The 67,410-nt window shown below is 41.1% G+C and overlaps 1 protein-coding gene and 1 pseudogene across 1 annotated transcript; one reads left to right on the forward strand and one right to left on the reverse strand.

The window, feature by feature from the left end:
- Positions 1–242: 242 nt before the first annotated feature.
- On the reverse strand, positions 243–2,237 carry LOC139915445 (E3 SUMO-protein ligase ZBED1-like; annotated as a pseudogene).
- Positions 2,238–4,636: 2,399 nt separating this feature from the next.
- Positions 4,637–53,672, forward strand: LOC139915453 (alpha-2-macroglobulin-like). Its single transcript, XM_078284236.1, has 36 exons — positions 4,637–4,722; positions 4,925–5,105; positions 5,247–5,403; positions 5,864–5,916; positions 7,350–7,370; positions 7,548–7,713; positions 7,791–7,875; positions 8,004–8,154; positions 10,752–10,869; positions 10,970–11,079; positions 11,190–11,357; positions 15,587–15,814; positions 23,623–23,686; positions 24,147–24,292; positions 24,921–25,070; positions 26,665–26,811; positions 26,958–27,048; positions 27,166–27,304; positions 28,985–29,210; positions 29,785–29,911; positions 45,438–45,553; positions 45,683–45,734; positions 46,175–46,258; positions 46,688–46,864; positions 48,183–48,258; positions 48,935–49,091; positions 49,940–50,014; positions 50,497–50,659; positions 50,755–50,942; positions 51,248–51,460; positions 51,984–52,108; positions 52,306–52,396; positions 52,510–52,578; positions 52,661–52,766; positions 53,320–53,361; positions 53,665–53,672. Exons 1-36 carry the CDS (start codon positions 4,637–4,639, stop codon positions 53,670–53,672), a joined length of 4,356 nt encoding a protein of 1,451 aa, XP_078140362.1.
- Positions 53,673–67,410: the final 13,738 nt, after the last annotated feature.

A 67,410-nucleotide genomic window follows, 5' to 3' on the forward strand; every position in this document is an offset into this window, starting at 1 on the left:
TAGTAGGCATAATAGCCGGAGATAATAGCCTAGATCTCCCGTGTAGGAAAATATTTTATAGCCTAACTTATTAAAATAAATAGCAAATAGTAGACTTTGTAATAGGCTAATTAATGATCAAAAACAGCCCAACAGGTTAACAAAACGGAAACTTGTAGTTGCATTTTTCAGACCTCAAATAAGCCTAAAATAAAATAAACAGGCCAGGCCTACCTCAGTCCTCAGCATAGCGGACAGCTTGTCTACTGGTTTTTATTCAGAAATAGCAACATTTCGACATGCTGTGGGGTTAGTCTGGTGCGCAGTCTGTTGACTGTGAGACCCGCGGCAGAGAATACCCGCTCAGATGGTACCAATGTCCCAGGAACGCAGAGATAGCGCCTCGCTAGAGTGGCCAGCCTCGGGAAGTGCGTCTGATTACCTTTCCACCAGTCAAGAGGATTAGTATCCAATGAGGGGGATTGTCTCTCATATAGGTGTCCACCTCTGCCTCTGGGTCATTAGCTTGTTGAGGGGTGCTGTAGTCGTCTCCCAGGAGCAACATCATGGCATTGCCCTGGCGGCGTCGTACGACTCCAGCCTGGGCAGCAGACACCGCTGTCTCATCATCTCCCCCAGTAGCGCCAGAGCCAGGCTCATCTTCATCATCATCAGTGGCCACTTCCACAGTAGTACAGATTTCCTTAAGTTTTTCTTTTGCGGCTTCTCTCTCCCTTGGTGCAAAAAAACGGAGATGTTTATGGCAAGGGTCCAGGACAGAGGCAATCAGCGCTGGTTTGGCCACCAACTCATCTGTGTCAACCTGTGGTGAACAATATTGCCTAATTAATGTCCCTCTTAATTCATAACAGAACAGGCTATTATGTCAATGATAATGATAGTAATAGGCTAATAGTAACAATACACGCTAGGGCTAATATGCTAGGGCTAATAATAATAATAATAATATTTGAATAGTTCCTATAGTAGGCTATTTTAAAAATACACTTAGGCCTATATTAACCCTATAAATGAAATAGCCTACCCCCATGCGGTCACTCAAGGACTGCCGAACCTTCGCCTTGAACTCTATCACTCTTCGGCCGTCATCCTCAGCTCTCATCAGGTGTGTGTTTAGGAGGCTGAAGGTGATGGGGTAAATGTTGGAAATTGACACCTCCTTTTCTGTGGACATGACGATGGTTGCACATTTTAAAGTCTCCAACACAGGCGCAATCTCCTCCATTATCTGCCAGTATTCGTCTAGGATCTCGAGGGTTCTGGCTTCTTGCAGCTTTGTTACTGTTCGGTCGGACAGAACAGCTGTAACTCAAGAAGTCTTCCGAACATGTCGCACACCGAGTTCCATCTAGTTTTGCACGACTGGATGAGCTGGTGTTTCGGAAGTTTCATTTGTTCTTGTTTGGCCTCCAGTGCCTTGCATGCAGGGGTGCTGTGGTTGAAGTGCCTGACAAGCCGCCCAGCTGCAACGATAACCCGATGCACAAACAGGTTAAATCCATCATTTACCGCCAGCTGCAGTGTATGCACAAAACAGGCAACTGAGTCCCAGTTCACCCGTCCGGGAGAGTTAGCAGCCACTATGTTGCGTGCATTGTCGTGGACACATGCAGCCACTTTCTCAGTAAGTCCCCAAGTCTCCACCGCATCAATCAGTGTAGCTGTGAGGTTGTCAGCTGTGTGTCTGCCTGGCATACTCTGTGTTAGTAGGACGGCCGATTTAACCCGCCAGTCCTCATCGATATAGTGGCGTGTAATTGTCACGTAGCTCTCCGTTGTGAGCGCCGTCCAGCAGTCGGTCGTGAGAGCCACGAACTTAGCACTAGCAAGTTGCGTTTTAAGCTCTTTTTTCTTCTCTGCAAAACGGGCTTCAATTCGACTGGTAACAGTCTGTCTTGATGGGATTTTGTAATTAGGCTCGATATAGCCCAGTAGCTCCTGAAAACCCTCGCCACAGACCACGCTGATGGGCATAATATCTTTCTCCACCATTAAACAGATTCTCTGAGTTATCTCCTCAGATCGCCGCGCATCGCATCTTCTCCCTGCTAACATGGAGGGCAAAGTTGGTTGTCCTCCATCACCCGATGCTTGTGGATGTTTGCTTCGCAGGTGGTATTGCATCGTGCTTGTACTACTGCTATATTTCAATACTGCATTGCACATCTTACAAATAACCTCGTCGTTGTCCTTTGGGCGAAATGGTCCCACACAGTACTTCTTTTTGCTCGCTTCATTTTGCTCAGGCTCAGCGAAACGTGTATTTCCAATAAAAGGCACGTGTGGTTGTACGTGTCGCCCCCATGAGTTCCTATTTAAGAAATAGATTGTATAGCCTATTTTTCTTTTACCATGCAACAAACTTTTTTTTTTTTATTACTTTTTAAAAAAAAATGTTATAATATTTTTTTTAACTGTTTAACTGATAGTATTAATCGGTCAAAATTCTTATTGTTGGTTAACGGTTAAACGGTTAATTATTAACATCCCTACTACCATGCTGTCCTAACATTTGGTTACTACTGGGTCGTGCATTCCAGCTGGATAGGTGGTGTCTAGTTTGGCCAAGCATATATATATATAGGCTACATATGATGCATTTGGTCGCAAAATATATAATTTCCTTTTGTATTTCAATAAATTGTTTTTTTTTTTAGGTAATATCAATCAAACAAACTAGTAGCCTAATACATTGTCAATAGGCCATATTAATATTAAATTAACACACAGCCATTACGCACCGCTATACTGTATATAGTGACCCATATAGCTTGACCATTTTAATACCAATATTTTGGTGTATTGTTTCTATTAGGTACAAATCAGTAGACTCCCGCACATTGTCTTCACTTACAAGAATTTAATAAATGACACAACGTCATTGCTGTACAATTTGGTGACATTATGCGAAGCTGTTTACTCCGTGCTAGAATAAAAATCCTGCTTGGAGAAAAAAGGAAGAAGATGGACTTGGAGCTTTTGCAGCAGGAATAAGAAGGTGAAGTTATTCCAGACAGGACATTTGATTAGTAAAATGGTCTTTGAACATATTTTCTACCAGAAATAAAGTTTATTAGTATTATTATTGAATTTAAAGCGCCTCCATCTTGGTCCCCTGTTTCTGTGTCTCGCTCTCTAGGCCTCCATGGTGCTGAAAGGGCGCACAGTGCAACATGCGGACTTGTAGCGCAGTGGATACTCCTCAGTACCAAACATAAGGATTTTGTTCCCACGCGTTAGCTACTAAGTTGTGGCCACGCATTATTTTATTAACATGAGATGTCACTAGCACATGAAATAGTCTGTCTACATGTGAGAGCCTGTCTGTGGATATACTGAAAGATTCATTGCGCAATATTGCACTTGTATTTCTATGGAATATCCAAACATGAATATCGACAGCCAGAAACACTTTTTTCAGACAAAGCATGCCAAGGAGCCGCTTCAGAGAAATGCAAGAAGACAGAAGAAAGGCAAGTGTGTGCGTCAGAGCACGTTCCCAAACTGGACAGAGCTCATTAAAAATGTATAAATATTTAGCAAACATTGAGCAAATGTTATTCAAACTGTTTATTTTATATCATTTTATGCTATAGAACACTGTAAGGTAGGCTACAGCAAATGTGAGGTAAGTCGGAAGTCGGAAGTCGGAAGTCGTACAGTGTGGCGCCCCTCAAGGGCAAGGTGTAAAAAAAAAATGTATGAGGTCAGTGTCGGCCAAAACCTAAGTTTATCTCATACGTGATAAACTTAGGTTTTGGCCGACATTGACTGCGAACATTTGTTTTTTAAACGTTGCCCTTCACGGCTTCCGTACTAAGCTATACTTGGCCAGCAGCTAAGAATTCTGGCTTCCAGAACTCCCCACCCATAGGAGACACTCTCAATCCCCCACTCCACCACTGGAGTTTTAAAGACACTTGAAACCCCAATGGATGGGGACTTTTTGTTCCAAGAAGTATGGGCCGGTAAGTGAGTTTTGCAAGCCAGAAATCTCAGCAGCTGCCCAAGTAAACATTGAGTCATTGGTATTGATCAACAACCCTATCAACCCCCACAGAAATATTATGGTCATTTTGTGCTGCGGTACAGCAAAAATCAAATTTATTCTTAGTATTCCCGTGATGTCACATGCATTTCCTATGGTGCTTTACCATAGGTAAAGCACCATATTCATTGCTCATTGGCTGTGGCTGCAATTTGCTTATAATCACCTGTTAATTTATTACGATTTTCCTACCATGGTGGCTGTGTGGTGATCTAACAGAACACTATGAATCGCCCCTTCAACAAGACTGATGTTGTACTTGGCAGCTTGAAAGTGTGAATGTGTGAAAGTGTATAAATGTGAAGCAGAGTGTTAAAAAAGAGAATACATGTTCAGTCAACTTTCCCTGGATGAAATTGAACTTGGAACTTTGAATACTCAAATGAAACCTCAGATGGCATTCATTATAGTCAACCATATTAATTGGATGACATACATGAAATCTATGAATGATTGACTTATTTGCCATCTGCCATTGGGTTACATGATGAGTGGGTGTGGATGGGGCTGGGGTTTCGGTGGGTCCAGGGCTTACTGTAGCAGAGCCTATTTAACAGAGACCAACCCAGAGGTACACCCCAGTCAGCCATGGCTCTTCCTGGGATTCAGATGTGGACATGGAGGCTTTTTGCCTGCCTGAGCTGGATGTGTGTGGGTCAAGCGGTGCCAGGACCGTAAGTCTATTCTCCAATAACCCAGGAATACCATGCAGTGTATTGTGAAATTTAGTTGTGACCTTTACACAGGATAGGTGTACAGTGGCAACAAATTTCACATGAAGTTTGGATGATGTTGTTTTGCTGTTTTGCCTACTGGGATGGATTCTCGTCCATGTCAGATCCAGTACAGTATGTATGTATGTTTCTGTGGTTGTAGGCAATACATGGTAGCCATTCCTGCAGTTCTCGAAGCTGGAGCTGAGACCCAATTCTGCGTGAATCTCCTGCAGCCCAATGAGACTCTGGTTTTGACCATGACTCTGATCTCCCAAGAGAAAAACACAACCCTCATCCAGGAGACGTCCAACACAGAGTTGCACAGCTGCATTAAATTCAAGGTCACCTCTCCAGATAGGCTTTGTTTTGTTTGAGATGCATCATGCATATCACAGATTGAGTGGCAATCAATACTGTATCTGTGTTTTTTGCAGTAATAGGGAATGGTTACCTTGATTGTTATCTATCTATTTCCTTCACAGGCTCCTATAGTGCAGGATCAAGAGGTGCTGAATTTCGAGGTGGAGGTTAAAGGCGACACATTTTATTCAAAAGAAGTCAGGAAAGTCATGATCAAAGCCTATCGTCCAATGACATTCGTCCAGACAGATAAACCAATCTACCTCCCAGGACAAACAGGTAACTTTGAGTGGATGATTTCAGTCTCTGCTAGTATATAGTATACAGTATGTAGAATAGCATAGTATACATGGTATATAGTCTCCCTGCCTTCTGCCAGTGCATGCTGGGATAGGCTCCAGCCCCCCTGTGACTCTGATCTGGAGTAAGCAAGTAAAGAAAATTAATAAATAAAATGAATGGTATAGTATTGCTCTAGAACAGATAAGATGGTCACAATATTTTACTTAACAGCAATGTTGACATCATTGTATCTTGGCATCATTTAAGTTGATCACATTATCTTTGATTGACTATGTATTCATCTAAAATTGATGGAATTCAAGACAGAGATCGCCAGAGAGTAGATATTAATTATGTCTTATATCTGAGTAGACATAAGCTAGTTTCATTAGCCTATGATTTTCTTTTAAACATTATTGTGGAGTAGTTGTAAAAGCCTTATGTGATGTCTTTTCAGTGCATTTCAGAGTAGTTGCACTGGACACCAAGTTCAGACTTGCCAATGAGCTGGTGAGTGTTGGAGCAGTCTTCCCTCTCTTTCAGACCTTATTTAGAGACTATGTTAGAGACCTTATTTAGAGACCACCAAGCAATACTACATGATAATGGTGCAAATTTAAAATTGTGCCTTGCTGAACTACAATATACACACTGGCCAGTACTCAGGCTAAATCTACAGTGTGTGCTCTTTAACCAGGGTTATGTGTTTAATCAGTGTGGACAAACAGCTCAATGCTGAGGCTACTGTTGAAGCTCTGGGTCAATAGTACAACTAGGGCTACTCTAAGTAAACCTGCTTGTGCTGAGTTGAAGGTCCTCAAACATTTATTGCTGATGCTGTGATAAATCTAGTGACACCTAACACTAGCTTCTCATTCTAACAGTTTCCCAACCAGTATTTTAGCTGAGAATCCAATTTGAAGTTAATTCCTGCAACTATAATATTTAAAACTAAAGGAAATTTTGCATCCTTTTACAAAAGCTGTTTCATTCTCTAATTGGCTGGTAGCTAGCTGATAGCTAGATGCAGACTGTATGGCTTCTGTACAGCTCAAAACCTGTTGATGGAGGTTTGTCAAAAACAAAACAATAAAAATGTATCTGTTCAAAATAAGATATCTATCATTCAGAAAAGAGTGAAACATGCAGTACCCTTACAAAATGATTGGTACAAAATTTTAAATAAATTATTGGTCCTTTTGAAGGATATTAGGTAGGTTAAGTGCTTGGTTGACAAAATGAAAACACTTTTAAAAACTTGATTCACTATAGGTAAGCATTATTTTCATTCAGCATGGATATATATTGTTTTGGAAATGGACTCTTCAATTTACCTTTAAAAGTAATAATTCTTGCAACTTTTTGATATGTCAATTTTGCTACTGTCTATCACCGTTTGATACTGTACAATAGTGATTGATCTTATAGTCAGTTCATAAGAAAACATTATGAGGGGTTCTGTATGGTTAGTTATGAGTCCCCCTCTTCTAGTAAAAATCCTCTGCTGCACAGGAAGTGATGCGTTTTATCGTTTTAATGATAAATAAAAGAAGGTAGAAGAAATATAAGAAGTTGGAGTCTACAGTGAGTGTCTTTATTGTTACAGTATGGTAGGACATATGCCTACATTGAGTGCAAAACACCAAAGCAATAACAGCTTATCACCAAAGGTGTCGCCAAAATCAAGAAAAACAAGGATCTTGTGGATTATCACTTAAACTGGATTGTGCTGCATCCTTGTCACAGATTATTTAGTGACTGAAAAACCAAAGGAACTCATCTAATCCTTCATGTTGCATAGAAACATTTTACTTGCTGTTAGGTTTGTATGCACAGAACCATACTAATATTATTTAAGACCATGTAGAGGATGGACTGATGAGAAGGATATAAATAAACAACTTCTCTTTTAAAAAATGTCATTTTTGTTTTTGTTCTTGCAGTACAACATCATCGAAATTGAGGTATGAGTCCCTGTGGTAAATATGAAAATACACACAAGATATACTGAACATTAGATGAATGATCGCTGGGCTCTGTGACGTTGCTGGTTGTTATAGACATTAATTTTGTTTAACAGGAGGTTTACCAAAGACCCCCCTCCAATATCAATGCATGTTCTGCCCATATATTTTTAACAGGATACTAACAGAAACCGGATTGGACAGTGGCTGAACACCACATCCAATGGTAAAATATTGCAGCTTTCTTACTCTTTGAACGCCGAGGCCCCCGAGGGAACCTACCAAGTAGTTGTGGAGATTGGGGAAAATAAAATATATCACAGCTTCAAGGTTGAGAAATATGGTAAGTTATGTTCCTTTTGTTTACTTTACATGGCATGTAATGAATGAGGAATGCTAACAACTATGTTTTGTCCCCAGTTTTGCCAAAATTTGATGTAAAGGTAAATGCACATGATGAAATAAGCATTGAGCAGGAAGAAATCGAAGCTGAAGTATGTGCAAAGTAAGTAATGGGACTTTTTCTCATATTTTGACATTTTTGTAAAGAGTCTGAAAACAAATGAATTTGGAGAGTGGACAAGCCCTTTACAAAAATATATTGAGAGTTTTTTTTACTTTTCATTTAATCAGGTATACATTTGGACAGCCTGTGCCAGCCAATGTTCATATTGAGGTGTGCCGACCTCTTATGCGCTATTATGTGATTCCCATAATAGTCACCCCTGAACATCCAGAGGGAGTCCCTGACATAACTGCCCCTTGCTACAAAGAGACAAAACAGGTACAGTTACTGTAGCCCACAGTGTCTTCTCTCTGTTGAAAATGCATCCAGGCGTGATATGTAAATACATATCTCATATGTATATATACAGATATTCATACTGTACATTTTTAAAGCTGCACTAGCTAAGATTTTTATGTAAAAATCCACCCGTCTTAATCACAAAGTGGGGATGCAAGAGAGAAGAGCGTCTCATTCCCACTAATTGAGACGCTGTAGATTCGCCCTTTTTTGACCAAATTAAATTCTGGTATCGGATATGGACACTGATGGGAAATCTTCTTTGGCCACAGAAGTGACAAACTGAAACTTAAAGGGTAACTTAGGTATTTTTCAACCTGGACCCTATTTTCCCAACTTTTTGTGTCTAAGTGACTAAAGGGGACAACAATTTTTGAAATTGGTCCTGTATTGAGCGAGATCGCGTCAGCCGGCAGCCGCGAAACGGGCCGCAATGTAATCCGACGGGGCAAATGTGAACCATCAATGTACGTCCACTAAAAGTGCTTGTTTTTGCCACTGACAGGCTCAGATTGTTATTATAAGTGTCTGACAACATTATGGAAAGGACCCTACAGAGAAATGAAACGTTTTTCTTTACCTTTCGCTTGATCCGGTCTGTTTGTTATTGTGTGTAACCAAGTCAATCTCCTATTATAATCTATATATAATGATATATTTATTTAGCCTATTATACTTATTTATTTAGACAATCTGTATGACTTCCACCTACTCGGCCCATTACTGTCCTCTCCGGTGCTGCTGGATAAAGCCGCGTCCTCCTCATCCTCCTTCCCCGCCTTGAGAGGCTCTGACCCCGGCCTCTGTTCGCTCCTCTCCCCGCTGTGACAGTCTCTCCACCGGGACCGGTTCGCCTCGTGTGCCCGGCGGCTCCCCGGTGTGCTCTCCGTTTCGGGACCCCCTCCCTCAGTCGCCTCTAAGAACGGGTCGAAACCCGGCAGTAAGATCCCGTTCCGCCCCACCGGGGAGAGGAGTGGGGAGGGCGGCTTGGGCAAGGAGGGGCTGCCGTGGAAAGTCCGAAGGGCTCCGGCAAACACTTGGGCATGATAACGTGGACCGGGAGCGCCATAAACCGCGCCGCCGTACAGAAAACAATCGTTATTGGGGTTGAAGATCCGCTCCGATGAGGGTGGGAGAGTCAGGTCCCCGTGAAAAACAACTTCCTCCGTGGTGTAGAAGCAGGACGGCGGCGGGGAGGCGACGGGACGGCTCGCCTGGTAAAGGGACCATTTCCCCGGTGGAGGACATGCTGCCGGGGCTCGGGGTAAGTAACAGTAGCCTCGGTAGTCTGGTAATCTCCCCGCTGGATGGCCATTATGGTCCCTGAAAGTTGTGTCGTGGTTTTGTCTAGAGAGTTGGACCGACTTGTTGGCCCCGGTCTCGGTTAAAAACGGTGAATTAACGGAGCCAAATTCAGACTTGGACACATAGGTGCAGCTTGGTAAATACATGGTGCATTGTACTCTTTCTATAGGCTGGTGTTGTGTTTTTTAAGCGTAGGCTTTATTGTGAAATAGACTATAAGCCTATATAAGGTTTGGTTACACACAATAACAGACTGGATCAAGCGAAAGGTAAAGAAAAACGTTTCATTTCTCTGTAGGGTCCTTTCCATAATGTTATCAGACACTTATAATAACAATCTGAGCCTGTCAGTGGCAAAAACAAGCACTTTTAGTGGACGTACATTGATGGTTCACATTTGCCCCATCGGATTACATTGCAGCCCGTTTCGCGGCTGCCGGCTGACGTGATCTCGCTCAATACTTGGCCAATTTCAAAAATTGTTGTCCCCATTAGTTACTTAGACACAAAAAGTTGGGAAAATAGGGTCCAGGTTGAAAAATACCTAAGTTACCCTTTAAGTGCAAAATACAAAACTGTCTCTTAAACCCATCTCCTGTTCTTTGGTCTCTTTATGATATTGGCCATCTTTTTTCTGTTATTGGCTGCCTTTTTCATCACCCAAAAATGTTTTTAACCAGGTTTGTGAAGCACTTTGGGTTACACTATTGTATGAAATGTGCTATATAAATAGAATTTGATTTGATTTCAACAGCAGCAAGCAGCGCTCCCTCCAGAGAAAGCTGGACTCACCAACGTTAGATCTTTTTTCTCTCTCGTCCCTTTGGTATCCTTAGGTATAAAGCATCACAGACTGGCCGGGTTGGTAAACATGAACTAGCAGAATGTACTTTACAGCTTGATTTCACACATTTATTACATTAGATGCTTTTTTCAGCCCATACTGGAGTGGAAACCAGACTGAAAAATAACATTAACAAACTAGGAAGTAAGAACAGTTTTAGGTCATGGAAGTGCTCAGAGTTAGTTATGGAAATCGATAAAAAAGTCATGGACTTTTGCACCAGAGCCACAGTGAGAATCCTGAATAATAATTAGTAGGCTAATTATTATTCTAATCAATTGGTATAGTAATACTATTTCATAATAAAATGAATGGACTTGCGATTAGGAGCATTAGGGGTTGTACAGGGGTGCAGTCAGTACCATGTGCAAACAGGGTTAAGATGATTCTGTTTCATTCATTTATTTATTTATTTTGTACTTTCTAGACGGACAAGACTGGCTGTGCCACTTTTACCTTCAACATGTCAACTTTCACGAAACTCAACCAAAAGGTGCTGACAGATAAACTGTATCTCAATGCCAAAGTGGAAGAGGAGGGGACGGGCAAGTCTTCACATTGTTATTATATTTTCAAAAAGACAATAACTTATTTATTTTAACAATATGACATACTCACTGTTGTATGTGATGGCTTTTCTCACAGGTATTATGCATCCACAAGGGAAAACCATATCACTTTCTTATGTTGTCGGAAAACTATCCTTTATTGACACCCCCAAGGTGTATGAACATGGATCAATTGTGGAAGGAAAAGTAAGTGTAAAATATCGTCTTCACTTTGTCAGTGCAATTCTATACACTACATCCAAATGTCACTGATAGTCATCTTCATTCTCTGTGATACAACTTTGTGTTTCCATCAGGTTAAAGCAGTTTACTTCAATAACACACCAATTCCCAACAAGTTGGTCCACCTGTTTGAGGGTGAAAGGTGGTCAGCACGTCTCATACAGAACCTCACAACTGACAGTGATGGTATCGCCACTTTCTCATTAAACACAGCTGACCTCAGAGGGGACATCAATCTCAGAGTAAGTAGACATACTGTAGTATCGAAACCATGCTGTGAACTGACCTATAGTCACATCATTACTCTCTCAGGAAGGTGATGGCATGAACATACTGACCACGGAAGGGCGGCCATATTGAGGTCCTCAGCTCTGGGCAATAATGGCTGAGAATGCAGAACAGTGTTTTGGAGTAGAGACCAGGGCAAAGACAGTTTACTGTCTTATAGAAATGTATAATAATAATTTAGCCATTATATGTGCACAGCCAATTCTCCAATGGATCTCCATGATGACATTTAAAGCCATAAATGGCTTGGCCCCAGCTTATATTACAGAGCTTTAAAACTCCCTATGTAGAGACATGCAGTATTAAATACAGCTGAAGCTCTAGTGACTGTTCCAACTCTAGATTAAAGACAAGGATTTACAACAAGCATTTGCAACCAGGGTCCCTAAACTCTGGAACAACCTGCCTGAGGAAATTTGATTGGCAAATCTGTATTATTTTTAAGACACATCTGAAAACTCTGACCTTCTCTAAATTTGCATTGAACTGATTTACATTTATAGCCGATTGTTCATGTTTAGTGTTTTGTTCCTTTATTTACACCACTTTGTAGGTATTTATTAAAAAAATTATTTGCATTCCTATTCTTATTACTACTACTACTACTACTAATAATAATAATAACAATAATAAATATAGCCGCAAACGGCGATTGAGGGGTCCAAGCACAATTTGATAAGACAGACAGATAGACAAAACATTACAGAAGGTAGAAAGACAGAATTGACATGTTGTGAAGACAATTCTGTCACACTCTGAGACACTCTGTGATTTACTGTTGATTTACTTTTCATGAAACTTCAAAAAGGTCACAGTTCATCATGGACTTCAACTCACAACCTTGTGGTCTAAAGACCTGAGCTTTACCACTCTGCCAGTAGTGTGTGGAATTTGCAACCCACCTGCCAATTTTTGGTGTTTCTAGGTCTTACGGTTTTTGCTGCACAAACACTTTTAGCAGAGAAAAATAATAATAAAAATAAATTTTCACAGGGTCACAATAGGCAACCTTGGACTTAATATGACCTCAATAAGCACTTGAAAAAATACCACATGCATGAATTGCTACATTTTTGGCAAATAGGACTTGGCCACCTGGGGATTCAAACCCTGGACCTTTGTATCCCCAGAGAAGGTGACTTACTGACTGCATCACTGGGAAGACATGGTTTCCACACACCTTCCCACAAGTTCAGGCAATGATATCACATGTGCAAAACTGGGGTATTTTTGTCTATTTAAACTTAAAACGCTTACAACAGTCAAAATGTTAGTGATCAAATTCTGAAAAAAATCACACATCATTCTGCTGGTTTCGGGTGTATTGTCAAATATTTTGGTGAAGTTTAATCAAACATTTGGCGAAATAGAAAATGATGTGCATACAGTACTAATTACAGTAAGATATTGAATATCACTGCGGACTCACCGTTTGACCGATCTGAACACCATTTGACACACTTGATATCTACCATCTAGAGAATGTCTGTGTCAATTTTGGTAGCATATGAATGAAGATTTGTGGAGATATAGATGTTAATTGATTTTGCATATTTTGAAAAATATAGAGTGACAGACTTCTGAATTGACCATAGGTTGCAGTGAGGCAAACTTTTGTCACAATTCAGTGGATGTGCTGAAAACATTTCAGCTCTGTAGGACGTACGGGGGATTTATTTCGATTTTTTAAATTTTGGAATGTGAAATGTCTAGAAATTTAGATTTGTTGTAATAAGCCATGCCCACTTTAATCAATCATTACCAAATTTTATGCATCGACTGAATCATGACCCTAGATCGTGCGAACTGAATTTCGTAAGAATCCATGAAGCCGATTACAAGATATAAACTTTTTGTATTTATAGCGCCCACTAGTGATAGAACTCCAAATGCTTTTGGGGGCATGCTCAAGCAACACTTCTCAACATGTGTTACAAATTTTGGCTTAATTAGACGAATGGTTAATGAGTTATGGGCAATTTAGTGTTATGGCGTGTTTCGTTAAAAGTTTACTGGTTGATAAAAGCCAGACCATTTGACCTATCTATAACCTTTATACAACTTTGAAAGAGGACGGTCCCAAGATTCTGCACACACAAGTTTCGTGTGAATCGGATGAACGGCCTAGGAGGAGTAGTGAAAAAAGAGTTTCGGACAAAATTCAAAATGGCGGAAAATATAGTCTGACGGAAATGGGCGTGGCCTATGGAGATAGATGCGGAATGACACAAGGAATCCATTGGGAAAGGAATTTTGATTCTACGACCTACGGTTCAGAAGTTATAGGCCAAAACATAAAGTTGCTTGTTATCGCGCCACCATCTGGTCGACATGGGTGAATGGCCTTGCCTGAGTAGTGGGGGGACATAGGAACCCACCTGCCAAATGTGCTTGCTCTGGGACTTACGGTTTCTGAGCTGCACATACTTTTAGCGGAGAAAAATAATAATAATGATAAGAAGAATCCTTACAAATACAATAGGGTTCCAGCACCTTCGGTGCTTGGACAAAGCTGAGACTCAGCTACAAAGCTGAGACTCTTGTGAATTCAAAGAGCCCAATTGCATTCATGTGTGATGAAATATGGCCTCATAGTAACCATTTAAATGTGATGACAGCATTTTTTAAAACTTGACCTTACTGTATAAAATGACCTATTGTGAGCTCTAGGATAGTCACAGCCTTATGAAACTCTAGACCCAGAATCTAGACACCTAGACCATTCAGAAAATGTATGGGATGTCCAGGTACATTGAAAATAAGTGGGTTTTTCTGAGCCATTTTCAGAAAATAGTGCTTGTCATCCAATCGTCAAAATTGTCAAAATCGCACAAATCTCCAATTTTCAAAAGTTATTCATACTGCATCACAGCATTAAATTTTCTAAAGTGTTTTTCAAGGTCATGAGGTCTTCAGGTGGTCTTTTGGGGAGATTTTAACTGATGCACTTTATTATTTTAGTTAAAGTAGTCACAATGTTTTTTATTCTGATAGAATTGGGCTTTATGGTATATTTACAGTACATTTATGGACAGTGAATTGAAGCATTAGAACAAACCCTCACTCATTGGAAATGTCTGTTTTTCCATAGATGGATATACGAGAAAACAGCCAGGTTCAGGTGAGAGAGTAAGGTCAAAATGATGTTACCTGACTGCATTGCACCACAGCAACCCAATATTCAATTAGAATAATGTTATAAATTGATATGGATCAATTTATACCTCTTATTAGATTATAAATACCCTGTTTGGTTGTTATATTTGCCTTTTGGTTGACAGCACAAAGAGGGAGAGAGGAGGATAGAGAGGGAGAGAAGGAGAGAGAGCAGGATGGAGTCGGCACAGAGAGAGAGAGAGAGAGAGAGAGAGAGAGAGAGAGCAAGAACCAGGTGAGAAAGTGGACAGGTAGTCAAGACCACATAGTTATAATGCCAAGGCAGCTTCTGTTTTGCCCACATTCATTCATTGCTTGATGATATGGTGGACTGTCCCCATGTGGTTCAGAGACTGAAACAATGTTTTGTACATTTCTCCTCATATCTGCTTTGCTATAACTTGATCTTTTACTTACTTTGGAAAGTTCTGGTCATTATGATTGAGTCTTTGCCTCAGCTTTTATTAACTAACTGAGGGTCCTCTCTAAAACAGGTGTATTATATTGAAATCTGTGATTGTTCATTCTGAACCGTTATTATTATGCACTACAATAGACCACCCAACTAATTAGGTTGCTTCTGAAGGTAACATTGTGTACCTAATTGAATTGAGGTTTGCAAAAGTGAAAGGGGTTGAATACTTTTGCAAACAGCATATTCAATTTTTCATTTTCTTAAAAAATATTTTGTGGTGTAAACCTCATGTTACTTACTAGTAATTCATTAAAAGTATTATTGTTGTAAATTAAAATATCATATATAGAAAAATATTAATGTATTAATTGTTATCCAGTGAAATGAGTGATTTAGCAGGGGGGTTGAACACTTTTGCAAGGCACTGTATGCATGTCACATTCTCATTAGGGGCTGAGCCCCCCTAAAGGTCTGATCCTAGAATCGCCCCTGGGTTCCAGCACCTTCGGTGCTTGGACCCCTAATAATAATGATAATCATACTAATAATAGAACCACATCAAGGCTGATCAGACCTTTTTCCTATTCCTGTCCTGTTTTTTCTGCGATCCAGACTAGCACCACACCAGAGCAGGAGTACCATGATTCCAGGAATCCACACTATGAGAATGGGGAACACACTCTGTCTTTGGTCCAACCCTCTACACCTGATACTAAATCAGTCAGCTCCCTGGAGGTGAAGACGCAGGAGAAACCACTTCCCTGCAGTGGAGAACAGAACATCTCCATCCAGTACACTATAGCTGGAGAGACCCAGGGCTCTGTGAATGTGATGTATCTGGTGAGTGGTGTATGATGTATTTCTCAACTTGTCATCAGTTCTCTCCAGTGGCGGCTGGTGACTGAAAAAATTGGGGAGGACACGAGGAAAACCAACCCACCACGTCATTTTATTTCACACCAGTTGGCTACTTACCTCTACTTTCTTATGTTTAACGAAAAATTAAGCAGTAAAACAATGGCTTACCAGATTTCTTAAAAGCAATTTAACAAATTTCTTCTATCCTGTAGTTTCCAGGTTAAACCTGCTATAAGCGATTTCAGACCCTGTAACCAATCCTGAAACTAATGTGTGCTACGTGGAGATTTCCGTGAGACGTAATGATATAAACAAATAGCCACACACGCGGGCCAGCTGTGTTGTGAAAGGCGGCCCGAGTAATGGTGAATCGATAAAGCGAGTGAGTAAATGTTTTCAACTAGTAAACTTGCTACCTACCTCTTCACTTGTCATTGTGGGACATGTAACCTTCAGCGGGAGAAAAATCTGGCAAAGCAAGACTGGTAACCGGCGATATTACTCCGTAGGTATATTTATTTTAGTCATTAGCCTTTATGCACGGTTTGTTCTTAAGAGCTTCCATCGCTGTGTGTGTTTACAAAATGTGTTGCGGTTTCTGTCACCCTCTAGTGGTCAGAAAAAATCACTTAGTGTAGCTTTAACCATACAGGCCTAATGCAGAAGAGAGTATTTATCAAGTATTTAGAGTATTTATCAAGGATGTGAAATGTAAGAAGAAGCAGGCCAGCTCTAGAAGACTGTTCAACACAACAACTGATCACACCTTAGCTTGTAAGCCGTTAAGATCTGATGCCATAACGGAGGTGCTGTCATAAATTTGTGCAATGCATGGGATTAACACATCTCTGTTTAGTCTCATTTTTAAAATTGTAATTTGCTCTCTGCAAACAAGCTCCCTCGTCAGTCAACTCGTTGATGGGTGCCCGACCAAATAGCTTCTGCCTACTATTAGCGCCGATATGATCAACACACTTGACATGCCTTTTCGTGGCCCTATCTAACTTCTTAAATTCACAAAATCCTTAAGCAACCAAGTGTTGAATTTAGCTTTAGGGTTCCCCATCAGAAGGCATGGCCAACAATACAATCTGTTAGTCGTGGGATTGCCCATTAGCCAAGGATATCTCTCATACCAGACCAAATTCAGCTTGGAATCCTTCTGGTGACCTGATTTAGCATTTTTCATCATGGTTACCTGTGGAGTTGGTCTTCCAGCAGTCTTGATCCTCATCTTTGCTGCGTAATCCAAACCATGGAATGGTTGTGACAATAAATAATCCACAAGATTCTCTTCTCCATCCCACTCTCAGTGACCCCTCACTCACGTTGCCGTTAATTGCCTCGTTAGCAGCACTACTCACCTGCAAATCCATTTTTGCTGTTAGCTGAGTAGTGCTTCCAAACAAAAGTTTGTTGTAGCACTTGCTACTTGGGCTGCTACAACTAGCTAGCAAGCTAACTGTTAGCTTGCATTAGTAGTTGGCTAACACAAGTAGCTAGCTACTACTCATATAAAAAGGATGAAAGTAATTAAGAAAAAAACGGAAATTTGGACTCCACTGGAAATGCCTAAATAGAATTTAAAAAAGAAAAAGGTATTTAAAAGTATTTAGCAATTTCCATGTTATAATTTATTTTGTAATCTGCTATCAACTGCTTTACAGTTCGCCACACTACAATACAGTGGTAGAGAATTGAAGATGAAACTTGGAAATCATTCACTGGAGCAACGCGATGTCAATATTGCATTCTGGTTGTTTGGTAAGGGAGGACGTCCTCCCTTGAAGCACCATTTTATGTGTTTTGGCCAATAAGAGATTAGCAGGGAAAAAATGTAGTACATTGAATTGATATAAGAAAACCCGCCCTAACGGAGGACAGCAAGAGTCCGTCCTCCTCTGTCACCCACACCACCACTTCAGACTGCCCTTTCCCCTCTTGTCTGCGGGTGTCGCTGTTGAACCATTTTAATCAGAATTTCAATAGTTGAGATTTTCCAAAGAGATAGATAAATATTTCATAGATTTTGTAATGGTTTATTTCAACCAATTACTTTTTTCATATTTTGATCTCCCTCTCGCCTCTCAAAAACTAGAGGAGGAGCATCCTCCTCTGCCTCTATGGACCAGCCTCCTCTGGCACTGTCCTACACAGATAAGGGCAAGGCTGGGAAGGTTACTTACTACTCAAAATAGGCTTAATAACACATTACTGGTTTCTGACTTAAAGGAATACATCAGGTTTTTGGTACATTGACCCGTTGGTCAATTATACCTGTTAAGTGATGAGAGCATAGACACCAAAATCATTGTGTCCCTGGTAATCGTTGGCTCCAGTGCTCCATGCTAACACTTTAGCATGAACTATGTTGAGTGATGGCATGATAGACAGAATAATAACATTGAGCTTTTAGTAATAATAATAATAATAAATATAGCCGCAAGCGGCGATTGAGGGGTCCAAGCACAATTTGATAAGACAGACAGATGGACAAAACATTACAGAAGGTAGAAAGACACACACAAAAACACTGACATGTTGTGAAGTTCAGACATGCAGTCTAACACCGGCTTTTGTGTTGGCCCGTGACTTCTGTCAAGTTAATCTTTTCATTGCAATCACATTACTGGAGTTGTTCACAACTGCCAAACTTTCTATTATTTGTCCTTGATGACTAATGACTTTGGAAAGGACAAATATGGATTTGATTCTGCAACCTTCCACATGAAAGGCCGATGCTTTACCTACTGAGCCAAACACCTGTTAAAGGTTTAGTGAGGAGAAACTAACTAAAGGGAGAAGTAGTGTGATACAGCAACCTATGATTGACAGACTGACAGTGCTAATCACTTTATAGAACATTGTAGTGCTCTCCATTAACAAATAAAACAATAGTAAGTCACATGGGCCAGAAAACTGCTGCTGCACTGATCTCCGTGGGTTGAAAGGTCTGGCCACACCCCAATCAGTGATGACATTCAGGTATTTTGCCATTGACAGATGATGTCAAACACCTGCTTTGAGTTTTCTGCACTGTGTGATTCAGTGTTGATGTACTTTTTATGAAACTTCAAAATCGTCACAGTTCATCAGGGGCTTGGACTCACAACCTTGTGGTCCAAAGACCTGAGCTTTACCACTCTGCCAACTTCCACTTTGGTGTGTGTCACATTGTCAATTTATCAAACTATTTGCAGCTACACATTTCCATCTACTGTGCGCTCAGTTTTCAAGATATCATTATAATTTTTGGGCTGTTTACTAATTAAGGTATGGCGATTTCAAAAATCATGTTGTTTTCCTGTAACGTACGGTTTAGGAGGACAACACTGTGGGATCACAGTCAGTTTTTGCTATAAACAGAGGAGGGCGACGTCAGAATCGGGGGTAGGTACCAGTGTACGAAAGATTTATCTCACTTCAGCCGACATGTTCTGATAATTTCAGGTCTCTAGGACATACGGCTGATTTTTAATGAATTTTTGAAGTTGTGACTTTAAGACCAATGAAGTTTTGGTTATTATGCAATAAGCCACGCCCACTTTCATCAATAGGGCAGAGCGGGGTGAGTTGAGCCAGTTTTTACTTGAGGCGTCTTTAAAGTGATGGCATGACAGTAATGTCTCCAACTAAAATATGTACATATATTTCAGGATGTGGTGCATCCCTGGGAATAATCACTTTGGATCTAAAATAAACAGTTTTCAAAATATGACTTTCCAAAAAAAAGTGGTCTCTTGGTTCAACTTGCCCCTGATGAGGGGTAAGTTGAGCCTAGGGAGAGGATAAGTTGAGCCACATGGGGGTAAATTGTGCCATTGATTATGTTGAAGTAAAACTGAACATTTTCACCTCATATAATGCTATATCAAAGCAAGACAAATTAAATACCAAATTACTTCTTAAAGGTTTTATTTAAAGATAAAGTTTACAACTTCAAAGGCCAATTTTCTTCAACAAGGCCTATTTAAAATTTTCAACAAAATCGACTGCAATTCTCCTCACAGAACCGGGCTACTACTCAACATCCCACTTGTCAATGCTGCAGGGGAATATGAACTTCTGCTCCCTTCTGGCTGTTCCACCGAGTTTTTGCAGTTTGGGTAGTTTCTTGAGCACATCACCTCTAGGGATGAGTCCTTCATCATTCTCTTTGAATGTGAAGGTGGGCTTTCCATCCACAGAACTCCCACGACTTCGCCTCAGAAACTTTGCACTGATGTCAGCGCCCTCAACCATCTCCACCAATCCAATGTAATTATAGGATTTGTTTTTACCTGCAAAGTTCACAATGATGAAGTCACCAGCAGACAGATTCTTGTCACCATCATCATCATTCAGGTCATCTTCTGAACTATCATAGTCAGTGGTGTCATTAAGCGAAATGTTTATGTCACTTTCTTCTGAGCTACTGTAGACAACAGTTTTCTTCTTGGTTTTGATTTGTTTTGACCCTTTCAGAGCCTTTTTCTTCTCTTTTTCAGTCTTTTTCTTCTCTTTTTCAGTCTTTTTATTTTCTCTGTCATTGTGTGCCTTCTCCAGCTCCAGCTTTTCTGGTGTGTCGGTCAATATTTTTGTTTTTACTTTCTTCCTTTTCATTCTAGGTTGCTGTGGATTTAGGGAAGGGAAGTATGTCTCCTGGGGACACATACCCCAAATGGGCAGGAGAACCAGTATCATCACTTACGGACGAGTGTTCAGGCTTCATGATTCTGTTTAATGGTTCAGGCAGAGTAGCAGGTGGCTCCTCTGGGTCTGGAACTGCTGATGAGCAATCAGGACTCATGGCATAGGTTGATGGTACAGGCAGGTCAGCACTGTTGGATGGCTCCTCGGGGTTTGGCCTGTCTGTGACCATGAATGGGGCATAATCTTCATCTGGAAAAATATCCCTGTTGAACGGGAATATGCCTGTCACTTTGAATCCTGAGATGATGTTCCTTGGTGTCATTGCTGACATGAATGCTTCCTTCACAAGTCCTGGAATGTCATATATTGTTGCGGTTTTACCAGGGTTTGTACGCATCCAACCATCCATGGCTCTATTGTAGTAGGTCTTCAGTGGTCCATAGACTGTTTTGTCTAAGCGTTGTAAGCGATGGGAGGTGTGAGGTGGCAGAGTGAGCATGACAACACCATTTTCCTTTGCAGTTTTCACAGCCTTCAGTGAAATCTCTGTTACAATCTGCTTGGGTGTCTGCACCGTCGTAACACCAGTTTCATCCATGTTATAGATCATGTGTGGAGGGAAGTTATACCTGAAATGAGATTCAAAATGAGTGCTGTTAATCAGAGAAGCTTAAAGCAGTTTGAGGTTGCAGATTTAGTCAGTTAATGTCAGTCATAATGTTACCTGTCCATCACTGAAGTGAGGTTATCAAAGAACTCCCCCACATTGTGCCTATTAAAGGCAGTGGCTCTTCCGAGAGTGGTTGCTTCAGGAGTGCGGCATGACAGATGGTGGCGCACCCTAAAACTCATGAACCAATCACGTCCTAGAAAAGGTTAAAAGTTGATTAGCCTATATGGTCATCTTTTTATTTATCCTTTATTGAACCATTGCAGTTTACATTGAGATTTACATAACAAGTTAAAGCTATAATCTCTAAATAAATGCCCAATTTGGTACTTTTTTTTTACTGGCGTAGCTATTTTTAACAATAGTCATTAAACATAGTCTTTTTGTGTGCGCTTCTCTATATGCTAGCCACAAGGTGATGGTGGGCATTTCCTGGGAAAATAATTATTAATATTCCCTATTTTTATAAATGCACACTTAGACTAACCTGCTTTTTCCTCTCTGATCCAGCTTGCAGGGACATCAATGCCATTTCGTCGTGCCAACTCAAATGCCAGTTCACGACATTTCATGGCACTTAGACCGTGAAACATTGCAGCTAGATTTTTTATATGGTCTGCCAGCTCTGTCTCAATTTCTTCATCGAAGACTTGATTGGCATGTCCTGTTCTCTTATACCCTGTTCTTTTTACTTCTCCTAGTTGTTTCATATCCATGTATCGCTTTAAAGTCATCCTGTCGATCTTCATGTCCCTTGCCACCTGACGTATGGACTTCCCATTCTGTACCTCTCCCACTGCTCTGTCCAAATCCACAAGAGGAGTTGAAGCCCTGTCTGTCTTGCGTTTATAGAAGCGTGGCATGATGGTTTTTGGTCTAAAATTCAAAATGTCACATCATTTCGGTGATAAAATGTAAGAATGCAATGTAGAATTACAGTAAAATAATACTTAAATAATAATCATAAGTGGGGGCGAGTTGAGCCACTGGCTCAGCTTCCCCCAGGCGTTTTGGCTCAAATTACCCCACCCCCGCCATTTTAACAAACTTGTATCATCCAGCAGTTTAGAGCTAACATCATGCTAACAGTATAGCCTCATATTGTAACTTCCTAAAGCACCAACACATGTGTGAGATTTTTTCAAACTTGTCTGTAATTGTTCAGACACAAGAATCATGACTCCTTGAACGTAAAAAAAACACTTTGAACGGCAAAAAACAGTTTTTTGAACTTAAATGTGCTTACCACTTATTCCATGGGCCTCTTTCCATCACAGGGTGAGTAAAATGGATGACTCTTCAAAAATGTGTGGTCACATGACCAATTTTGTCTATGGTTGCCTAGAAACAAGGGGTGGCTCAACTTCCCCACAGGCTCAAATCACCCCGCTCTCCCCTAATGACCAAATTTCATGGATCGACTTGGACATCATCCTAGAACATGTGTAAAAATTTTCATAAAAATCTATGCAGTCAATTATAAGATATGAACTTTTTGCATTTGTAGCGCCCACTAGTGGTAGAGCTGAAAATACTTTTGTGGGTGTGTTCACGCAACACTTCTCAACATGTGTTTCAAATTTTGACTTAATTAGATGAATGGTTAATGAGTTATGGGCAATTTAGTGTTATGGCGTGTTTCGTTAAACGTTTATTGGTCGATAAAAGCCAGACCATTTGACCTATCAATTTATACAACTTTGAAAGAGGACGGTCCCAAGATTCTGCACACACAAGTTTCGTGTGAATCGGATGAACGGCCTAGGAGGAGTAGCGAAAAAAGAGTTTTGGACAAAATTCTTAATGGCGGAAAATATAGTCAGACGCTAATGGGTGCGGTATGCAGATGCGGAATGACCCAAGGAATCCAGTGGAAAAGGAAATTTGATTCTACGACCTACGGTTCAGAAGTTATAGGCCAAAACGTAAAGTTGCTTGTTATAGCGCCACCATCTGGTCGACATGGGTGAATGGCCTTGCCTGAGTAGTGGGGGGCCATAGGAACCCACCTGCCAAATGTGGTTGCTCTGGGACTTACGGTTTCTGAGCTGCACATACTTTTAGCGGAGAAAAATAATAATAATAAGAAGAATCCTTACAACTACAATAGGGTTCCAGCACCTTCGGTGCTTGGACCCCTAATAATAATAATAATAATGATAATGATAATAATAAAGTTGTCTTAAAATGGCTTGTAGGTTCATATATTTTTAAAATGAAATATCATTAATGCAATACAGTTGATGCCAGGTTTATTTTTGGAACTACTTCAGGTGAACAACCATGTATTCATCCACCGACAGTGATTTTTAGCTGTACAGTCTCCCATTGCTCGCTGTAGCTGTTGCCAACTTCCTAACTTTGTCCCTAGATTTAACATATTTTCAGACCCCATGGTGACTTTATTTCTCAAAAGTGACTAGACACCATGAGGAACAATGGTAACGTTTTGACTCTCTTTGATTCTCTCACCAATTTGTCTCTCCAGATCTTATCCAGAGGAGCCATTGTCAAGCAAGGACTCTTAATGGCTGAAGTGCATGATGATCCAGGTAACTAAAGACGGTGGTTTGATGATGAGGTCAGGGATGAACTTTCCATAAAGGACCAATCTGCTCTGTAGAAACACTTTCGCCCCACTGTTAGTTTTGATTGTGTTTTGACTAATTACATTAATTCTTTTTAAGAGTATTCTTCGGCATTTTGCTTTATTTGATAGTCACAGAAGAGAGAGACAGGAAAGATGGGACAGAGGCCCCAGAAATTTTTCACTTTAAAATGGTGGCCTGAGCTTTTGATTCAGTGACTGACAGTTTGTGACAGCTAGATATGGATTTTACATGTACTTGGAGTCTGTAAAAGGTTTGTGTATGACAGGTCAAACTCCTCAAAAAATACAGCTTACCAAATGAATTTTGGATTGGAGCGTAAAAGTTACTGATCTACAGATGTATGTGAATAATGATTAGTATCAGATCAGGTTTGATGACACAGGTTGGTTTGCTGTTTCAGTGACTGAGGGCGAGGTGTCCTTCATGTTGGAAGTGTCTCCAGAGATGGCACCACTGGTCCAGGTTCTGGCATACACAATCCTCCCCAGTGAGACTGTGATCGCCCACAGCGCTGACTTCTCCACCGAGAAATGCTTCAGTCACAAGGTCAGTGTGAGAAGAGAAAAGTCTGGATTGTCAAATTTGGTATTAGACTGATAAATCGGTTCCCTAATCAGGCCGATATTTGGCCTTTTATAAAAATTAATTAGACACTGGCCAGTCAGTGTTGTCCACCTCTGATCTGATAGATATGATGCAGTTTGATTTTATATTCTTGTAGAATTGATCAATACTACACTGGTTGTTTATGGGAACCTGAATTGACTGTAAGAATGCATTAAAGTAGTTTGATTCCTGAAATCAGTGAGATGAATAATCATGATTAATAACTGTGATCCCAATATTTAGTAAAAATAGTCAGGATTATCCTTTTTGTTCATAATTGTGAAGCCCTGTATACATATGACTATATATACAAATATATAATACATGTAATATATCAGCTATCGCTCCAATCCAAAAATATTAGTATAATCCTTCAAAATCCATATCTAGTCAGATTATCAAATATTGTAATTTGTATTTGTCAGGTTATTATGGTGAAATGGTTTGTAGCTGAGGTGAGGTGACTAAACAGAGTATCAATGGTTTACAGGTCATAGCTCTAAGGTGAAGGTGGTGTGTCTCTGTGTGTGTGTGTGTGTGTGTGTGTGTGTGTGTGTGTGTGTGTCAGGTGTCGCTGGAGTTTTCTCCGACCTCAGCCGTCCCAGGAGAGGAAAACACCCTGCAGCTGTCGGCCCAGGCAGGCTCCCTGTGCGGCCTCAGCGCTGTTGACCAGAGCGTCCTCATCAAGGAGCCAGAGAGGAAGCTGGATGCAGACAAGGTAACAGCTGGAATCAAAAACAAGAGTTTGTATAGATCATTTACTTTGTTTTAGTCTCATCGTCATGATTCTCTGCATCCTCATCATCATCATCAATCGTCTAGAGGTTATAGAAACGGGTTTGTAGCCTGAAGGTTGCTGGTTCAAGTCCCTTGAATGTGTTTATGGTGAGTGAATGAGTGAGTTAAGTAAATGAGTTAAGCCCAATGTCCACCAGATGCAGCACGGAAGCAGAACGGCCAGGGCACGGGATCGGAACGGCTCTGGAACGGAAGGCAATGTACACCACACGCGTTTGATTGGGTCGTATGCATCATCCGCAAGTCAATAAAGTGCATTTCCATGCTTGTTAGACGCAAGCGGATCCGGGAAAAATAGACCAGACGCGGAAAAAGAATGGAGTGGCCCAAACTGCCGTGCGGGTTCCGGACGGCTTCCGTGCCGCTACCGCAACGCATCTGCACCCGGTGGACATTGCAGCACTGATTCTCACGGGCGCGAGTCTGTTCCGGCACACGCACAGCTTCCGTGCCAGAGCCGTACCACATCTGGTGGACATTGGACTTAACGCTCTCCCCTCCCTCAATGATTACTGCTGATATGCCCTTGAGCAAGGCACTGAACCCCCAACTGCTCCAGTGGAGCTGCCCAGTATCAGAATCAGTTGTATTGGCCAAGTATCTACAGTACAGTGTAGTATGTACATTCAACTTGATCGGTTGCTCAGGTAGATCACATTAAGCATAACACATTATAAAACAACATATTATAAAAGGATATCAAAAAATTTAAATAGAACATTTTCTATAGAGTATGCACATAGTCTCTGTTACAGACTGACTGATTGCACTGATAGGAATCTAGGAAGTCAGTAATAGAAACAAGACTAAGAGTCTATCAGCTCCATTACATTTTGTGGAAGTGTCCCTTTCCAAATGGGAAATTGTAATTGTAATTGTCCCTGCCGGGAATCAAACTCCGTTCTCCTGATTGAGAGTCTGCGATGTAACTCCCTGCTGCACACTTTCACCCACGTGACCAAAAGTAGTGAACAGAGCGACCGACCGATATTGCGATCCTTAGAGCACCTGCTCTGTACAGATCTAGAGAATATTGCAAGAAGACCGAAGGCTGTGGTTGTACTGGGCAGCTCCCATTGTGAATGTGTGGAACTATGAATGTGAAGCAGAGACTCACTGGAAAAGACCATGGTGCTCAGCTGACTTTCCCTGGATAAAAAAAGATAAGAAAGAACACAATTGTTTATTAATAAATTCCACAACATATTTATATATATTTTATCATGTTAATCTAGAACTTTACCATTTACCACGAGTCAAAGTCATGAATTTCAGTTTATATTGAGTTCTGAGGAAGTATTTCAGAATTTAAAGCATGTAAGTAGGATGAATCCCACTGTAGGGATACACCTCAAAGATAGAGGCTGTTTTTGGAGATCAGAGGTTTTGATAGCTATACTTCTGAAGCAGTATCATCCACATCTCATTATACAAGAGTAGTCAGTCAGTCAGTGCTATAAAACAATGGACACTTTTTATAACAATTTATATATTTGACCCTGGTTTCTTTTCAGATATTTGAGTTGTTGCCTGTGAAGAAAACATCCTTTATTCCATACGAGGTTGAAGATGCTGTATCATGTTTGCATGTGAGACCAAAAAGATGCATTTTACCAAACCCTGAACATGATGAGAGAGACGATGCTTACACAGTTTTCCAGGTACCTTTTATGCCACATTTTCCATATTAACTGTTGAAAGTATAATTCGTAAACAGAATTGCAACTATCAAATGGCTAACAATATGGACACTACAGTATGGACACAACTTTGCAGTGACATCTATAAATGTTGTTGGTTTATCTAGAATTTGGGACTGAAGATGGTGACAAATTTGTTGATCAGAATACCTTCGTGTCTCAAGTTTAAGGGAAGAGAATACTTTTATGGCCGCCATGGTGAGGTTTTCTTTCTTTTGCTCTATCCAGTGAAGTATGGTGAATATTAACCAGCATAAATCAGTTCACTGTATTATTGTTGCCTTCTTCTCATTGAATACTGTCTGTTTTTTTCAGGCATCTACCCAGAAATGATGTATGGCATGTTTCCTCAATCCGTAGACAGCATAGTTCCTATACCTGCGTTACCTCCACCGATAGAGACAGTCCGCACTTTCTTCCCCGAGACTTGGATATGGGACCTTGTGGAAGTCGGGTGAGCTACTGTCACAAGCCTCGCGACATGATGTGATTTGTAGGCCCACCGTCTTAACCAAAAGGGTTCTGCACAGCACCAGAAAAATGTTCTGTATAGTAACATGCTCAAATGATTCTACATAGACCCTTTATGGTGCTGTAAAGAACCATTTAAAGGAATAGTTCACCCAAAAATGAAAATTCTGTCATCATCTACTCACCCTCATGCCAGTTGAAACACAGGTGAAGTTTGTCCAGCACAACTCCATAGCAGCCTCCTCCAAAACAACTGAAGTCAGTGGGGACCAGTTCTTCAGAGTTCCAAAAAGATATATATATATCTATATTTACACCATAATTTAGTGCAAATCTTAACTACAGCTGATTGATTTGCAACAAATAATGGTGAATAGGTCTTTCTATTCACAGTGTGATTGTTTGGCTATTTTTGTTTTGGAACTCTAAAGAACAGGTCCCCATTGACTTCAGTTGTTTAGGAGAAGGCTGCTACGAAGTTGTGCTGGCAACCTCCCTGTGTGTTATATGGACTAACAAATTTCACCTGTGTTTAATGTGGCATGAGGGTGAGTAGATGGTGACAGAATTTTCATTTTTGGGTGAACTATTCCTTTAAGAACCACAATTTGAAAAGAACTTTGTAAAAATCACACTACATTCTTTATTCTAATTTGCCAGTTATTTTATTTCAGTTTCAATTTCAAGTCAGATGTTTGTTTTAACCATTACAGTGTTATATACAACCATTACCCAAACCATTGTTCCCACGATGAACACTCTTTTTCTGTGTGCACTAATGCTGCGGTCCCAACTTGTTGGTCAAAGTGACAACCTCGCTGCATTCCGGTGGTCCAGCTGGGAAAAACCAGGGCAGAAACATGGACGTCCACAAAATTTTATTTGCCCAACATAAAATACTGTTCCCCATGCAACAGCTAATATTATGTCAGTGATATAAGCTAGCTAGTTTGAGTAGAACTTGTCCAAGTTTCCCACTTTCTATTGCATTTTTCCGAGTAGGAAGTAGAAATTTCTGACTTTCCAACATCTCTGGACTGCAGTATCTGTGACAATTTCGCCTTCACACAGGATATTTCTGTGTCACTGATTACTGCACTATTAAGTAATTAGTGCAATTAATCAGATAATGAAGTGCTTTTCTTTCATCGACCTGCATTGTTTTTCTTTGACAAATCTGAATTATGCATATTTGTCTCCTCGACAATCCAGTTAACCTACAGATCTGTGTTTCTCTGTCCCTGTTAATCCAGAGAGTCTGGATCGAAGGACAGCCATATGTCCATGATAGCTAGCTAGTTTGCAAAGAACATTAGAAACTGTGCATTTCAAATTTATGTTAAACCATTTACTACACTGGTGTTTTGATAGGGTAATTTCATGCAATGCTGAAAATCTAACTTAAGTGTATTTTCAGGATTATAAACATGTTAAAAATAATGTTGTGCTGACAGTGTATCTGATCACAGATTGCTCTATTATTGTGTAATTGTGCAATTAATCAAAGGAGGAAGTGCTTTTCGTTCATCTACCTGCAGTGTTTTTCTCTGACAAATTGCATAACAAATGCAAATATGCATAACAAAGAGGTATGCATATTTGTCCCCTCAACAGTCCAGTTAACCTACAGTATCTGTGTGTCTCTCTGTACCTGTTAATCCAGAGTGTCTGGATCGAAGGATGTGGCCCTGATTGTCCCAGACACCATCACCACCTGGGAGACGGAGGCTTTCTGCTTGTCCCCTGAGGGTTTTGGTCTGGCTCCTCGTAAAGAGCTCACTGTCTTCCAGCCCTTCTTCCTGGAGCTCAGCCTGCCCTACTCCATCATCCGGGGGGAGGAGTTTGAGCTGAAGGCAACCGTCTTCAACTATCTGCCCAGTTGCATCATGGTAATGAATGGTTAAGTCAATCTTCCCTGACAGGTTGACCACAATTACACCACAATGTTATTGGGGTTAGATATTTTGTCAATATTGGTCTTTTATTAAAAATACTGGGATATCCAAACTGATGGTGACACAGTTTGTTTTATTACATATTTATTGATTACATATAATTGATCAATACTACACTTCTGGGTTTAATGGATAGTTTTAGTGTCACATGGTCTAAATGACGTTTCAGTCTTCTGGGGAAGAATACTGAATACTTTTCATTTTCTTTCTTTTCTGGACATTTTTGGCACAAGTTCAAATTTAAATGATCTTGAATATTGGCGTGAAATATAGACTATCAACAACTTAAATCCAAAAGATATCCATTGATATCAGCCTTCAAAATCCCATATTGGTCAAACCCTAGGTATTATGCTCACTTTATCGGAGGGAAATGTATTCATACCAATGCAATTGTCAATAATTGTTCTTGTTTCAGGTTTGGCTGTCCACACAGAGGGCTGCATTTCCATAATTTGTTTTTCCTATAGTTTTCCAGTTTAAAGTTAACTATGTCTCTCTTGGACAGATCATTGTGCTCCCAGCCGCCTCCTCAGATTACACCCTCACCCCCCTCTCTGCTGACCAGTACACATCCTGTCTGTGTGCCAATGAACGCAAGACCCTCAGCTGGACGATGGCCCCCTCCATCTTAGGTGAGAGCCAAACCTTCATCTATTCAATTTCAGTCAATTTATGCTTTTAGCTAACACTTACTGTGTGAACAGACAGCAAGTGAGGCAAAATCTTGCCTTGTTTCAGGTTTGATGACACAACTTGACACAACAGTCAGTGCTGTGGTCCCAGCCATTATGAATAGTGTTTTTGGTTGACATCTTTCTATAGTCTAGGGCTGACCCGAATGCTTCGAAGCTTCTACTGTTGCCATGGTAATCGACGTCCAAATCGGTATTTGAATGCTCTGTTTTTTTTCCGTTTTTTTTTAATTTATTATATATGCACATTATTCATTATTAGGGGTGTCATGATTTCGATTCTAAATCGAAAATCGATCGAAATGAGCGTTCAATTTCGACCTTCGAAATCACAAGCAGGTTCGCAATTCTCCCAGTACTTTTTTTCTCTCCACTCCTGCCTACTTGCATGCGTCTGAAGAAAAAAAACAACATTTCAATGACGACACAGCGTAGCTGCTAGAGAGCGCCCGTTCTATATTTCACTATAGCGCCCAAGAGCGCCCGTCATTTTTAAATCGTTTAAAATGTACCAAAAACTGAAAATCAAGTTATCAGCTTTGTTTTATATATACACTTCAAGTTGTCATCGATGAACCGGAACCGGAAAATACTGTATATCTGGTGACACTGAGACTTTGATTTTCCCTGGGTTTAGTCGTCCTCCACCGGTAAAAATGGCTTCGCCGGCTAAGCGTCACGCTTTTAAATCCTTCTGGAAGCTGTCAGATTGTGCTGTGAGACAGAACCTGACCCGCCGTATGTAGTGGAAAGTTACGAAGACATTGTGAGTTGAAGTCTTTTGATTGAAATCGCTTGTTCTTGCTCGATAAAACATGACACAAGATCACCTTCACTAAACAGCGGGACGTACCTGGCTCTCACCGCCAGAGACGGACGCTGTTTTCCGGGAGGCAGTGTGCCGAAGAGTCGGTAGGGAGGACTGGCCGGGTTGCAGCGACTTTTATCCATATAAGTTTGGCGACTTTTTCCATATTTGTTTGGCGACTATTATTGTCTGATCTTATTACTGTGTGGGCTGAAGCGCTGGAGGTTTTGTATGTATTTTGAAAGCTTATCGTTAGCCAAGATAGGAAGGATCTGTTTTGTTGTCATACATACTGTGTGTAGCGGCTATCGTAAAAGGTTTATTAGCCGCTGAGAGGCTAAGTAGGGGAGGCTATCTGTCAGACTCGTTGGTTCCAATCAAACACCTTGACTCGGCGGCTGAGTTTTGAGTGTTAATTGTGTGCAGTCCGTAGCATCAAACAATGCGATATGCATACTTGAAACATGCCGGTTTTGGTATAGAAAACAAAGCGTAAAACGTACGGTCAACAGAAAATAAGGACTCCCCACTCACCCCCTCTCTGCCCTAACCAGACTGACTGATTAACAAAACAGGTGATATCTCTTCCTACCAACACACACCCCCCCCCACGTCATGCCCCAAATTACCGTAAGTGACGGTGAAGCAGTGTGAACACAACACAAACACTTACATGGCTCCTACATTCCGGCCCCTAATTATTATAACAATAATAATTACACAATAACACATAGGCTATAGGAGACAAGAAAAACAATCAAAGAAACTTAATCTGGTATCTCTTCTTTGAAATATTCCTTCTAGGCCAGAGGTTACTAGCACTTAGCCTAGGTTGAGAGTGATCTTTACCACCACGTCATGTCAAGTAAGTGTAGGTAAGTCAAGTCATGTCAGGTCTGTAGTATCCATCAGCACTCCTCTGTCTCTTGAAGAAGACAAATCTTGGTGACAGGCCTGTCCAGACAACCGGTTTGCGTCTTGATCTTTACTTGACGTACAAGTCCTCTCCTGTCTGGAACAGCTGCCACAAGCTTCCCTGTGATCCATGAATTACGAGGTGCTGAATCATCAACTATGAGCACTATATCTCCATGGATGAAGTTACGTTTGATACTAGACCATTTCTGACGTTCTTGTAATTGTGGTAGGTACTCCTTAATCCATCTCTTCCAGAACAAATCAGACATGTATTGAACTTGTTTCCATCTACGACGAGCACAGACATCCTCTTTCTGAAACAGTCCAGGTGGCAAACATGGCTTGGTTCTGAGAAGCAGTAGGTGGTTAGGAGTTAACGCCTCTAAATCATTAGGATCGGTGGATGCTTTGGTAATAGGTCGGCTATTAAGGATAGCCTCCACTTCACAGAGCACTGTGTAGAGACCTTCCTCATCAAGGTTTTGTGCCTTCAGAGTAGAGTTGAGGACCTTCCGCACTGACCGAATCAACCTCTCCCATGCTCCACCATGATGTGAACCAGTTGGAGGATTAAAGATCCACTTGATTGCCTTCTGCAGAAGTACGTCACTGATCTGTTCAAGATTCCATCCTTCAATGGCCTTCTTCAGTTCACGCTCTGCGCCGACAAAGTTAGTACCATTGTCTGAGCGTAGCTCTTTGACTTGTCCACGCCTCGCTATGAAACGCCGTAAAGCATTGATGAAAGAGTCTGTGTCCAATAATGCTGCCACTTCAATGTGTATCGCTCGAATAGATAGGCATGTGAAGATAACACCGTATCTTTTCACTAGGCTCCTTCCACGCTTAACCTCAAACAGACCAAAACAATCCACTCCGACAAAGGTAAACGGGGGCTCATCAGGTGAAACCCTGTTGTGCGGCAAGTCTGCCATTTGCTGTTGGCCTGGAGCTCCATGTAACCGCTGACAGACTGTACATTTAGATAGGATCTTTCTTACAGCCACACTGGCACCGGGGATCCAATATTGCTGGCGCAGTCTTGATAGCATGTGGTTCCTACCACCATGACCCACTTCCTGATGTACGTGTCGAAGAATGAGGTCTGAGATGTTGAGATCCTTAGCCAGTATGACTGGATGTTTGGATTCCTCAGGCATAGCAGCCCTACTGAGACGTCCACCAACTCTCAAGATGCCGTCTTCAAGTACTGGGTTGAGCTTGTATATATGACTACTCTTTTTAACATTCTCTCCCTTCTGGAGGCTGGAGAATTCTTCTGGGAATGTTCTCCTTTGACAAGATCTGATTATCTCCAGCTCAGCTTCTCCAAGCTCCTTTACTGAGAGACAATCACGATGCATTTTATTCTTGACACTCTGCGTCTCTTTCTCTATAGCATCCCTTTGTTGACTCTGGTCTGTCCCAGACTGAGCCAGATAAGCAACAATCTTCCTCCTCTTCTGACTGAGACTCAAAAGCAGATTCTTGAATCTCAAGATCCAGCCCATCACCCTCTTCAGACGAGTGCAGGAGGAGGTAAGCTTACTCAGGTGAGTCACTATATCCACTTCCTCCTTAGCCTGAACAGCATTGGCAGAAATGGTCCCTTTGACCTCACGATCATCAGAATCTGGGAGTACTCTCAGAGCATCTGGGTTAACAGGCCAATCCTCCTCTGGTTGCTTGAGAAATTGAGGACCTGATATCCAGATTGTGTTCTTCATGAATGACTCCACCTTGGCTCCTCTGGAGGCGAGGTCTGCAGGGTTGCTTGAGGTATTAACATATCTCCATTGAGATGCATGAGATACGCTGAGAATCTCTAAGACCCTGTTGGCTGCAAAGGTTCGGAATCTAGACGTTTCATTTTTGATATACTTCAACACTGAAGTACACTGAACAAAAATATAAACGCTCCCATGTTTTTGCTCCCATTTTTCATGAGTTGAAATAAAAGATCTAAGACTTTTTCTATGCACATAAAAGGCTTATTTCTCTCAAATTTTGTTCACAAATTTGTTTAAATCCGTGTTAGTGAGCACTCCTCCTTTGCCAAGATAATCCATCCACCTGACTGGTGTGGCATATCAAGATGCTGATTAAACAGCATGATTATTGCACAGGTGTGCCTTGGGCTGGTCACAATAAAAGGCCACTCTAAAATGTGCAGTTTTTATCACACAACACAATGCCACAGATGTCGCAAGTTTTGAGGGAGCGTGCAATTGGCATGCTGACTGCAGGAATGTCCACCAGAGCTGTTGCCCGTGAATTGAATGTTCATTTCACTACCATAAGCCGTCTCCAATGTCGTTTCAGAGAATTTGGCAGTACATCCAACTGGCCTCACAACCGCAGACCACGTGTAACCACGCCAGCCCAGGACCTCCACATCAGGCTTCTTCACTTGCAAGATCATCTGAGACCAGCCACCCGGACAGCTGATGCAACAGTTGATTTGCAAAACCAAATAATTTCTGCACAAACTGTCAGACACTCTCAGGGAAGCTCATCTGCGTGCTCGTCGTCCTCACCAGGGTCTTGACCTGACTGCAGTTCGTCGTCGTAACCGACTTGAGTGGGCAAATGCTCACCTTCGATGGCGTCTGGCACTTTGGAGAAGTGTTCTCTTCACAGATGAGTCCCGGTTTTCACTGTACCGGGCAGATGGCAGACAGCGTGTATGGCGTTGTGTGGGCGAGCGGTTTGCTGATGTCAACGTTGTGAACAGAGTGCCCCATGGTGGCGGTGGGGTTATGGTATGGGCAGGCATAGGCTACGGACAACGAACACAGGCGCATTTTATTGATGGCAATTTGTATGCACAGAGATACCGTGACGAGATCCTGAGGCCCATTGTCGTTCCATTCATCCACCGCCATCACCTCATGTTGCAGCATGATAATGCACGGCCCCGTGTTGCAAGGATCTGTACACAATTCCTGGAAGCTGAAAACATCCCAGTTCTTGCATGGCCTGCATACTCACCAGACATGTCACCCATTGAGCATGTTTGGGATGCTCTGGATCGGCGTGTACGACAGCGTGTTCCGATTCCTGCCAATATCCAGCAACTTCGCTCAGCCATTGAAGAGGAGTGGACCAACACTCCACAGGCCACAATCAACAACCTGATCAACTCTATGCGAAGGAGATGTGTCGCACTGCATGAGGCAAATGGTGGTCACACCAGATACTGACTGGTTTTCAAAAAATGCATATCTGTAGCCCTAGTCATGTGAGATCCATAGTTCAGTGCCTAACAAATGTCTTTTTTCAAGATAAAACTGCACATTTTAGAGTGGCCTTTTATTGTGACCAGCCCAAGGCACACGTGTGCAATAATCATGCTGTTTAATCAGCATCTTGATATGCCACACCTGTCAGGTGGATGGATTATCTTGGCAAAGGAGAAGTGCTCACTAACACGGATTTAAACAAATTTGTGAACAAAATTTGAGAGAAATAAGCCTTTTATGTGCATAGAAAAAGTCTTAGATCTTTTATTTCAACTCATGAAAAATGGGAGCAAAAACAAAAGTGTTGCGTTTATATTTTTGTTCAGTATACTATCAGTCCAAAACACTGAGTCGAGAAGCTGCATTTGTAGCTCCTTCCTCCATAGCTTGTCCATACGAGCTGCTACCATGGCAGCTGTAAGCTCCATGCGAGGGATGGTAATCTGCTTTAAAGATGCCACCCTGGCCTTGCCTATAACAAAAGCACTGTGCAGCTGGGAGCGGGCATTACATGACAGCAAATAGGTGACTGTGCCGTAGCCATTTTCACTCTCATCTGCAAAGTGGTGCAACTGTGCAGAAGTTACTTCACCAAAGTCCACAGGCTTTAAACATCTGGTGACCTTGAAGTCTTCCAGCAGATGGATCTCTTGAACCCAGTCCGTCCACTCTTGAGCTATAGGTGTTGGTATTTTGTCGTCCCACCCAAGCTCTTTCCTGCACAGATCCTGCAGAATTTTCTTGGCCGTGAGGACCACAGGGCAAAGGATTCCAAGAGGATCATAGATTGAACTGACAGTGGAGAGGATCCCCCTACGTGTCATAGGTCTGTCTTGAATCACTATCTTGAACTTAAAGGTGTCAGAATGAACACACCACTGCACACCCAATGCTCTTTCCACCGGAAGTGTATCATGATCCAAGTTCATATCTTTAACCTCTTTTGCCCTCTGCTCCTCAGGTATTGCAGCCAGCACGTGACGACTGTTGCTTATCCACTTTGTTAGCAGGAAGCCCCCTTTGGCACAAATGGCTCGAAGATCATGATAGAGATATACTGCCTCCTGCTCAGAAGCCACTGATGCAAGGCAGTCATCCACATAAAAACTGTTCAGAACAGTATCGACCACTTGTTGGCTGAAGAGCTCTTTGTTGTCTTCTGCACACTTCCTGAGAGCAAAATTTGCGCAACTCGGGGATGAAGTTGCCCCAAACAAATGGACAACCATCCTGTACTCCTCCATGTGCTGACTGAAGTCTCCATTGGGCCACCAAAGAAACCTCAACAGGTCTGCGTTTTCAGTTGGTACTCGCACCTGATGGAACATGGCCTCAATGTCTGCCATCAGAGCAACAGCCTCCTTTCGGAATCTGGTCATGACTCCAACCAAAGTGCTGGTTAAGTCAGGCCCTTGTAGAAGTTGTGCTTTATCCCTTGGAATGTTGCTCCACAGTCGAAGACAACCTGGATTTTTCTTTTCTTGGGATGGTAGACACCACGGTGCGGAATATACCACACTTTGCCGTCACTGCGTTCGAGGTCTTCATCTGGCACTCTCTCAGCATAGCCCCGTGATATGAGGTCATTCATGAAGGCAGTGTAGTCCACACGAAATGATTCATCTCGGTGAAACCTCCTCTTCAGGTTCAGGGCACGCTGCTCTGCAACTCTGCGGTTGTTCGGCATGCTTACCTCCCTTTTCTTTAAAGGTAAAGCGATGCAATAATGGTCATCCACAAGCTTGGTAGACTTCTTGGCCATATCCATGAACTGGCAGTCCTCCCTTGATGGTCCCAGTTGTTCATCATGACTACACTCAGGGAAGTCTGCTTTATACTGCTGTTTCCACAGTTCATCCAATCTCACTACAGAAATTCTATTGATGGTGATCTCATGTTGTTCACCAGAAGCTGCAGCACTGCTGTCTCCGCCAAGAGGTCCATTCACAGTCCATCCCAGCATAGTCTTGATAGCATATGGCCCATCATCAACACTCCGGATGACTTCTAATGGCTCCAATGCTTTGGGCACATCCAATCCAATCAGAAGCTCAACATCTGAATTGATCTCAGGTAGATGCACATGTTTCAGGTGAGGCCACCTAAGCAGGTCTTCCTGTCGTGGAATGTTACCTCTGTTCACAGGCATTTTCTTCTGTGTGAAGATACCAGGTAGCTCACAATACTGGTCACTGTCCAATCCAGCCACCTCCAAGTCTGAGACAATGCAGCTCTCCACAACCTTTTCTTGACCCATGGTGCGCAAGAGAATCCTTGTTTTCCTCCCTGAGAGATTCAGCCTGTTCATCAGACCCACTGTGCAGAATGATGCTGAACTCCCTTGGTCTAGGAAAGCATAAGTCTCCACTACTTTATGCCCCTTCTTGGACTTAACTTGCACTGGAACAATGGAGAGTTTACAATCTTGATCACCGGCCCCAGTAAGACCACTGGTTTGCACTGCAACCAGAGTGCTGCCCACTGCTGCGTCTGAGTTGATCTTAGCTTGCTCTGTCTCTGCTCTTTCCTTCTGGTGGATGTGAAGCATACTAGGGTGTTTGGAACCACATGCTTTACATGAGAGACGCTTCCTACAGTCCTTACTGATGTGCCCAGTACACAAGCAGCCAAAACAGACTCCATTTTCTTTCAGGAAGGCAATCTTCTCATTGTGAGCTCTCTTCTCCAATAGAGAACACCACTCCAATGTGTGTCCACCTTTGCAGTACAGGCAAGCAGTTTTTCCTGATGAGCTTCTCTCCTTCACTCTGATTTCAGTTTGAGCCTTTCCTTCCATGGTAGCAACAGTAGTAGCAAAGCTACTCCCCTTGGGTTTCAAGCGAGGCTGAGTGTGTGTTTTGCCTCTATCTTTGTTCACTGTTGATGTTGGGGCATCCTGTATATCCCCAAATATGCAATCTTCACCTGCCTCTCGATGAAATCCACAATGTTCACAAAAGTAGCCCTGCGGTGGTGCTTCTCTTGAATTTCACAAGCTACTGTTCTCCACCTGTCTCTCAGCTTGTAGGGCAGTTTCTTGATTACTGTAAGCATGTTGACCGGCATATCCAACTCGCACATGTAATGAACCTCCTCCATGGCATTACACCATCCTCTCAAAAACAGACTGTATGCTTTCAGAGCCTTCACATCCTCAGACCGAATTGGTAGCCATGAGAGAGACTTTTCCACATAGGCCGATGCAATTCTCTGTTCATTTCCAAAATGCTCCTGCAGTAAATCCTTGGCCTTGTTATATCCTCTGTCTGCAGCCATATGCTGACAACTTCTGATAAGCTCCCTTGGCTGCCCCCTAGTGTACTGTTCCAGGAAATGCAGGCAGTCTCTTGCATTGTCAGTCTTTTCCTCTATGCTGTGTTCAAAGGCTCTCATAAAGGTGTGGTACTGCAGGGGATCTCCGTCAAAAATTTGTATCTTTCTAATTGGCAGGGAAGAGAGATATTGCTGCCGCACCAGCAAAGCTGTTATTTCATTTTGTTTCTCCATTATGGAAAAAACATAGTTCTCTTCTTTGTCACCGGCAATGATGGCAGGAATGCGAGCATCTCTATGCTGAGACTGTGGAGGTGCTACGACATCTGATTTTGAGCTCTGTGACATATACTGGATTGTTTCTGACTGAACACCTGCAGCCATTTTCCTCTCTTTTGGCCTTGTGCCTATCACATGGGAGTCAGCAATTCCACTGTCTGGGAGGGTTTTCCCATATTTTCCAAGTCGGTGTGGAATGAATGAATCTGCATCAGCATTGAAAGTGTGACCCCTTTTCTCAAAGTAAAAATCCATGCCATTGGACTTGCGAGATGCAGAGCTGTGTACAACAGATCCACCAGAGGCTCTTAAAACATTCACTTTAGCCACAGATGCTGCTATTTCCACTTCAAGTTCAAATTTTTCCTTTTGTTTCCTTAGCTGCACCTCTTGCTCCTCAAGAGCATGCTTGTCCTTCAGCATCCTTTGGCGGGCTAGGAGGGCAGAGGCATTTCAGCCTCTGCCTTGATACGGGCAGATGAAGTTGTGGAAACACTGGACCTTGATCCATGCCTTCTACTGCTAGTATTTGAAACACTGTCACATGGCTTTATTTCATCCAGTGTCTCAACAGGTAGAGCATTGTGTTCCTTGTTCAGTGGAGAATCATAATCATGAGAATCAGGCTCATCTGCTACTTCCAAGCTGTGAAGGTTTCCATGAGGCCTTTCATCGTCAGGTGCCTTAGCAGTGTTTTCATTACTCTGTTGGTGTGGTCTCCCAGTTTCAAAAATCCATTGCTTTACATCCTTCATAAATCCTTGGTTATATTTATTGATGCTTATGAACCACACATTTTGTTTTTCCTGTTCCACAGAGGGAATTAAAGGCATCAATGACTCATGCAATGACATGCTATCCTTAGACAGCTGCAACATATTTTCTAGCTGGGATTGCACTTGTGAAGCATTGTCATCATTTTTCATTGACCCCCGCTTCAAGCAATTAAATTGGCTGTCCGATGAGGAAAAGGAACAGGTGTACAAGGAGGTGACCACGTTGGCTGAGCACCTGGTCATATATGAACAAGAGGAGGCATCGACAGTTGATGAAGAGGAAGGAGACGTTGCGTCGGCTGCACCGAAAAACAGGCAAAAGACTGATAAAGAGCGAGAAATGGAGCTCCTCCTGTCCATGGACGACGATAGAGAAGCATCCGAAGGAGAAGCGACTGTCACAGCAAGGAAGGAACTGGAGGTCTTTTTAAAAGACAGGTCGAAACCTGATCCCGGTCCTCTTGAGTGGTGGAGACGAAATGCGGACCGTTATCTGTGGCTGGCAACTGTAGCGAAGCGCTTGCTTTGCATCCCTGCCTCATCAACCCCTTCAGAGCGCATATTTTCTAAAGTTGGCTTTATTGTAAGCAAAACTAGAAATTCCCTGTTGCCAAAGAATGTGGACACGTTGGTCTTCCTGTCACACAACCTAAAGCGGATTGAGCAGTAGGAGGCCCATGTCAAAGCTCCAGGTAGGCTAGTTTGTGTGAAGGCTTGAATAGACCACAGGAGCTGTAATTGTCACGTGTGTGGAGAAACTTGGGGCTGGGCCCAAACGCAGACCAGCACATAGAACTGGGGTTACGTAAAAGGTTTTAATGGGAAACTGAGGCAAAGTACAAAACAAAGCAGGGAATCCAAAAAGGCAAAAACTCAACGAGGCTGACAGGCAAAAGGCAAAAACTAAACAAACAAGGAGTCCAAGGCTGGCAGGTAGTTAAGAAAAGACTTACTAAACAAACACAGGGAGTCAGGGCAGGTAACCAGGCAAGGAACACACCACGTAACAAAATGACAAACTGACAACACACACTGAAAAACACAACCTATATATACACAGACAGGGACTAATGACACACAAGGAACAGCTGGCAGGAGGGGAGAGAGTCCGGGAGCCAATAGGCTGGAAACAGGCAGGTGAAGGGGAAACAAAGAAACAGGGCTAACGAGGGTGATGCAGGGCAGGTGCGGAGGGAAGGAGCACAGAAGGGAGGAAAGTCCAAGGGCATCTAGTGGCTGGCAGGAGGATGGCAGGACTGGGGAGTGAAAGGAGTGGTGACCAGGACACAGGGGCAGATCATGGCAGACACAAGGGCTAGGGCTGAGAGGGCAGACACAAGGGCTAGGGCTGAGAGGGGCAGATCATGGCAGACAGGGGCAGATCATGACAGTAATTTATAAATAGGCCTACACAGTTGGCACGGCCCAGGTTTTTTCTTCCTTTCTTTTCCCCCCATGTACAGCCTACTGCTCCCGACAGACAAATCTTGACTTGTATTTTCTATCCCGGATTTCGTTTTGATTGGCTAAGGCTGTAATGTATTTAGTTTGAGTTAAGAGGCATCCGATTTTATTTTTTGATGTTTTTCATGTGTAGCCTATTTATTTTGCTTTTATTTGATATTTCGTTAGGCTGTAATTATATTATTTGATTAAGATTCTATGAATAGGTCTACACTGACAAGGGCACAATTTATTTTTTATTTTTTCATGTGCAACCCAATTCACTTTGTATACAGAAGCCAATTTATTTTGTGAGTTACTGCTCTCAACAAAGCCAGGTCTTTCATTTTATATGTTGGCATAGGCTACAGCCTATTTATTTATTCATTCATTTGTTTATAGGCCTACATATGAGCAAATTCGTTTTTATGGGCTATGGCTGTAATTTATTTGATGTGATTATTGCACATTTTGTAGCCGTTTTCGTTTCAATAAAAAGGAAAATCCTTGCAGTCCGATTTTTGTCCTCATCTCTCATGTTCAAGTATATAAGTAAATAATGACTGCAAGTTTGAGGAAAGTATGATAGCTTGTGTTGTCCGTTCCGTTCCGTCCCCCCAAAAACTCATGACAGGAAAAACAGGAAAATGGGGAAGAAGGGTGGTGTCTGACAATGGTTAAGAAAGTTAACCAAGAGCCTTCCTTTACCTTCCATGGTCCTGGCAAATGTCCAGGACCATGTCCAGGACCAGGTCCAATAAGACTGATGAACTGCAAGCTTGTGTGTCCTTTATGCACGAGTTCAGAGATGTGTGTGTGTGTGTGTGTGTGTGTTGGCTTTCACTGAGACGTGGTTAACAGACACAGACTCGGACTCTACATTGAACATTGATGGATTTGGAGTTCCGATCCGTTTGGACTGTGACCCAAGGGTGACAGGAAAGCTCCATGGTGGGGGTGTCTGTATGTATATTAACCCCAGTTGGTGTAATAGTGTCACTGTACGCGAGCGGATCTGTCTACCGGACATTGAGCTATTGTCTGTATCAGTCAGACCCTTTTCCCCGCCGAGAGAATTCCCCCTAATATTCCTAACAGTGGTGTACATTCATCCCAGAGCGGACGCCAAAGCTGCTGCCGATGTCATCTTTTCAGTGTCGCAGCGACTTCAATCTTGTTTTTTCCTCTGAGATTTTAACCATGTTAATTGCAAAAAGACGCTAAGCAGTTTTAATAAGTACATTACTTGTCCCACTCGTGGTAACAGGACATTGGACCTCTGCTACGGCTCTATTAAGGGGGCCTACAGGTCTGTCGCTGGCACTCCTCTTGGTTCCTCTGACCACAATGTGGTTCATCTGCTCCCCACATACAGGACTGTGCTGCATAGGGAAGTGCAGACACGTGAAGTCCAGGTGTAGAGTGAGGATAGCACTCTGGCCCTACAGGGGTGCTTTGACTGTACAGACTGGTCCGTCTTTCAAGAATCATCTAATAGCATTGATGAACTGACAGATGTAGTGTGCAGCTATATCTCTTTTTGTGTAGATAGTGTGATCCCAACCAAAGCTGTTGTCTTCTATCCAAACAACAAGCCTTGGATCACCAAGGAACTGAAAAGTCTGCTTCGGGAAAAAAAGGCTGTTTTCAGAAGTGGGGATAAAATTGCTTATGCTGAAATCAGAAAAGTAGTTTGGGCTGAAATTGTAAAGGCAAAACTTGAATTCAAGAAAAAAATCGAATCCAAATTCAGTGACTCTGACCTCAAGTCTGTCTGGAATGGCATGAAATCGATGACAGGTCTACACAAATGCAATAATACAGTCTCTTTGAATGGTTTTATTTCTAATGTGCAGCTGGCAAATTAATTAAACAGTTTTTATTTGAGATTTAATTCAGACGATTTTTATGAAAAAATCGTGAGTGAACTTGTCAGGGACACTTCTGTTTTTAAAATTGATGCACCTACTGTTGCAATGCTTTTTAAACAAACTAAGGTCAGTAAGAGCCCTGGACCAGACAATATTAGTGGTCGGGTGCTTAAGTCCTGTGCTTTGCAACTGTGTGAAATTTCCCAAGTCATTTTCACCCAGTCTCTTCAGCTGCAAACAGTTCCTAAAGTATGGAAACATGCCACCATTGTCCCTGTGGCAAAAAGTAAAAACCCCAAAGTCTTGAATGATTTTAGACCAGTAGCTCTCACCTCCTTGGTGATGAAAAACTTTGAGAAGCTGGTGGAAGCAGGAGTTACTGAAGCAGGTGAAAGGTCAGTTAGACCCACTTCAGTTTGCCTATAGGGCAGGCAGAGGTGTTGAGGACGCAACACTAACCCTCTTACATTTTCTAGTCCAACATCTCGAGGCCCGCCATGCTAGGCTTTTATTCGTTGACTTTTCATCTGCATTCAATACTATCCGGCCTTACCTACTAGCAGAGAAACTCCTTTCTCATTTTAACATGAACTTAAATCTCGTTGGCTGGATAGTGGATTTCTTGACAGACAGGTCACAGTGTGTCAGGATCAATAGTGTTTTATCCTCCAAATCATTCTGTTCCACAGGTTCCCCCCAGGGATGTGTTCTCTCACCATTGCTTTTTATTCTGTACACAAATAACTGCAGAAGTAATTATGACAATAGGCATGTCTTGAAGTTTGCCAATGATTCAGTCATTGTGAGTCTTTTAAACAATGATGATGTTGTGCACGGACCTGTGGTTGATGATTTTATAACTTGGTGCAATGATTTCTACCTGTCGTTAAATGTGTCAAAAACTAAGGACACGATTATTGATTTTCAAAGGTCACAGCCCAGTATTATTTACACTATCATCGAGGATAAGGACGTTGAGATTGTCCCTGATTATAAATACTTGGGAACTATTATTGACAACAAACTGAGTTTTGAGTCCAACACTGATGCTGTTTGCAAAAGAGTCCAGCAGCGCTTGTTCTTTTTAAGAAAGATGAATTCTTTTAAGGTGTGCAATATTTTAATGACTCTGTTTTATCAGTGTATCAAATCTGTTTTTACCTACTGCATTGTGGCTTGGTTTGGTTGCCTCACTCTGTCCAGTAAAAATAGACTGGCAAAGCTTGTCAAAGTGGCCAGTAAGGTGATCGGGGTGCACCAAGCCCAGCTTCAGGACATTTACAGTAAGCAGGTTATCAATAAGGCTCAACTAATCCTTAACTGTCCTGACCACCCACTTTATAAGAAGTTTGACCTCCTTCCCTCTGGCCGCCGTTTCAGAATGCCAATAACAAGGACACGGCATGCCAGAGCTTCCTTTATCCCTGTTGTCATTGACAGGCTTAATCTGTTAGCCTAACTTTTAACTTCAGCCTTATATTATTTATTATCTTTTACTTATTGCCACTACACAGCACTTTACTTGATTTGATTTTGTACTTTATTTTGCACTTCACTTGTTTCCCATTTTTGGTTTTTCAGTTTCTGATTCAGTGTGGTAGGAGTGTCTTCATTTTTTTACTTGATCTGTTGCTTTATTCTGGGAATGTTTCGATGCCCGCTACAGACCAAATTTTCTTCGAGATAATAATAAAGTAGAAGTTATGATTAGTGGTTTTGGTTGATATCTTTCTTCCCTTCTTTTTCCCACGGCACGGGCAAATTCAGGTCAGTCAGTCAATCAGACAGGGACGCTCAGTGAGATGATGCGCTTCGTCAGATGCCCTCTAGAGGGCGTCTTTGACTGTGAGATGCAGTGTTTCCCATACAGAGGCGCAAAATCAAGTCGGTCAGTCCATAGAAATTGATCTAAATCAATCTCTGATGTGTGCATCACGACATGTTTGTCATGTGGAGATAAACAGACAGCAGACCAGCAGCATTGTATTCAATCCACAGAGTCTGTCGGTGTGACAAAAAAACAAAAAAACAAAAGTGAAACTTAACATTCCACAATTTGCTCCACACTCGCCTGCGTAACACGTCTCCTGCTGCCCTACAAACTTTAACGGTAGGTAACGTTATTATCTTGTGGTATTTAAGTTACGTTATGGAAGTAGGTAATTGAACCGTGTTGCAGTGCTTCAGTGCATAGAATTGAACACATGCGCTGTGGGTCTGTACAGGATCTGTGCTTGTTTAATATAAAAGACGTATCATAGGTAGTGCTCAGGGAAACCACACACCACTACAATGAGCTTGTCATCCATTTTGGAAAGAAATTTACAGGGGCCTGGATAGAGTCCTGCTTGAACTGACTGGCATTCGCTTTACTGCAATAGGCAGATTTCTCTCAAGTTGAAAAAATGCAACTGCAGTGAACACCTCTTTGTTTTAGTCTGTGCCCCTTAAAGTGAAGTTACGCCCATCTCTCTCCATCCACCTCCCTCCACTGACTTTGCATGCATTTCTGTGGTCTCAAATGTTTTTTCAGGATCTGTCTGCATGTAGGGTTAACATTAAAATAAGCTTTAATTCCTACATCACCAAAAATGACAACCAAAATTACAAGGTACAGAGGTCAGGGCCTTAGGGCCATTACAATATTCCTGTGAACATAGAATGATCATGTAAGAACAAGTGCTAACGAACGAGGAAATCATTTCATTGATAATATCTTTCCTACAAAGAGTTTTTACACTAATGAAAGGGATCATCTCAGTTTATGACATTGTTAGAATATCCAGCATCTGTGAATTAATGATCAGAAGTAGATCATTAAACCTCATATTTACTGTGTTTGTTGATCTTTCATAGGGGTTGTGAATGTGTCAATTAGTGCTGAGGCTACGACATCCGTCACTTTATGTGAGAATGCGACTATACCAGACAGAGGTCGCATCGACAAGGTCACACGCTCTCTCATTGTAAAGGTAGGTGCCTTGAAAACAAGATGACAAAGAAAAATATTCAACAGTTATATGATAATATTAGTCTTGTTTGCATTAGAGATAAAATGAAATTAACTTTTTAATCGTTTTTTCCACCTCCTTCCTTTTCAGGCTGAGGGAACTGAGATGACGAAGACCTACAACTGGTTGCTCTGTCCAAAAGGTCAGTATGGTTTAGACCAGGGACGGTCAAACATTTTAGACTTGGAGGGCCAAGGGCTAAAACGCAAGATGGGTGGTAGATTGCAGGCCAAAAATGTAATTTAGACAGTCACAAGTTTGAAAAGAAAGGTAGGAATTAGCTTCCAGGTCTTCGTGGTTATTATGCCAAGTTAAAGTACGTTATCTCAAAATCACTACATTTTATCGAACAAATAGAAGAACGTATTACTCTCCCGAACCTTTTTGAGTTCAAAAACAATTTCATGTCAGGCCAAATTTGGGTCATGGACCCTATTTTGGATGCCAATGAATCAGATCTTCAATGCACACATGAATCTAAATGACATCTTAGATGCAGTGACCTCCACTTGAGTTCCTCTCTATAAGGTGATTGTTTTATGTCCCTGTGGTCATGCTCATGTTGTTTTTTTCTGTACCTAGGAGAGGCTTTGACAGAGGAAACAGAGCTCCAACTCCCTCAGAACGTGATTGATGGATCTGCCCGTGCTTCACTATCAGTCCTGGGTAAACTGATGAATTGATCAATTTAGTGTTGCTGTGATGAAGCAAATACTGGCAGGTTAACAGGCTCACTTCCCTCTCAAGTTATATAAGACGAGGTGCTACAGGTGATAACAGTGATCAATTTTAAGATATCAAAATAAACTACTAAAAAAAACTACTACTGTAGTTTCTACTAGGTTTTTTCAACTCAACTTGTTGATATGGCAACTAAATTTGGCATGCTAGTTCTTAACTAAAATAACAAATGGTAGTTTAGCAGAGGCTTTTTTAATATCTTGTGTTATTTCTTTTTCATGGGATATTTTACCTGAAAAATACAAAAAAAAAGTCTGAGATTTTTGCCATGTACTTGCATGCAAATAATAATAACCCTAATAATGGTTATTGTTAAAGGTTAGGTTAGTTACTAAAGAGTCATTTTTTCTGCAGGTGACATCCTGGGCCGGGCCCTCAAGAACCTAGATGGGCTGCTGAGGATGCCGTATGGATGTGGAGAGCAGAACATGGCGCTCCTGGCCCCCAATATCTACATCCTCCAATACCTGAGCAACACACAGCAGCTGACCCCAGCCATCAAGGAGAAAGCTACCAACTTCCTGACCAGTGGTGAGCCTCGATTACTCTGAGATTGCAGCCAAAAAGGAAAAGCATTCAAACCTATCATTTTTCAAACCCCTGGGTTATTATCAATCTGTGACACCACAAAGTCATATGTAAAAAGTATTAAAATTATATTTCACTTTGGTAAAACATTTTCATTTTTGGTGGTGAGGTTCGCCTGCCACCACCGAATTGTACTTGCAAATAGATTAGATTAGATTTTTAGATGAGATCTGTTATTGTCATTGTAACAAGTCCAATGAAATTCCATTTAGCAGCAATCCGTAAATGCACCTAGAAAAAATATACAATAAATAAGTAATAAACATGTATGATTAAAAACCAAATAAGTGCTAACAAGTTAAAAGTGATGAAAATTGACTATTGCACTTAGGTCTGAGGTAGTATATCACAAGTCAAGAAACAGTGGAATTATCAAGGTTCCATTAAATATAAGGTGCAATTTAGTCAGTCCCATAGACAAATAAACAAATTGACATATTGAAAATGTGCAGAGAAAATATAGTACTTTGGTCATTTTAGTTTGTATATGTGTTAGAAGTATGATTCTCAGATACCAGAAGGAAAAGTTAACAAGTGACTTCACTCCCATTGTAGTTACCAGCACAGTCGGTGTTGATAGTTGACCGCTCCGGAACTCCTATGAGGATAAAACTGACAACAGGAAGCTTTATTTATATAGCACTTTCCTAAAAGCAGAGTGGCAGAGTTTACAGAAAACCATAAAAACATGGCATGATAGAAATACTGTACATGAGTAAAAGTAAAATCAAAGTAATTGAATATGAAAATACTTACATTTACAACACTGAAAATGCAAGAACATGAGTTGAGTTGCAGTAGTCAAAATGAGAAGATAGAAAAGTATAGATAAGTTTTAACATCCTCACACGATAAATTTGGAATAAATAGGACATATGACATGAAACAATAACTGATATACAACCAAATATACTATTTTATACAAAAGTGAAATATCACTTCAAGCCCCTGGACATTGCAACCTATGCCAAACCTTTTTGGCAGGGTGCAGCATGGGTCTGTCATACCTGACAAATTTCAGGGATTTGAACTATGTTGATTGTTGACATTGGAATGACATTGGACGACATTTTAGTTTTATTATTAGTTTTAGGCTTACTTTTAGGGTTATTTTTAGTTATCACACAGCCAAAAGAAAAATCATGTGAGCAAAATATTTGAGAAAGTCTTTTACAGAATGTAAAGAGTAGAATCTCAGTATTTCACTGAATGCATTTGTTGGTCATAACTTTATGATAATCATGTTTTCAACCTTGTACAGGCTACCAAAGGCAGCTGAACTACAAGCACAGCGACGGTGCTTATAGCACATTTGGATCAGGAACAGGGAACACTTGGTGAGAAAGTTACTGAATCACATCCACGCTTCATCTGTCTTCACAAACACTATCACTGAACAGAAAGCATTTTTATGTCCCTCCACCGCAGCACATGGTATGTGGGACATTATGTCGTCATGGTGACGTCTGTCTGTCTGTCTGTCTGTATGTGTGTGTGTGTGTCTGTCTGTCTGTGTAGATAGATTCATTCAATACATGATAGAAACTTCATACTTTCACACCTCCCCCTATACAGTAGATGATCTGAGTAGACTTTGCTGCATACATTTGCATATTAATGAGGAAAAACTGATTATCTTGAAACTACTGTGCTTTAAAGCTGCAGTGAGCGATTTTCCGACCACTAGAGGGTGACAGAATCCGCAACACATTTGTAAATAAACCACAGCAAAGCTGCTGGACTACAGAGACTCCAAAGGATAAACCTAGCGACGGTCCGTGCATAAATGTAAACGTACTAACAGAGAAGTGTCACCGGTTACCAGACTCGTTAGGTAACGTTATTACCTTGTGGTATTTAAGTAACGTTAGTGGAATCAGGTAATTTAACCGGTAGCCGTGTGACAATGCTTCAATACATTGCATCGAATTGAACACGCGCCGTGGGCCTGCAGAGGATCTGTGCTTGTTTATTTTGTCAGTGAATGTCTAATCATGTTTTGCCTGTCCTCAGGTTGACTGCTTTTGTGCTGAGATCCTTTGTGAAAGCAAAGTCTTTCATCTACATTGACCCAACAATAATTGAACAGTCAAAGACTTGGCTGGAGAGTAAACAACAAAGCAATGGCTGTTTCCAACAGTCTGGAAAACTCTTTAACAACAGGATGAAGGTAGGGGGGAAACGTCTCTATTGAGTTTGTATGAACATGATTGAAACCGACCAAATGCACACACTGATCAGACTTGGGGTAGAAATATAAATTTTCGTTGAGTTACATTTGTTTTTTAAATTTCTTTTTTTATTTAGCACACAAGTGTAGTTCATACAAAATACCTGTAGTATCTACCATCCATTACGTATGAAGAACAAACACTCAACAAGTGATAATAATCATGATGAGCATGTGCAAGGAAGACCAAAGACACCCAGAGGGGCTTATCGAGTGTCTCCCTCAGCCTCCCTGAGTGTAGCCAATTTCTCAAAGAGCGTTGCGAGCGAGCTGAGTAAGTTGTATGTGAACGCAACGTTTTTGAAGGCGATAGATATGTTTCAGCTTGGTAGGATGGGTGGTGGCCCAGATAATGTTACAGTAATCAATGTAAGGATAAATCATAGAATAGTACAACATCTGAGTTATTTTTTTTGTCCAGACAATAGCGAATTTGACTTTAGATACCAGTATTTTTTTTCAATTTTGGATGTAATCTCTCTAATATGGGGTTTCCAGCACAGTTTACCATCAATTAAAATGCCTAAAAATTTAGATAATGAAGTTAAAGAAATTGTATTATTATCAATCATCACCTCAATGTTGGCACTTATTTTGGCTTTTCAGCAATTGAATAAAAGTTTAATATGTAAATGTGAAGTTTGTTAGTTTTGAACCATTCTGAAAACATATGTAGTTCATTGTTTACTGCTGTAATTAGATACTGAAGATTGCTATCTATAATTCCACCCTGGACGTTGGAGGTAAAATCGTCATTACAATGAACACATGATGTTTGCTCTCTACAGGGTGGAGTGTTAGATGAAGTTACTCTCAGTGCTTACATCACTACTGCCTTGTTGGAGATGAATATGTCAGCATCTGTGAGTATACTCTTTCCAGTGCAACTATCTCATGCTGTTTTCACACCCAGCTGCAAGATTGAAAGGAATTTCCTGTTAAGAACTCGCACACTGATGAAAATGAAAGAAATCCAAAAGAGACCAACTAATGCAAAAGGAGTGAGATTTTTTTACCAGAGGTGAAAAAGGCACAAAAAAAGCAAAAAATGAAAAAAGTGCGCTTTAGACACTTTTTGTTACATTTGCACCTCATGTAAATAAATGTCGGTGCATTTTTGCATCACTTGGCCTCTTTTGGATTTCATCAAGTTTTATAAGTGTGAGTTCATGTTGGTTTCTTTTTACCTATGATTTTTGAAGTGAAGTTATATTATAGGAGTTTTCCTCAGAGAGTAGACATCTGTCACTTGCTCTGTTAAGGTATATGAAATAATTTCACATCTTGAAAGTAGAATTATTACAAGGGTCCATGTACTGATCAAAACATGATTTATCTGTTAAAGCATACTGTGGTGAATAGCAGCTTGTCTTGCCTGAGGGAGTCCATCAATAATCTGAGCAACACCTACACTACAGCTCTGCTGGCATACGTCTTCACCCTGGCAGGAGACATGGAGACCCGGGCTCAGCTTCTGGTGGTGCTTGACAAGGTTGCATCCCAACAAGGTGAGACATCTTCCTAAAGCAAATTGTTATTGCTTCATTACTGTCAAGGTAACTTACACTGTGCCCTTTTTGTGTTTGTGGGTGGATGTTTTCAGGGGGTTTCCTCCACTGGTCTCAGAAAGCCACAGAAACATCAGCCTCTCTGTCTGTGGAGATCAGCTCCTATGTGCTGCTGGCCAAACTCAGTGCCTCCCCTACTACTGAAGACCTGGGCTACGCCTCCCGCATCGTCAGGTGGCTGGCCAGCCAGCAGAACTCCTATGGAGGCTTCTCCTCTACACAGGTACAGATCAAACAGCGGCAGACTGGAATTTTAGTTCTGCAAACATTTCTCTGAGGTAGAGCTGTTCTGGAGGCAGAAATAATCTCATTGGTTGAGTTTATCCTTAAGGGGCGGAGCCAAAGAACCACAGTTTATCAGACCGCAAGTTAGCTTACTGGCAAAAAAAATAAACACTTAATACTTAAATATGGATTATTAAATATGAAATGTGCTTTATATATAAACATATGTAAATTCATATGTTAGTCAAGTATGTATACATTTGTTTGCTATTGTTGAGGTGGAACTGGGTTTGTGTGTTGTAGGACACAGTGGTGGCTCTTGAGGCCCTGGCTCTCTACTCTACTCTGGTGTTCAGTCCAGATGGTTCAAGCACAGTGACAGTCCAGTCTCCCAGCGGCCAGCTGACATTTGATGTGAACCAGAGCAACAAGCTGCTCTACCAGGAGAGGGCGCTGCAGGATGTGACAGGAAAGTACAGCCTGGAGGTGAAGGGTACTGCATGTGCCTCAATGCAGGTCAGTGGACGAGCTCGTAACTCTCCTAAAATTGGTTCATTGTTCCTTCTGATGATATCAGTGACTATGTTTACAAGCAAAGTGATGTACATTGACCATACTCTGGTTAAGGTCTTACTCAGCTTAAGCTTTGATACCCTGTGATGAACAGTATTCATATCCTGAGCCATAGTATATATGAAAGCAAAATCACGAAACTGAATAAAATGGGACCTTTAACAGAACATTCCTGTCTACCTGAGCTGTCCCGTCCACAGTTAGAACGATCCGCCAGCAAAACAGCATGAAAAGGTTTGGCTGGCAGCTACCTCATCATCAGAGTATAAGCTTACCAGGTTATTCTAACCCAGTTATGATGTTTGTGTGCATCAACCCAAAACAAGGTTACTGGAATAACTGGGTTAAGATGGGAATTCTCTGTGTGTCTAAACGTAGCCAATGTCAACTTAATATAACTTCCTCCAGAAAATATTTACGTACTTTTCATGACTATTGAAAGCATCCTTGTGTATTAATTTCCCAGATGGCTCTTCGCTACAACGTCCCGACTCCTACTGATGACTCCACTTTCAGCATCCTGGTCAAAGTAGAGGCGGACTGCACCAGCAACTCTCTGAGACCTAAACTCAGTCTGAATATAACATTCCAGTAAGGATCAACCATAAGGTCTAGACTACAGCAATGATAGATGAATACTGCAATTCTTCTGCATCCAGCATGTCTGCTCTTTTAGCTACCACTAAGTGATTGGTGACATTTTATGCTATGTTGTAGGTTATTTTAAACATCAGGGGAAAGTAAAATAGTGCTGTGTACAATATCAAACCTTTATGGTTCTACTACAGATATACTGGAAAAGAGGCCATGACAAACATGGTGATCCTGGATATGAAAATGCTCTCTGGATTTGTCCCAGACCTAGAGTCTTATAAAAAGGTGAGTTATTGGAGTGTCTTTCACCTGAATGGGAAGTTTTGTCACTGCATCATTCTTAGATGTTATGGTGACAGGATACACAGATAACCCAGCTGAATATTACTTCTTTACAGCTCAAGCGCGCCCTGCTGGTGGATCGTGTCGACCAGAAAGAAGATCGTGTTCTCCTTTACATACAGGAGGTGAGAGGAATTCACAGCGATGAATATCAGATGATGTCCTCCAAATCTGTCGCTGATCATTCATCTATGTTTCTGCCAACAGGTACCGTCTGGAATACCCATCAACTACAGCTTAGAGCTTGTGCAGGAGCTCCCAGTGCAGAACCTGAAGGCAGCAGTGGTCAAGATCTATGACTACTACCAGACAAGTAAATAGATACACAATGCTCCTACACAAAGCCATAAACCCATTTACTACATTACACACTGGCAGACTATGCTCCAAATTAAAAATGAAATGAAAAATCATCAAAACAGTAATGTAAATTCCTACAATTTTCAAACTCTGACCTAATGTATGCAGGGATATACTCTAGCCTCCCATTACGTGGAAAATGAATGAATGATTTAATAAATGAATAAATTAATGAATGAATTAATTTTCAAATGCTTAAGAGGAAGTGTTTCAGACAGCATCCTAAACAAAGTATTCTACAAATCAAGCTGCAAATCAGAGAAAATCTTTTATTTATTCAAAGGGAGCAAATCCTAAACATTTTTATAAACATTCACAAATGCTGACAAAATATCAGTCATGATTCATAAAAAAGATTTTAAAAAATCATTTTTCTAGATGAATTGTCACTTTTCACAAAGTGAAAGGTTTTGCCTGTTCAGCCTCTCTCTCTCTCTCTCTCTCTCTCTCTCTCTCTCTCTCTCTCTCTCTCTCTCCAGTTTAACAATTCTCCTCCTTCCTCTCAGGTGACCAGGCTGAGACAGAATACATCTACCCTTGTGCTGCAGGTAACAATCTATAATAACATACGGTAGTACTGACATTACAGAAATGTGTTACAAAATTCATTTGACACAAAAAAATTGAATAAATTGACACTCTTGCTAATAGAAGAGTCATGAAGACTGATAAACATAGACTGTGAAACATATCTTTTTTTAACTGAATGCAAGGCATAATTAATTAATCAGCTATTGAAATGCATGCAACAATGTTGTAAGTCAAAGAAACAAAATAAGGCTAGTAATAGATATAGACTGTAAGACTTGAGAGTTAAATATTTACAATATTGTTTTTTCTTTCATTTGCAGGAGCTTGAAGAGAAATGTGTGGTCACCACTCAGACCGCAAGTTTGCACTGATTCCAATAAAATTCAAAATAGACCTGCATATTATTAAAGATATGTGTACCTTGTGAACCTCCATGCCTGTTTGTGTACATGTATGTTCACATGTGCAGTATGCATAGTAGTTTACCTGTGTTTGATTGTCAGCAGCATGTATTGACACCATGTGATCTGGTTATCAAAAGCAAAACTAGACCTATGCTTTATGTAAAACAAAATTATTTCAAAATATAAAAATAAAACATAATCAAGAGTTTCAAGCTTTTTTTTTTGGAAACTGTATGTTTAAGAGCAATTGGCCATTTTTGAGAGTGAAATTGTCTACACAGGATTGTCATCCAGAGTTCATTGAAACCTTTTAATCTTAAAAGCTCAATGAAATGATGCACCAGTGTAACCCTGGTTAAATTCACAGGCATAAATTGCATTTGCTCCCTAAATGAGAAAAAAAATGTTGAGTTTTTTTTTAATTAATTTGTTGGTAATTAGTAGACACTTCCTGGGATGATCATGCAGCGGCACATAGTGTTTTGTTTTGTTTTTTTCGCTGCAGGCACAGAAGAGTGAAGAGCTCCAGAAAATGTAGAAAGCCCACAAAAATAATTGCTTAGAATCGTGACTAGATAACTCATGAAAAGTTAGTAAGATAGTAAAAATTGTAAGTAGTTGCCAATCCAAAAATACATGATCAGAGGTATTCCATTGGACTGCTTTCCTCTTTACCTACCTGATCGTCCTGGTGAGTTAATGCGAGCTGCCTAGCATTGATTCCTCTCATAGTGGAATTTCAAGCGTTTGAACCGATTCAGAGAAATAAAACCAGTCAGGATATGATTCTTTTAGTTAACGTGTTCAGTGTTTCCTCTAGGATTTTTTTTAGCAGCGGGGGAAAGAGTTTTGTTGTACCTGGGTGGTGCGCGCGCGTAGTACGCCGGCGGTCGAAGTGAATATCAATAGGTAATTAAAAAATATGAACTAAAGTGACACTTGACTGCAAAACAAACTTTAGAACATACTCCACTCTCCTCACTTTCTGCCCTCTCTCCTGCTTCACTCTGCTCTCCTGCTCCACTCGCCTCCACTAATCCTGCCTGTCTACTTGTCTAATAAGGTTACATTTGAGAATGAGTAACATTAGATAATTCTCTCACATCACAAATATTTGATCATGCAACTAGTGGAACATTAAAATATTGTAGTAGCCACCACTAATGTTACATATTTTAGAACCAGAAGGCATTTCTTTCCCTTCAAAACTTCGGGGCATAGCTAAGAACCTTGAGCCCCTCCCTAGCTAAAGTAACGTTACCTGACTATCTTCCTCATCGACATCAGGCATCTTTCTCTTCTTGGAGAAATATTTTAACAAATTCATCTGAAAATGCAATCAGGAATATTTTAATACATTGCTTATATAAACATCGTTGGCAATTATTTTACCGACGTTTATTGAAGTAAGGCTGCGTTCACACACAGCGTTTTTTCCCCAACTGCCAGCGCCCTTTTCTTATTAAAAACAACGGGAAGCGGCCGCAAGGCGCACAAAAGGCGGCCGCTCCCGAAAAGCGCTGCAGCGGCATTTTTTTCGTCAGAGTGGAGCGCTTTCAAAAGTTGAGAAATGTTCAACTTTTCAGAAAAGCGCCGGGTGACATGAACCGCTTTTTCCCAGCCGACCAATCGCGATGACAGAGACGCTGGCCGTTTCCCATAGCAACAACAAATATTGAGAAAGTGAAAGTGCCGGTGGAGAAATCGTTGTAACGTTGTAATAAGTGAATTTCCGTTACCGCAACAGCGATCTTAAAGGCAGTATGGATTATACTGGACATGTATTGGAAATATCTGGTAAGTCTTTGCTTGTTGCACAACACTGTTCTGTCTGCTGGAAGTGCTAACCAGCTGGTTAGTGAGCTAGCAGCTGCTCAGGTGACGTTGCCGTGATCCGCTTTTTATTTCTCCTCACAAAAAGCGCTCCAGGCAGCGCTTTTTCCACATCAAAAAACGCTATGTGTGAATGCAGCCTTAGGGGGCGATCACACCAAGAAGTGTCGCCACAGGCGCAGCCGCCTCAAAAACGCCTCGGCAGACTGCGTTGGGCAAAACAGCTTGGTGCGCCTGTGGAGCAGGGCTGCGTGTGCGACCAGGTTAGAGACCGCTAATATCAGCTTTTCATGTGTGTTTGCCAGTGTCCCACCGTTCCCACCACATCAAACCACATCAAAACAGGAAGGACAGCCCGCCTTCTGCTTGATTTGATTGGCTGCCTGGCCCAAATGTGACATTGACGAGTGGTGCGACTCCGCGCCTTGCGCTGAAAAGTTGAGAATATTTTAACTTTTATGTGTGCCTAAAAACCGGCAGAAAAACGCGTCGCAAGAGAAGAGCGCGCGCCAGGCACGCCGTACCATAGGAAAACAATGGTTTTGGTGGCGACGTGTTTCTAGCGACGCTTCTCGGTGTGATCGCACCCTTAATCTACCTTTCTCTCTCTTCTCTTTCTTTTTCTCTTCTTTCTCTCTCCCTCTCGCCTCGGCCGGGTGTCGCCACTTCCTGTATCCATCGTTTCAAATTAAAAGCCCTCTGCAGAGTCGTGTAATTGCGACTTCATGACATTTCATAAAATTCGGAAGCAGCAGCGGCAATAATTTTTCGCTGCAAAATGTATATAACGGAAACTCTGGTGTTTATGGTGGAAGCCACAGTGGTGAACTAAGTTGTCATAATTTGGCTAATAAATTAACCGTCTAGTTCTACAAACTACGGTACAGTTCATATGCAATTAGCTCATTAAGCTAGCTTTGCTAAGCTGAAGCTACATTGGCTGCAAGTGGTGTAGCATTGTTCTAGTCACTGGTAACTAGTTTACTTCATTTTTTTTTGTTTTAGAGCCATTGTGTTGTGTAATTTATAAATATAGGCCTAGATAACAGCATAAATGTGGGTTTCATGCATAGACTGTAAAAAAAGATGGACATAGTGAGTGTGACGTCACCCATAAGTTTCTGAGGGCCGTTTTGAAGCCAAAAGTTGGGGTGTACGAGCGCCGCCATGTTGACAGTTTTTGGAGCCGAAGCAGCTAGCGCGAGTCCGAGGGTTTCCCACAGAGCCGCAGCGCCGCCTGCTATTGGTCCGTGATCAGCGAGCTGCGCGATCACTGGACAGGCGACCTGTCAATCACCAGGAAAACTACCCCGTTTTATAACTATTATATCCCGTTAATGACGCAGTTATTTTGAAAATCGCCATATGGACACATATTAGAAGAAGTGAAATTAGCTACTGAGACCATAACTTCTTGTTGAAAAAATGTATTGACTTTATATTTTGAGTGAAAAGTCCCATAGACATGAATGGAGTTGGGTGGGATTTAGAGTCTTTTTGGAGCCGACCCTAGCGGACGTTAGAGGAACTGCAGCTTTCAGACACTTCCTTATTGGCTTCAAAATTCACCCGTGGTTTTGGCTGCTTGGTTTCATGTAGGGCTGACGGTATTTTCTTACCGTGATGACAAACTAACGCCCCCCTGCGGTTTGGCAGTTTACCGCAAACCCCAGACACTGCAACATTTTATATTGTTTATCAATATAATGTTTTGTATAACATGTAGGCTAATGATATATTTATCAATATTATATTTTGTCATTTTCCCGTCAAATGATAAAGACTGAGAACAAGAATTAGTATAAGTAGTTTGAGGTACAGAGAAGAGCAAGTACTCGCATGACGCTTAGAAGACCAAGGGGAAGGATGCCAAAGTAGAGTGCCTCGTATAGCCTGGCACTAGTAGTTATGAACTAGAAAAACAGCTCCTGGAGAAACTGTGTGGGCATGCTGCAAGCAATAGGGAGTATAAGAATACTTAAGTTAGACAGGTTGTTAGACATGTCAGTCAGACAGGTGGTCAGTTAGACAGGTGATTAGTTAGGCAGTTGGCTAGTTAGACAGGTTAGTCAGTTAGACAGGTGGTCAGTTAGACAGGTAGTTAGACAGGTGAACAGTTATGCGGGTGAGTAGTAGACAGCTCAGTCAGACAGGTGGTTAGTTATACAGGTAAGTAGTTAGACAGCTGAATCAGTTAGACAGCTCAGTCGGTTAGTCAGGTGGTCAGTTAGACAGGTAGTTAGACAGGTGATTAGTTAGACAGTTGGCTAGTTAGACAGGTTAGTCAGGTGGTCACTTATTCAGGTGAGTAGTTAGAGAATGTGAAAAAAATATCAACTAAGACTCCTAAGTTTAAAAAATACTGCCAATCTTCTGTTAAAGCAGTAATGAAAATTATTTGTCTTAGGAACAGTTCTTACAGACACATTGGGCCTCATTCACGAAACGTGCGAACGATCAGATTTGACCTTAAAGTGCGCTTACGAACGTTTCCACGAACATTTCGGCATTCATAATTATTTTTTCTTACCTGAATTTGTTCTTTGGTACGATCAAAATCTACGTGTGTTTGGAAACATGCGTGGGGGCATTACGCATGAAGTGGTTTCCACTTAGAATGCCTTATTCTTTAAGCAAAATCTATTAAAGCAGTCCCAGACCTCATATGAACAACACAATGTGTTTCAGTCCATTTGTAAGCCTAGTGATAATAACCATATTAACAAAGCTAGGCCTATATGAACAAATTCATAGGCAATTCTATTCAATTGGAAACATGATTGATTAGTGATTTATTATTATCTTATCTTTATTATATTATCATACATATATTATTATATTATTCATTTATCCCCAAGGGGATGAATAAAGTGCTATCTTATCTTACCACGAGCAATAGACTGTGCGCATCAAAGCACCGTCTCCAAACACATTTCCCTATTTAAATCGCAAACAATAACACACCATAAACATTCAATTAATTTGTGACGCCAACCTAAACCTCCTACATGTGGTTTCCCCTGTCCAGGAGGGAGCCACGACTCGTTGGTGCTGCAGAACAGCAGGGTGCTCGTGCGTCTTGAGCAAGTGCTGCTGGAGACGCACGGCACATATTGGACTGCATGGAAGTTAAATTAACCAGTAATTAACCACAGTCTCAAGACTAACTTGTTGTCTCTAGATGATAGAGGTTATATGCCTTGACCACATTGCTAATGCCACACCTGATAAACCCTCAGACCCAGGGGCGTTGTTAAGATTTCAGAACATCCGGGGCTCAGCCCAGAGGAAGTCACAGAACCATAGTAGGGGGGTCCCGGGGCATCCTCCCCCGGGAGAACATTTTTAAAATTTCGACAGCAAAATGCATCAATCTGGTGTAATTTGACATGAACATACATGGGTGTAAATGAAGCAGCATAGTAAACAGTTTGAGCAGCAGTCTATACAGGCCAACAGTGATACAGTATATTGTAGTCTGTCTGTCTCTCTCCTCAGGCCTGCCTCCTGAATTCTTCTCTTGACACTTATTTGTCTCCTCCCCTCATCTCTCTTTGTCTCTGTCTCCTCCTCTCTCTTGTTTATTTCAGGTTTTGCAAAAAATGAACAGAGACACAGTTATCAATTAATATATAAAACTTTAAATATATATGATATAAAGTATGTGCTCCTCACTCCTCATGTGTCTCTTTACTGTGAAAAAAAAAAGATCCAATCCGATCGTAATCCAGTGAGATATATTTAATCAAAAGTTATGTTTCTATATATTTCACTACCTATATCACTATATTACTACAACCTAACAGTGAGCTACTTTGGTTTGTTTGTTACGTATGTAAACTTAACTTTAAGCATAACTCATTTTAAGAAGTAAATTATTTAACCTGTGATGTCCTTCTGTTAGGAAAGTGATATTTTCAATGCCACATCAAAGATCACCATGAAAAGCCTAATCCATTCTGAATGGCTGGAGGAGTCTACCAGCGTAGTAAAATATACAGAGGCACAAATTAAAAATTACATTTTTAAACATTTTCTCACGTTTAAGGGAAACAATGTCTTAAGTGAAGAGAATTAGTTTTTGCATGTAATGTTCAGCAGCCCACATAAGTAGACCTGAATGGGAGGATTCAGTAACTAACTGACTAACCAGCTGACTGGAGAGAAATAGTAACATTTTGTTTACAGTGATTCAATATTATATTGAAGATGTTGAGCTAAAAAAAAAAAACTGCTGTAGCTTGTAGGCATCTAACCATGAAGCTATCAACCAAGTGTCAGTCCAAGCTAACACTCCAGTGTCCATCTGGCCATCTATGTTAGTCAACTCGCCACCACACAGCTGCCTGATTTTTGCTGTCTTTCCAGATATGGATAATCAATCACTTGATTAAACTAACCTATAACATATCTTACCTTTCTTCCTCTTTTGAAAATGTGAAGAAGATCCATATTCCTGTCTTGTCTTTTCCTGACATTGTGTTTCCTGGCTGTAGCCTACCTTGCCTTCTCTGACCTAGACTAGGACCGACCGATTAAAATCATCCATATAGCCTATTCCTTTAGTTCGACTCAAACTACACGATGACAGATTGGCAGAGCCTCCTACCAAACAGACACACATAGCAAGCAGCGACAGGTGAGTTCGATTTGTGTCCCGGCATGTACTTTGCACCCAAAGCCGGGCTTCAAAGCCACGACATCGCTCACAATGGAGCGTGGATGGTGAGAGGCGACAGAAATCTTGAACAATGTAAAACTTCATTTAGGACTACATATTAAGTGATCAAAAATATTCAGGGCTAAAGCCCCGAAAGAAAGACCCTGGCGACACCACTGCTCAGACCCCTCAGCGATCATACCATTATGCACACTCGATCCGCCACAGAGCGCAGCATACTGTGCTGGAAGGCCGTTGGATGTGTTTGGACACCGCAGGAAGAAAGCTCCTGTCAACAGCAACAGTCAAAACCAACAATATTATATAGCCTAAAGTCTGAGCACAGATGCAAACTGAATGATACAGTCAGCAAACTAAACATTGTAGAATCCATAACGTAAATGATTGATGGATTTGGATCTGGATGACATCAGCATATCAGCTTTGGCTTGCTGGTGTTTCTTGACTCATTTCTACAAACGTAGAGCTGCAAACAACAGGACTGTTTGCAGATATTTTGCAAGACACACTAGAAAGGGCACTAAAATTCAACTTGCAATACTTTATTTCAATCCAACGTATCAGTCCTTCAGGTCCTACATGTATGCCAGATGATGCGTCACATTGAAGTAAAGTATTATTCACAGTTACCCTAGTTGATTTTTCCATGCAGCTCCAATCACCTTTAAAAGTGTAAAACTTTTTTCTTTAGCTGTCACACTAACCACTTAATGGCATTACATTTGCCTTTTATTGTATATTTTATCTAGGTGTATTGTTAGGTGTGTTTCAGTGTTGCTGATATTTAATTGCATCTGTCTGCAACATCTGTCTATTGCTACAACAACAGATCATTTGGGGGTTTTACATTAATAATAAGCAGATTTTCATATATACTCCTAATACAACCACTCAGATTACCAAAGAAATCTGAGAATTATAAGTCTTCTTGAAAAAAGGATTCATAGTTTCTGTAAAGTAAATGCACCATTAAAATACTTCCAGAAGATAATCTTTATGATTGAAAACATAATTACTTCACATAGCTATTTTGATCTACAAACTACTAAAATGGTTCATGTATGGTACCATTTTAGACAGTCACAGTTGTCTTGCACACAGTGAGCTAAATAAAAAGTAGTAGTGCTGTTTCAATAAAAAAAATCTTAGCATTATAATGGCAGCATAAGGCACTTTCACCATTCCAAATACAGTCAGCTGAGAAGTTGACCCAGGTAAGATGGCTGCCATATGGTCCCATTCCAGAATAGGAATTCTCTATGACGTGTCCCCTCTACTGTTATATCTATGGTGGCCGCAGCTAGTGGAATTCGACACGTGCCGTGGGCCTGTGCAGGATCTTTACTTGTTTTCCATCTACCAAGTCAGCACCATCAAAACTCCATGTTAAGTAATTTCACACATATGATTACTCACATACCTTTAGAGCAACGTGTGATGAGGCACACAGAGCTTCTGGACATGGATAAACTGAAAGCATTCATTGCACAATATTGCGCTTCTGCTTCAAGGAACCACTTCAGAGAAATCCCGTGGGAGTGTCCATGCAGTAAATTCAGATGAACAATTCTGTCATGTTTTTTTAAATGCCTTATAGTTTGTTACTGTTTATCATTTAATTGCGAAGTCCCTTTTTCCCGTTGTGCTACTCAAGTGCTTTTTTCAACCCCATGGTAGGCGTCACATGACCGCTGTTTTGCGGTAATGTGGCAACCGTCACAGCCCTATCTTGTGGTGCAACTTTTTTCTGATCTTGTCAGTTATATTGATATATTCCCTCAAAAACGGTAATTATATGGTTATAAGGAACATTCAAGGCCATATTTGGTCATAAAATGCTTTATTTTCATCTTTATTATGCTTTATTTTGTTGGTATTTGTAAGATTCTGTACATTCTGTATGTAACCCATGTCACTACCCGATCTGAGTCACTACCCGATCTGAGTCGCACGTGTGCTGTCGCTGCCTGATCTAAGTCAACCGTAGATGTGAGTCGTGCATGCGCCATTTTACGACATTTTACCACTGCCAATTTAGGCTATTTTTGTAGACTAGCTTTGGTGAACATATATGATTGGAAACAAAGTAGTATCCAGTTATGGAATTATATTTATCACCACTTTGGCTGATGTGATGTGAAACATGATGGGTTTGTTTGCTACATCAGTTAACTAGCCAACTCGGTAACATTAGCGATCAATATAAAATGGCCTTGGCAACATAAAAGCTATAGCTGGCTAGTGAGTCCGCATCAACCTTAATGCTATTCAACTTGTCTTTCCAATTGAAGATACACATTAATCTGTGGTAGTGACAGAGCTAATGGCCGAAATTTAAAGGGGGGTCTGTGCCGTAAACCGTTTACGCTTGCGCATGCGCGACTCACATCTACGGTTGACTTAGATTGGGCAGCGACAGCACGCATGCGCGACTCAGATCAGGTTGTGACTCAGATCGGGTAGTGACAACCCACATTAGTTGCACTAAACAGTGACTATCAGTTAACTCCATGAAGTTCCCCGTTCTCACCAGTAGAGTGCGCATGCACGCTGCAGAGCGTTCTCTTTTGATTGAAGCACGAGACACTAGAGCAGAGATATCCCTTTGTGAAACTTTTATATGCTTCTAACTTTCTCTAAAGTTCATCAACAAGTATTATCTTTTAGATTTTACACTAAGAAGACTCCTACTCTTGAAAACCAAAGGTTTGACCCACAAGCGTCATCCCTTTCATGGCATTTTACCGAGCAAAGCTCCGGTGAGTTTCACTTGGACTCAAATCGCGTTGATATTATCCTAGGTTAGCATGCTAGCTTACCTTGTTTCCGTTGTACGTTTACATCCTGTGGCTATGTGCAACGTTATGCATCCTTATTATGTATGCTAGAGATTCTAAAAACCAATCGGAGACAGACTGAATGTACGTTATGTGATCTGTTTGGTTTCACGATTTATTCTTGAAAATATAGTAGCTAATGTTGCTATGTTGTATTGGAAGCAATAAGCTATAGGCTAAGGTAATTGAGTTAATTCATTTACACGGCTTTATGCATTGTGTTATTGTGTCATTGAATTCATATTTTCATAGGCAGAGATCAAAAGTATTATACTGTATAGTGAAGAGATATAGATTTTAATTAAGAAACAACTACTGCTGTATGCAGGTTGGTATTTTTGGTACCCGTTTGCAAGAGTGGATTCTGAATGTACAAGATGGCGAGCCAGAGCCCAACCCAGTGAGCCTCGGAGCGGAGTGCGGGCCAGCACGCGTGGAGGGTGTGACGTCCCATCTGTTGCTCCATCGTGTGTCCATGGAATGGAGCACACTCGTCTCTTCTTGATAACTCAGCTAAGATCTTTGCAAAACAAAATCACACTACCCGGGTAGATGAACACTGACTGAACACAGACTCTCTCTCCCTCTCTCTCCCTTTCTTTTCTTTTATTGGCCAGTTTATTCAGTGCCGTTTGTTTGTTTGTCTGTTTGTTTGTCTGTTAGCAGGATTACGGAAAAACTACTGGCCCGATTTTCATGAAACTTCGTGGAAGGGTGTAGCATGGGCCAAGGAAGAACCCATTAAATTTGGAGCGGATCCGGATCCGACTCACGAACAAGCAATAATAATACGAACCTTGGCGAAGGTCTGCGCTCTCCAACTGCCCTTCTAGTTTTGTTTATTTCTATACAAGTGCACTTGATACTAAAAAATATATATACTTACCGGTATTGTTCCTGTTGAATAGAATTCAATATAGATTGAATGGTTATTTTATTGGATCCATTGATGATATATGAGCTCTTATACTGAAGGCATTGATTTTGAATAAATGTCAGTCATTGTTACGCTGTTTTTCTTAAACCTCGTCCTTGTCCATTCTATCCTCTTTGAGCGTACCTAACGTTACCATTGCCAATAGATACAGCCCATACATTGAGTTAAGCCTTTATTGATATATTATATTGTAGTAATTGTGCATGTCCATTACTGTACTACATTGGCCCTTAGTAAGTGTTACATGTAGAAGATAAGCGCTTTTGACATTCACATGAGGATTGGAGTCATTCTACTTTCAACTGGGTAAATTGGTCATTTTAACTGACATGAAAACATTTTGAGTAATTTTGCAACTGGCAAAAACTTAGATGCCTTTGTTATTCAAACACAAATCTACTACATGCCCTTTAAACATCAACCAACACCCATTTCAGAAGCAAGACAGTCCTCTAGTGGACAAAAGGAAAGACACTGAGAAAGGAAAGGCCATCCATCAGAAGAAGTGGTCAGGTTTCCCTCCGCTTTATCATCTCATTTCCAAAAGCCAAGGGATTGTGTTTTATAACTGTCCTGATTTGATTTGAGTGTAATAACACTGACCAGTTAAAATATTTGGCAGTAGAATAAGTTACCAACATCACCAGGAAAAGTTGCATGATTTCACCTGGAGAATGTGAAAAAAATATATAATAGAATATATAATAAACTAAGACTCCCAAGTTTAAAAAAATACTGCCAATCTTCTGTTAAATTTGTCTTTGGAACAGCTCTTACAGACACATTCACTCCCATCTCTCTTCTTTTCCCATTTCATATTCTACCAAGCATGGACATGCATGGTAGAAACTTGTTTGCTCATGACAACTGAAAACAAAAGACATATCACAATCACAAGTTGCTGCAATCCTTAAACTACTGTTAAAATGACCAGAGCCGTATTTGATATTAGTAGCCTTCTTTATGCAAACAGCAAAAGGCTTGGAAGAAAACAGTATTACAATGAGATGCTTGGGTGGCTTGTTTGAGGGCAACGGAGAGGAGCCAGTCCCAGTGTTGCCAGACAAGTTTCCATGGTTTCTGCAACTCACATTAGTTTCACAGCACCCAGATTGTGCAAACTATGCTTTTAATTCAGTGGTTCAATATAAGCAGGACAAATTCAAATAAATTTCTTTCTATAAAAAGTACAGCTAAAAGTACGCTCTGCTGTGCTGTCTAATGTCTCCATGGATTTCTGTCCCTAGAGTTAATGTCAACTTTATGCTATCTTGTGCAGCTCCAGTTGCTTGAATTTTATGAGCGTTGCTTAATAATACTTGACATTATCACTGCATTCATTTCAAAATTTGTGCTTGGAACACAGAAGTACGGAGCCCTCCAGGGGTCACCTGGTAGATAAAAAATAATGTGGAAATCTGCACCCATGGATAAGTAAACTGTGCCCACGGATTTGTAAACTGTGCCTACAGATAAGTAAACTGTGCTCACGAATGAGTAAACTCTGAGTTATGTTTTCTGCCAGGTGACCCCTCGGGGGCTGTGTGCATAAGGTATTGGTTAAAGGTAAATTATTTGCATAGATGTTTAACATTCAAAACAAATGGATGCACACAGTGGGTACTCAATATTTCATTATTTCTTTTACCAATATCAAAATATTTATACACCATTTAAAACACTAGTTGAAACTCCTAATGTGCTGGACAAATTTGCTTTGGTTTGCAAATGATGTAAATGTAAATGATTGATATGTTTGGATCTGGATGACATCAGCATATCAGCTTTGGCTTGCTGGTGTTTCTCGACTCATTTCTACAAACGTAGAGCTGCAAACAACAGGACTGTTTGCAGATATTTTGCAAGACACACCAGAAAGGCACTAAAATTAAACTTGCAATACTTTATTTCAATCCAACATATCAGTCCTTCTGGTCCTACATGTATGCCAGATGATGCGTCGCATTGAAGTAAAGTATTATCTATTCAGTTACCCTAGTTGATTTTTCCAACGCACCTATCACCTTTAAAAGTGTGCAAAAGCCTTTTTTCTTTACTAAAATTCAACTAAAAATATAGCCGCAAGCGGCGATTGAGGGGTCCAAGCACAATTTGATAAGACAGACAGATAGACAAAACATTACAGAAGGTAGAAAGACACAAAAACTGACATGTTGTGAAGATCAAACATGCAGTCTAAGATCAGCTTTTGTGTTGACCCGTGACTTACATCAAGTTAATCTTTTCATTGCAACCACATTGTTTAAGTTATTCACAATGGCCAGACTTCCTATTAGAACACATAGCACTTGTTCTTGACAACTAATGATTTCAGAAAGGACAAGCCTGGATTTGAACCCACAATTTTCCACACGAGAGGCGGACACTTTACCTACTGAGCTAAACTCCTGTTACAAGGTTACTGAGGAGAAAATAACTAAAGGGAGAAGTATTGTGATACTGCAGCCTATGATTGACAGCGCTAATCACTTTATAAAACATTGTAGTACTCTCCATTAACGAATAAAACAATAGTAAGTCACATGGGCCAGAAAACCGCTGCTGCACTGCTCTCTATGGGTTGAAAGGTCTGGCCACACCCCAATCAGTGATGACATTCAGGTATTTTGCCATTGACAGATGATGTCAAACACCTGCTTTGAGTTTTCTACACTCTGTGATTTACTGTTGATTTACTTTTCATGAAACTTCAAAAGGTCACAGTTCATCATGGACTTCAACTCACAACCTTGTGGTCTAAAGACCAGAGCTTTACCACTCTGCCAACTTCCACTTTGCTGTGTGCCACAGTGGGGAAAACTGAGTAGTGGGGGGAATTTGCAACCCACCTGCCAATTTTTGGTGTTTCTAGGTCCTACGGTTTTTGCTGCACAAACACTTTTAGCAGAGAAAAATAATAATAAAAATAAATTTTCATTTATTTGATCCCTGGACCTTTGTATCCCCAGAGAAGGTGACTTACTCACTGCGCCACTGGGAAGACATGGTTTCCACACACCTTCCCACAAGTTCAGGCAATGACATCACGTGCAAAACTAGGGTATTTTTGTCTATTTAAACTTAAAACGCTTACAACAGTCAAAATGTTAGTGATAAAATTCTGAAAAAAATCACACATCATTCTGCTGGTTTCGGGTGTATTGTCAAATATTTTGGTGAAGTTTAATCAAACATTTGGCGAAATAGAAAATAATGTGCATACAGTACTAATTACAGTAAGATATTGAATATCACTGCGGACTCACCGTTTGACCGATCTGAACACCATTTGACACACTTGATATCTACCATCTAGAGAATGTCTGTGTCAATTTTGGTAGCATATGAATGAAGATTTGTGGAGATATAGATGT

This window comes from Centroberyx gerrardi, chromosome 6 (genome assembly GCF_048128805.1).
Source record: "Centroberyx gerrardi isolate f3 chromosome 6, fCenGer3.hap1.cur.20231027, whole genome shotgun sequence".
In the NCBI taxonomy this organism is placed as follows: domain Eukaryota; kingdom Metazoa; phylum Chordata; class Actinopteri; order Beryciformes; family Berycidae; genus Centroberyx; species Centroberyx gerrardi.

What these genes read in the sequence shown, in the direction of transcription:
- LOC139915453 (XM_078284236.1), top strand. Translation starts at nt 4,637, where the DNA reads ATGGCTCTTCCTGGGATTCAGATGTGGACATGGAGGCTTTTTGCCTGC. An exon ending in ACAACATCATCGAAATTGAG is followed by an intron (nt 7,371 to 7,547) that starts GTATGAGTCCCT and finishes TATTTTTAACAG; the next exon opens with GATACTAACAGAAACCGGAT. An exon ending in GGAAGCTGGATGCAGACAAG is followed by an intron (nt 25,071 to 26,664) that starts GTAACAGCTGGA and finishes GTTTCTTTTCAG; the next exon opens with ATATTTGAGTTGTTGCCTGT.